The sequence below is a fragment of the Pectinophora gossypiella genome, chromosome 16, assembly GCF_024362695.1.
Source record: "Pectinophora gossypiella chromosome 16, ilPecGoss1.1, whole genome shotgun sequence".
NCBI lineage: Eukaryota > Metazoa > Arthropoda > Insecta > Lepidoptera > Gelechiidae > Pectinophora > Pectinophora gossypiella.
In genome coordinates this window covers 9,846,972-9,919,060 of record NC_065419.1, presented here as the reverse complement: position 1 = coordinate 9,919,060, position 72,089 = coordinate 9,846,972, and the positions used below count along the sequence as shown (strand labels likewise).

Here is a 72,089-nt window from a genome sequence, read left to right as displayed (position 1 = left end):
AAAAAGAAGAGCCAAGGCCATCATAATATTGTTTTGATTATTTATTTCCATCAGATATTAATAAAACGCGCGCTTTCCATTAATCCGTAACGGCTTACAGACTTTTAGACTAAAGTAAGACCCAGAGGGGGTGAGGTAAATATATCTCGGCGCCCGATACGAAATGGTGCGGAGCGGGGAGTTACTGTTCTATCCGTAGTATTAGTCTTTGATATAAGTGAATGAAAGGTGACTAGAGGTCAAAGTTTTCTCAAAGCCTGTACCTAGTGAATACACTTTTCTTGGCAAGCATACCTAATTAAATACCATGCCTTTGACCACTTAAATCTTTCTACAGCTGCCAAAAGAACCATTTTAGTTGAAGTAATAAATAACGCATTTCTTTTGACAAACTTTAACTTTATGGCGTATTCATTAGGTATTCTTCGTCTCAGATTAGATCGTTTTACAGACAGATTTGTTGGATAATGAAAAATGGACGGCTGAGAAACCGCTTTAAAGTGACTCTTACATTTTGGTGTCTATTTTTACAATCTATAGGATGGATTTACAATCGAATTAGTAATTTTACTTTTTATGTCATAATTGTCGGATATATAGTAGACATATTGGTATGTCTAAATTTAACTCATCTGTAGCTAATTGATTTTGATGTTGTGTCTGTTATTGTGTAAAGGTTGAAGTTTATAATTATATAGCTGTCTTTCAGCCTGCTAAATTGTGCACTTAGGAATGGCATATGTTCACTGGGTATGCATTGTATTTTTATATACCTTTAATAAAGAAATTTTATATAAAAAGTAGTTTTACTAGTTGCTTCTATGCTGTTCTGGGAGCAAATAAAAAACATAGAAAACGTTCAGCTGCTTGTCTTCCCGGGCATGTCGTAAAAACCGACAGAGGGATTGTGTGCTCTAACATGATGGACTAATGTTATGGGCGATAGGCTGATCCCTTATCACCATAAGGTTCATCATATCCAGCTTACAACATCGTATCAACAGTGGCTGCAAGTTGTCTTTGATTACTTGTGGCTCTGCCCACCCCATTAGGGATTACGGGCGTGAGTTTATGTATGTATGTACTAGCTCCTGATGCACTCAGAAGTTCAAATTTTATGGTACCTCAATGGACACGCACGTTCTTCGAAGCACAGATCATCCTACTTTCGGACTATCAAGTAATCAATCTGTACCTGATCAAACTATGAATCAAAAAGTGACGAACCGGGAACCTCTGAATTGTGAGTCCAACGCTCAACCACTGGAATACGGAGGCTGAGTCAAAATGAGAAGTATAATTATAAAGAATCAAGTTGAAGTAGATAGAGAAACTTTATCTAGAAAGTGTCGTTATAAATCAAAAATATTTGCAAAGTTATTTATCTTCTGTATCGAGTTGACTTAACTAATATTATAAAGAGAAAAAGTTTGTTGGTATAACTTAATCTGCGAAGCCATTGAAGCGATTGTGAAAATCCTTTATTTTTAGAGAGACGATAGTTTTCGTTTCGCAAAGACTAGGTAAGTAGCCTTTATTTTGGTATATATTTTTTGTTGGCTCTGGAGATTTCAGGATGGACGAAAGATTCACGACAACGCTTGGTTTGATCTATTGGCAGAAAAAAGGTTCAGGCGACACGAAAGTGGCACGGGACGACTTCCCATTGGCTACATCTGCAAAGCGTGTGGTAGGCCTTGCCACTATTGCATTGGCCTTATAATAGTTATCAAAAAACTGCCTCCTAAATTCTGTATGAATCATCTGGAAAAGATGTGTGAGGCCTGAATTAAATGTGATAATAGTAGGAATAAAATAAATTCCTACAGACCCCTTAGTATCAAGGGTTAGATGACAACTCGAACACACAAAAAAAGATGGTTCCACTATAACGTAAGTTTTTAGTTTCCACCATTCGAAGCTTATCTACCATCTAGGCTTTTCATGGCGTTCCCGACGGGGTGTAAGGTCAAGGACCGCGATGACGACACTCAGTCTGCGACGAAGGAACAACACGTCTATAAATATGTCGTAACCCACAAATAAATCTATATGAATAGGTAGTAATGTAGTAATACTTTCCGATGGGTTAACTTTAAGTATGGCTTGATAAAGTGATAGTAGGTCTCACTCGTTTTGGATGACCATAAAATTAAAAAAAATAACAGAAGGGATCTGATACGCAACAAATTATTAATTATATAGGGTGTTAGTGACATTGTAACGAATACTGAGGGGGATGCTTCAGACTATGATTCTGAGTTATTATCAAGTAGAATTTTCCGTCGTTTCATTCGTTATACGATGTCACTTATACCCCATACAAGTACGTACAGGTACGTACATAGTAAAGAAGGTATGGGCGTTAGTGACACTGTAACGAATACTAAGGGGTAAGATTCAGACCACGATTCTGAGTTGATATCAAGTGGAATTTCCTGTCGGAAAATTCATGAACATTTTACTATTCTTTTTAATTATTTTAATAATACTATTATTTTAAGTATCTTTTCATAATAAGTATTTACTTACCGCAATTTTTCCCATATTAATTTATCGTTGATTACTCCAAACACTGTTGTATACCTAAGATTTCTTATTCTATGACGTAAGCACGTTACTGTTCGCAAATTCTACGCCATCAGAATGCAAATGTTCAAACACTTGAACCTGTAATGCACTTTGCATATCTGACCTTATTCCAATATGTGAGTAGGTCTTGCTGCAGAAGGTTATCGTAGACCTTGCGCGGTTTAGTACACGATTCATAATCGATTGTAGGTGAATCGATATTATCTTTCCTCAATGTCGTTTGCCATTTTTGTTTATAACTATCTATATAGTACGCTACAATCTACACAACACTTCTGTTGTAATTATCATCAGCCCATTAAGGTGATGTGTTTCAGTCAGCTAGGTAACGCTGCGTCAGTAGATGGCGTTACTTCTGCAGTTTTCGTATTTTTTTCCATTTATTCGTTGAGTGTTGAGTTCTGACCCAGTGAAATGTTAGGTGGCGAAATCTTACATACATTATCTTTAAGTTAAGCTACAATTTTGAAGTATTTACTGAAGATATCATATTGAAACATTGCATCAAAAGTTGGTGTCATTTCAATTTGTGTACAAACACGAAGCTGTCACACACACACATGCGAACTAGGTTAGCTATTAAAAGAGATGCATAATTTGAAGTCTACTTCTAACTTCTAAATGGCGCATTTGGTAAAGCAGTAGCCGCCATTCTTAAGGTTCACGGTTCAAACCCAACTGCATGTTTTAATTGTTTTTACTTTTTGTATTTTTTTTTACAATTGAATTTGGCGAACCCGTCTATTTGTTACGGAATTTTCAAAAAGTATCACTTTTACCAATAATATTATAATTAAGTATACAATAATTTACTTTGCACTAAAGTACCTTCCGTAATTTCCGTATTTTTTATTTTGTAAAATTCTAACAGGCATTAATCGCATCAGTGAACACGCGGCTAACTAAAAAACTACTGAACGGATTTTCATACGGTTTTCACCAATGAGTAGAGTGATTCATGGGCGTGCTTTAGGGTTTATAATTTATACAAGTATTTTTTTTGTATAAAATGGTTCAAAAATGATGATGAATGTCAAACATAATTATCGTTACAAATATAGCCGACTTGGAGCTTTCGGCGAAAACGCTGCCTGAGCCCATTGAGATATATAACAAAACAACGTATGGTTGAATTGTTCCTTTTTTGTAGGTATACCGAAAAGTCCGCAATATGTCATAATAATTATATTGTGTATAAAGAATTGTGTATATGTATTGTATGATTTTACAAATAACGATCACAATACAGTAATAATAAGGTAGATTTTTCCTAAATTGCGTAGGTTCAAACTTTGTCGCATCGCGTTTGAAAGATGTAATAGCGCTTCAGGACGTCCCGCAAGCACAGCGCTGATGTCGCAGTATCCGCATATAATTATTATGACTTGTCATTTAGTTCCAATAAAATCCGCGGGACTTCATACGTATGTCAGTGACAGCTGGTGATAGCATGCGGGACACTTAGCACCTAATCGAATTCTATGTTGTTTTCGCGCCCAGTCCAGACGACTCACAGCGCATTTCTGGACATATATTTACGCGTGGTGTTTATTGTTAGGTTAGTTAGTTCAGGTTAGGACGTCTTTTTATAACGAGGACGTTAAAAAAAGACGAGGCTGGGACGTATTGAAGTAGTATTTCCATATATACGCGGCCTGAAATGGGCTGTTTCGGGGACTTGAACTGGTTGCTGTCGAACTTATTATCACGTTTTCTTGATTAAAATTCATAAATAAGTCAAATAGAAAAAAGAAAAAAGATTTTATTTAGTTTTAGATCTGTCATGATGTCTGTGATGTTTGTTTATTATACATAAGAATTTCAAAATTTATCTTATTTTTTTTCCCAAAGGGCAAGGCAAAGGGAACTATGAACATACAGCCATGTCTTGTGTTTTTTTTTCTTGATGATGATTAATGAAATGATGAAACCTAAGCCCCCACCCTCGGAGCAGACTCCTACTCCGAACCCCAAACGAAGTAAGCGGCTTGTTGGCGCAAAGCGAAAATAGATAGGTACACTTTGTTTATTGAATCAGAATCAGAATCAGAATCAGAATCATTTATTCAACGTAATTATCATGGATAAACTTGTTGAAGGTCAATGTAACATTTGAATTTACGTCATTTCGCAAGGTGTTATGGCTGAGGAGAAGAAATGACAAGAAACTGCAACAGCAACACATCTTTTAAATCAACGAGGGTACATTACAAGTTATTTAATAACTAGAGGAACACATTTAATACCAGACATGTTTATCATTTAGGTAATCATTAATCTTATAATAAGCTTTTTTACATAAAGTAAGCTTCACGTGAGCTTTAAATTTATTCTCTGACAAATTTAAAATATTATCTGGTATTTTATTGTAAAAACGTATACATAACCCCAAAAAAGATGAATTTAATTTACTTAATCTAGAATTTTGAACAACAATTTTATTTTTATTCCTTGTATTGTAAGTATGCCTTTCACAGTTTCTCGGAAGGAGAGATACATTCTTACGCACATACATAATGTTTTCATAAATATATTGACTTGCGACCGTCAGTATATTTATTTCTTTAAACAGCTCCCTTAAAGAGTCCCGACAACGCAGATTATAAATAGCGCGAACTGCCCTTTTTTGAATGATGAAAATAGTTTCTACATCAGCGGCTCGACCCCACAATAAAATACCGTAAGACATTACGCTGTGGAAGTAGCTGAAGTAGACAATTGAATATTCCGATTTAATAATACTATCGGGAATGTTTTCCGACTAATGTGATCATTAACCACAAAACACCACTTTGTATTGATTATTTAGATTATTCAATGAAGAAAGCAACCTTCCCGTTCCCGGTCCCACCAAAAAGTCCGCGGCAAAGAGAATATAAATAAATCTGTATGTTGGATGGAAAAACAATTAATTATAAATGACTACTATTTAGGCCGGCAAATGCAACAACTTCTTTTTTGATTTGGTTTTCCCCGAAGGGTAAGGCAAAGGGGACTATGCCCATACAGCCATTTCATTTTATGTATTGATTTTTTATTATAATATATGTCCTCTTTTAAAACACGGTATTTACCCATTATTTAAAAATGTTTAAATAAGATACGTTATTACAAAAATATTTATCCAATATTCCTTTTCTCAGATTGTAGTATTTTTAGTTTTTTATTTATATTTATTCTCTTCATACAAAATCTCTTTATAAATTGTCACTGACATTCTATTACACTTGTCAAGTAGTCAAAGCCTTTAGAAAAAAAAAAACTATCACGCACACAAACCAACATTGACACCTCTACACGCTCAGCAAATACACTGTAATCTGCACCACTACAAATGTAGAATTGATCAAAATTGAGGGTCTGAAATATGGTACTTCTCGTATTCGGACCCTAAATTTTTGTTAGTTTGCGAAAATAATACACCAAAATATTACTATTTATCGGTTTTATAACAATATTCCTCTATCCGTTTTCCTGTAGCACTGCATCAACTTTTGTATGGAAAACGAATCACCTTAACGTCCCCACTGCTGGGGCACGGGCCTTCCCTATGATGGATAGGGAAATCGGGCCACAAACCACCACGCGGGCCCAGTGCGGATTGGTGGTTATTAACGACTGCTAATGCAGCCGGGACCAACGGCTTAACGTGCCTTCCGAAGCACGAAGGAGCTCGAGATGAAAACTTTTTTTTTTGTGGTCACCCATCCTATAACCGGCCTTTGCGAAAGTTTCTTAACTTCAATAATCGCAGACCGAGCGCGTTAACCGCTGCGCCACCCAGCTCCTCATCTCTGTTGTAAAGTGGGAGTAATTCTGAAAGCAGACCAAACTTCCTCCGCATCAAATGTAGTCAAATGTGACTTATTGTAGATTTGCCGCAGATGGCATTAACTACTTGGCCGTCAGAATTCTCAGTTTTATATGGAATTTTAATCAGTATCATAGATCAGAGAAGGTCGACTTTTGATGTGTTCATTTGCAAAATTTGTACCTAAACCATCCAGTGACGTTACGTACCAAATTCTTCTTCAAATTACCAAATCAAAATTAGACCTTATCTGTTCTGTAATAGTTCATATGATTTGATTCCATTTAAAACTGAAAAATCTGACAGCGCGTACGATGCCGAAGAGCTTTGGTCAGCTTTCAGCTGAATGATAAAACAGGGGATTAAAATGCCAACACCGAAGCAATTCATCTAAGAAAACAATATTGCTATTTGACAATTGTTTGCATTGCGAACTTACTTTTACACGCACAAAATGTCAAATTGCAATATTGCTTGTTTAGATGACGTGGCCTTTTTAACCCCCCAGACGTGTTTTTCAAATTTCTTTATGTGCCTAATTGTTTTTTAAATTTCTCACTACACATTGCATCAGATGACCCAATAATGAAGGACGTTCTGAAAAGGTACATGAAACGGTGCCACATCAAGCCCTCATGCAGGGAGGCGCAAGCAAGCCAGCGCCCGGAGTGGAGACGCCTTGTTTAACAAAAGGTGTCTGACTTCGAAACAGAAAGAAGGTCAGATCTGGACAGAAAACGTGATGATCTGAAAGCCCGACCACCTGCGGCAATCACCTATAATTACGTAGGGGGTGTGCTGACGTGCCCAAAATGTGGGCGCACGTTTTCACATAAAATTGGCTATAGATACGAGCCATCACAGAGCACACCAGAGAGCAGACTTTCCGAGCTCTTGAATGACAACCGTCAATGAATCCACCAGCTGCTGTCGCAGTAGTCGAAATCGACTGTGAAGCATCATCATCATATTCTATGAATGTGAGTTTTTTCTACAACTTATTGTAGTTACGCATCTGATGTCTCACCAAAAGGTTACAAAGTATAGAAGCGACTGTATGTTTTGTATAAGTCAAGGGCCTAGTTGCAACCGGTTCGCGTACACCGACGCCATACAGAGGTTATTGTGCAATGGCGAGTCGACTGCCTTAAAAGGGCCAAGGTACATCGACTAACGGTTTCGCTCGCTTTGCCCTTTAGTACCAACTCTATGTACTTAGACGTCGTGACGCTTTCATTTTTATAGAAAGTAACTTCAATAGATTTGTAGGTTAATCTACGGTGATATTCTCTACTTGAGTAGGTAGAGCTACAACGCTATAGAGGTAGAATATAATTCTTTTAAGAATTAACTTTTTTGGAATTACGTGTTTTGAGAATAAAGGACTTTCCATGCTACGTTCACCAAAAATAATATAGATAGCGTTACACAGCTTTAACGTGATAATTACTCACATAATTAATGTTTATTCCAAAATACAATGTTATGGCAGCATAGCATATATATAAAAAAATATTGCTCTTGATATTTGGATCATATTATGTATACGTAGACTTATACATTGTTTTAAGTTTAATCGGTTATTATCATAATTAAAGCACATAATAACGGGTTCTTACCGCGTTTAAATGGGGATATGAGACTCATATCGGGAGTCTCGTATCCCCATTTAAACGCGGTAAGAACCCGTTATTATGTGCTTTAATTACGTAGACTTATGTTGCAACCTATATTGCATCTCTTTATTTTGATCACAATAATAATGGATGGAAGATGTAATTGTGATTGGGTGTAATAAAAAGGGTCACCTAAAAACGAGGATAAAAGATGCATATGTCTGTTATCCATGAAATTAGAAGGTTAAACGAAGGAAAATCTGTACAGTTCTATCTACGAGTATATTGTTTTTGAGGAACATAGCCTGGAAAGTCCAGTTTTAAAGATTATTAGGCATTTTGGAAATTGGATCTTTTGCGACTAAACAAAAACTGTACAAAGTTTTACTGTATCCATGTGTTATGCAATTAATTTTATTTATTTAAGTAATTTGATTTTGACTTGATAAACGCTTTTGTTTTGTACATAAATATAAATACTGTGAATTTGTTTGTTCTAGATAGTAGATAGCTATGTAATGTAATATAATTTACTCTATTACTTATCGTTATTTTATAACTACTAGTATACTAACTAATAGTTTACATTATAACAGAATAATGACATCATATTGCCTTTAATTTTGTGATTCAACATTTTAATGACAAGAACCAGGAAAACTCATTTTCACGTGATCATATGACTAACAACCGCAATTTGGCATTTTCGTCAGTGGTGATCTCAGTGTTGTAAGTTATAATAGTAAACAAAGTATAGTTACATACACGGCCTCCGTGGTCCAGTGTTTGAGCGTTGGACTCACGATTCGGAGGTCCTGGGTTCGATTCCCGGTGAGGACATATCACAAAGTTACTTTGTGGTCCCTAGTTCGGTTAAGACATTACAAGCATTACAGGCAAGACATCACCTGATTGTCCGAAAGTAAGACGATCCGTGCTTCGGAAGGCACGTTAAGCCGTTGGTCCTGGTTACTACTAACTGATGTAAGTACGTAGTCGAGGGTTGATGAGGTTGGTAATTCACCTCACAACCCACACCATAGAAGAAGAAGTTACATACATAAATACATAAACTCACGCCTACTTCTCATCGGGGTAACTTATTAAATGTCTGTTATCCTTGAAACGTGGCCTGGGAAGTCCCCTATTCCGATCTCTAGTACATATTAAAACAGTTGCCATTGAGCGATTAGTCAACGCAGGGCGTGACACGACGGCACAATTAGAAACACCTACATAACAATAGTTCAATAGATGTGTCCATGTCCCATACACCGCACCACACAACTGCTGCTGGTAATTAAACCAATCCCCGTAGTAATACAATGAAGCTGCAGTTAGGAATGGATAACTTTAGTGGTAGATTGCACGCACAATATATGGAGGATGTATGGGTATGTGTATTCCATGGTCTGCGTACGATCGTGCCATCAAAAGCGTAATGCGTTTTGATGTAACCTTGTAATGCAAAGTACGAACATTATTACCTATGTTTGTATCTCCAATTTTGTACATATTTTTCTATGCCATACGGTGTTCGTTATAATATACCAATAAATTTGATAGAATAACGGCTGCAGAATGACAGGAAAAGAAAAGGAAAGGAAAGGGAAGACCAAGAAGAGCTTACATGGAACAAATGAAAGAGAAGGTGAACTTCGCGTCTTGTGTTATAAAGTCAAAGAATTGGCCGTTGATAGAAAAGAATGGATAATGCTACTTCGACAAGAGTGTGGCTCTTGAATTGATGATGATGAATGGCTACAGATAAATCATACAGGGACATACATAGATTCAAGTTCATAAATGGAAAATGCGTTTGAATATAAATATAACCGATATTGTAACTATGTATTTGTTTGAATCGTTATTTAATATATCAATAGGGTATTTGACTGGGTCAAAGATAAATTATAAAATGCTAATCTAGAAATAGAAGCCAGTCCAAGATGAACAAAAATCAATCTCATTTTACTTTTCGACTTATTTTCGAATTTTATTTACGAATTAAGTGACAATGAGTACGACGTTTGACCGCTTTTATTGATGACGTCATAGGATAGTATTTCCCTCGTATTTCCATACAAACGCCGCCAATGAAAACTTTCGTTTTGACGTTTCGTAAAAAAGTATCTCATTGGATTAGGTTGTCAAGTAGCCTATTTTGGTAACTTAATAAGGGAAATGACGTCGACGCTTAAGTATTGAGGTTTCAATACTCGTTTAGATAAACTACTTAGCTGCTTGTTTGGTTAAGTGTTCTTATCTAAGAACACGACACGAATACCTATAATAATAAAAAAGAAAAACGCGTGGTGGTACAAAGAAACGACTAAAAAATCGAATAAATCAGTTATCAATAAGAATAAGAAAACTACATACTTAATTGAAGAATAAGAAAAAAAAAATGTTTCTGAATAAGTTATTCATCTAGGTACAAACTCCGTTGTAAATACTCTTGGCGTTATAATTTTAATTATTTGACTCATTGGTAGGTTTAGATGGCGTTAACTGGAGATGTGGCTCGCCCAGTCGCCACCTATCACTTTGGTGTAACAGAAAGCTCGATGAAGCGTGGATACTCAGTTCATCTTGCGATGGACGTACCTATGACTAGCTCAATTAGGAATATAGTCGTGAACTCGGGAAGCACTCACCTATTGCCCGGGCTACTCGCGCGATTAACGAAATAGCTCAAGAAAACCCGGACACAGATTTATATACATGTTCGTTGGCGGAATTCACTAATATCAGTCTAAAGTTTTTTAGTAAATAGTTTGCATACATTGTCGATTTGGTTTATCTGTAATGACTATGTGTGAAATAAATAAATAAACTTATGTTATTTTGTTATATTTTAAATTTCGAATATCTAAGTACATTTACGTATTTCAGATACGGCAAAAAGAAGAATTGCAATAGGCTAGTTTCCAACTAGTAAAATCAGTTACTTTTTACTTAAAATCAAAACATGAAATTACTATGGAATTTGTATGAAAAAAACAACCTATGATGACTAAATGTCGCACTTATGATTGTACTCTTCTTTATTAAAATTCATAAATAAGTTAAATAGAAAAAAGAAAACGTTCTTTGTCACCTTTAGATCTGTCTTTATTTAGTACTTAATCAGAGTTCCATAATAGATTAAAGCACATAATAACGGGTTCTTACCGCGTTTAAATGGGGATATGAGACTCCCGATATTTCGACACTGTTGCAAGTGCCATGATCACGGGATGACTGATTTATGGGCTTTATGGGCCACGTTATTATGTGCTTTAATTATGATAATAACCGCGTAAACTTAAAACAATTCCATAATAGATCTTTGACCTCGGAAACTACTTAATTTAATCCCATTGACCGTTTTATTCTTCTATCGTGTGGGTTGTGAGGTGGAGTACCAAAATCATCACCCCTGGTGTCAGGGTTACTATTGAGCCGCCAAAGGCCCCTGACATGGCTCGTGTATCGACTACTACAAACGACTATCCCATTGACGGTAACATTGACTACTCATTTTCAGTTATAAGAATAAGTGACCATAAGTAAGTACTCACAAAAAAATACTAAGAATGAACTAAAACCATCTAAAACTGCAAGAACGTAGTTCCAAATTGAAGGGAACAGGTTAATTAGAGCTTGAACCCTACATATGATAGGCTATCAGTACAACACCTGGCTGTAGTTCCTGTCCATCATTAACGAGTAAACACGATGACACTTTGATAAGCGAAAGCGATAGAGGAATAACAGTTACTTTCCGACCCCATTTGATAGTAAGTAGAGACTAGACAGGAAATTATTTCTTTTTGACCTATATTATTAGATGTCAATGGTGATGGGTGACCACAAAAAAGAAGTTTTCATCTCGAGCTCCTCCGTGCTTCGGAAGGCACGTTAATCCGTTGGTCCCGGCTGCATTAGCAGTCGTTAATAACCATCAATCCGCACTGGGCCCGCGTGATGGTTTAAGGCCCGATCTCCCTATCCATCCGTAGGGAAGGCCCGTGCCCCAGCAGTGGGGACGTTAATGGGCTGATGATGATGATGACAATGTCACAGAAAATACCAAAGTCTCGAGTAACAACTTGACATTATGTAAGTTAATGCCTATATTCCCAATAAATTGGGCTAGTCACAAGAACTGAATACTCACGCTTCATTTGAGCTTTCTATTAGACCAACGTGGTGGTGAGCAGTATCGCCGTCTGTAATGATCGAGACAAGTATGTCAGTGAAATTACCACTTATGACAAGTTAAAAAGAAAAAAGTCGCATTATAATTGTCTGTTAAATAATAGCAAAACATAATGTTATGGTAATAAAAATCCAAAATGTCCCTATAGGTACTTGTCATTCTTGAAGCCATTTGAATAAATACAGCTGTAATCCTATGTTGTTAAGACATTCCATGAAAACTAAATACTTATTTAAGAAATTTTGAAATAGCCAAGATTTTTATTGGTATTTTGAGTGCACGCAAAGATAACATTTAATCGCTAATTCGCCGGATGGAAAGTGTCGATTACATCGTGGTTGGAACACGTTTGTTTAGAAAATGCGTATTCACTCTAACCTCAATAGTTCCGAGCTACTATTAAATTGGTCCACTGGTTAGTAGACAATCGTTGTACATAAATTATGTATTCATAGTCACAATAAGCAGTAGTTAAATAAAACATTCTGTGAGAGATAATAGTGAGGAAAGATACATTGTTTTAAGTTTACGCGGTTATTATCATAATTAAAGCACATAATAACGAAAGAAAATTATGGATCTACCTACTCCACTCCAATCTCATCAGTCATCCCGTGATCATGGCACTTGCAACAGTGTCGAAATATCGGGAGTCTCATATCCCCATTTAAACGCGGTAAGAACCCGTTATTATGTGCTTTAATTGTGAGGAAAGATGTTGGAAAGCGTAATGTTTCCGATGAATAGAAGTAATAATAATAATAATAAAACACTTCATTGCACATAAAACACAGAAGTATGTGAAATTAAAAACACAGGTGAACCTAAAAAGAATAAAGAAAGCGGACTCCACTACATAGTTCCGAAAAGAGAGCAGTACTAATACTTTGTGAGAGTTAAAAGCCAATGGATATCAACAGTTCTGTGTTTCTGTAATTATTAATCAGTCAGTTCTGTAATCTTGAAGTTTTCAAGGCTAGAGTTATAGGCATATCCTAGGTTAACGTGTTTCACCTTAGGCCACATCGCCACTAACCAATAGGTGAGATAGTGACCAAACACGAGCTTATCGTAATTATAGGTAAAAACTATAAAAAATCCTTTTAGGTAAGGGAAGCTATTGTATTGACGCTAGCATCAAAGTAGGTATTCAAGAAAGTCTTGTACATAGTCAGTTGTAGGAGGAATAAAGTCTGCGGTAGTATATTCGTTTGATAAAAATAAAAATGGTGATTTTTATACGGTTTTCCAGTACGTCGTCATTTGTCACAGCGCACGCAACGCAGCGTAAAATGATTCACAAAACGATGCATGTCCCCCTTCCCACCTTCCCCCCTCACTCGACCAGCCCGAGGCACTGAAGCGTCACACGGACAAATTACCTGGATATAGGGTGACCCAGTTTAACCTGTGGATATACTAGCTATAGGTTGTTAGGTACCCTTGGATGCCTAATAGGGCAACCTCATTCACTCAAGCTCTACATAAGCTTTGAAATATTATGAGACTTGCACACTGTTATTACTAAGGAAACTCCTGCGATTTAACTAGAAACTTTGTGAGTATACAACCTTCTTTGCACAAGGCAACTTGTTTTGTTAAGCCGCACGGGATAAAGTATCAAGCAAAAGTAGAAAATTTAAAAATATATCGTGTTGAATTTATCTCGAGTTCATACCCATTTGGCTTGGCTTTTGGTTTGGCAAAATTGGAATCTTGAATGATCTTCTATTATGAACAATAAATTATTTTTTATTTATTACGTGATTGAAAGCCTGTCAATATGAGGTACAATTTTTTATCTAAGGTTTAACCCTGACGTTGGCAGAATCATCGTAAACTATGCAGCCATAAAAAAGAAAAAAGTTGAAGTATTTAAGGTCGACAATAGATCCATCAAGTGTGTTTGCAAGTTAACTTTTTAATGTATAAAAAATGATTTATTGAGAAGAATAGTTCTGACTAAGATAATATTTTCGAACCAATATTTTTGCGATATTATTTTTATTATTAGACACAGGAAAATAATTTTCATTCAGGTTACAAGAAAATTAATTAATTTGGAACTCGAATAAGATAAAAACAAACGTACGAATACAATGTACGGACGAAGATAATAATTTTCTCGATGAATATTGTGGTGACCATGATTTCATGGTTTTCACAGAACTTTTCAACAAAGTAAGCGTTCGTTGATGTTCCAAAGTAGTTATTAGCCCGAATATGAGTTGTTTGTCCTATACGCACATCCACCAGCTAATTGCTCATTCATTTGTTTATTGTTTCTACAAATTAATAATGTAATCATCAATTTAACGTAAAAATGAGTAAATATATGAGTCATTATAACACCAAATGCATCATTCTGTTGCGGGTTAAACAACAAATGAGATTCGCTTTACATTTTTGTTTAGATGTAGGTATCAATTTATTCGAAATCCCTAATAATATTTGTACAAATAAATAATTATAATCGCTTACGCAATTTATATTGTGTGAATCCAATTATAAATGCATGGCATTTTTAATTGATGAAATGTTTTGTTTAACTGAAATTATCCATATCACAGTCTTTGTACTTACATTAGGATTAATGGTTCAACATATTCTAAAGACCCTTCTTCTTCTACCGTGTGGGTTCACCATCCATCAACCCTGTGGTACGGCCTCTGTAATCCAGTGGTTGAGCGTTGTGCCCACGATCCGGGGATCCCGAGATCGAATCCCGGTTGGACCAATTCACAAAAATCACTTTGTGATTCCTAGTTTGGTTAGGACATTACAGGCTGATCACCTGATTGTCCAAAAATAAGATGATCCTTGCTTCGGAAGGCACGTTAAGCCGTTGGTCCCGGTTATTACTTATAGATGTAAGTACGTAGTTGTTACATGAGTCATGTTACGGGCCTATGGCGGCTCAATAATAACCCTAGAGGCTCTGTACAACCTCTTTTTTATGATTTATGTAGTTGTAAAAGTACTCCTTTAGAATCTCCAAAAATAAAAAAGCTATTGGTCACCCTACGCGTGCAAATGCGTCTCGGCCGGCGTCAAGTTGGCGCGTTGGGGCGACCGCTCGCGGCTCCGACTCAGTATCGCTCAGAATTTTCTTCAGTTCACTCGTCGTAACGTAACCCTTGTGTACCCATAACCATGGCCCGCAGTGTCGCCCTCAGTTTCGCCTTCCTATTGGCTGTCTTTGAAATCGGTACGTGCTCTTCCATTTTTGAATTTTAATTTCGCTCGAGTGTTTTTATTTCCGCATCGAATTTAAATTAATTTATTTTATTTTTTTATTATGCGTTTTCCATGTAAGTTTTTTCGGTTTTAGATAATTTTTATTGTTTATTTTTATTTAGTAGGTGTATAGTAAAAACAAAAATATTAAAAGGTTAAAGGTTAGGTTATAAGTCATGACTTATCGTGAATAATAATAAAAAAAATATAAGTTAGTAAAATTGCGTTTCCATAAATCCACGGCACCATACAATGTAGACGTGAACCGTTTTCCCTCTCCAAAGTTCCGATAAGGTCATTTGTGTGCAATGGAAGCTCAAAAGTGGGTTGGCTCGTAAACAAAGCAACGAACTATGCATAGTAAACTGTTCCACGAAACTTTCTTTTTATGCCATAGCATGGTTGGAATAAGAAATTATTTCTTACGGGTTGTATATAATATTCTAGATACAATATTTTGGGTAGGTAATTTAACAACTTTACGCGGACTCCTTTAGAATGTTAGAGAAAAATGTTGTAATTGTGAACTATAAATACATTTCTAATTAATGTCTTAATCTCAGAGTAAATAGTACATTAACATTTTTTGCGATCACGCTTGTGTTTCCTACTGAGGTAGACGTCTGTCTATGTTGTATTGATATAAAAGTAATTATAGACGAGTTACTAATCTATACATTATTGCTTTCACTACATAGCCAGTTTAAATTCTACAAAATGGCATTAACTACTTGACCGAACAAATGGGGAGCGCTGAGTGCTCTCACCCCGGGCTATCTTCACCGCATACCTGCATGATTATCAAAGCAGAATACTGATGCATTGCATCTATTAGAAACATCACAATCATACAAAACATTCTAGTTTAGCTTTTTTTATTTAAATAAAGCATTAGCATATATTAGAAACAGTTACAATCTAGCCTACAAGCTATTAAGCAATTAATCCTTAACCTTAACTAGTATAAATAAAATATTATTTCCATTGACTCATCTTAGTTAAATTTAAGGGGAAGACAATTTGTTTACGTGTTCTCATACACTGTCACTGACGTTTGTTCCATCTATTTTACTACACTAATTCAAACGATTTTGTTCCTTTTAATCTTCTCAATAAAACTGGGTAGTCAATATGACGTCATCCAGTTTAACGAGGATAATAACTAGTGACCTCCCAATTTAAGACTCCTTGCTATTAATCTTAAAGTGCTTCTACACTCTACGGGTCTAATTGCTTTTATCAGGCAATTTATTACCTATTCGGTGTCTTCTTAGTCAGTTATTTATACAAACTTTTTAAAATAAGAATGTTTTTTTCTTTTAGCCAAAAAAAGTAACGAAGTATCATCCGTGTACCCGCAGAGATAGGTTGAGGTGTATGTATATACACGCATAACTTGCCAGTTATGTTAAGTCCGAGGTCCATAAATTACTTCATTCGATTAATAAATTGAAAAATTATGTACCTACATAACACCACGCCTATTTTCCATTGAAGTAGGTAAAGAAAACGATTTGATTATGTTTTTGATGCAGCGCTTACGGTACGATTCTGATGCAGCGCTTAAAATATTATATGTAACAAAATTAAAATGAAAGAACAAAGGTACACAACACAACAATAATACGTACTTATGTAAAATTCCAAACATGCCTCACAGTAACATACCTACCTACCTACACCTACTATAATAATAATATGCTTATATATCTGTTCTTTAAGGTACAAAGTCGTGTTTCTGTGATTGTATACGTATTTTGGCAGTTGATTTGTATACGTATTTTGGCAGTTGATAGAGAGGTCATATACATTTGAATAGATGTGGGATAATGGACAGTGCTGGCTTGTCTTACAAAAGAAAATAGGTAAGTAGTTAGTTGTGGAATTCAGAAGGTTAGAGGATATCGATGCTCAATAGGAGTTCCTTTTTTGACTTAACCTACTTATTGTATGTATATTTTTAAGATTCGTGTGTTTACAATTGGGTAGTGTCATAGGTCAAGGATAAATTATAAAATTCTGATTACTAAATAAAGATAGCACTAAAGGTGACAAAAAAGTTTTATATTTTCTATTTAACTTATTTATGAATTTTAATAAAGAAAAATGTACTAATAAGTGCGACATTTTGTCACGTTTTTCTATGACGTTATAAGTTGATTTTTCATACAAATTCCCCCATCCGACCCATAGTCACACCGAGTTACCACACCAGTGTGACTATGGATCAATAAAATATAAGTTTCTCCCTTCATTTTTTTTTCAGTTCTCACTATATAAAACTCACACAGTATAACGCCGCTTAGTTGGAGAAATATCCTTATAGTGTGACTGAGGATCATTTTATTGGTCCATAGTCACACCGGTAACTCAGTGTAACTATGGGTCGGTTGGGCAAATTCCGAATTATGGCGTTGATAGCGACTCCCCGAACGGCGATTCCCCCTACTGTGATTCCCGCTACGGCGATTCCCACTACTACACTTTTTATCGCGCTACATACAATATTAGTAATTTTGTGTTTTGACGTTTAGTAAAGAGTAATTGATTTGACTAGTTGGAAACTAGCCTATTGTGCTGGAGAAATGAGAAATATAGATATAGTTGCTTGTCGGCGAGGTTTGGCAAACTTTTAGCATTATTTTTAGCTCCTCCTTGCCTCGGATGGCATGGTAATACTCTATTTTCATTTAACCACAATCTTTTCGCCAGAAGCTTTTTTAAGTGCTTAAACCATAGCCTCCCTAGCGTTATCCCGTTTGTTACGGGGTCCGCTTACCTAACCTGAAGACAAGTCTAGGTTTTTACTGAAACGACTGCCTATCTGACCTTTCGAACCAAGGGAAAACCAGCCCAATATAGCCCAATAAATATTTAAACCGTGGTTTTTTAATGAAAGTTTAGTTATGATTTTTCTTTTGTCACATTTTCGAGCAACTATCTAAAGACCATCTTAAACATAGATGTTTCGAGTCGACCGAGTTCCATCCAAGTATCAAAACCTGTATGTTGCGACATCACTCGAACTCTCTCTACCGCACAACATCACCAGTCAAAACTAGTTATAAAACAGTACGGAAATAACCATTTTTAAGAGCTATTGGATATTTTATAAACAAGATGAGGTGCAAAACATAAAAACAGTCATGTTACCTTTATATATTCTGCTCAATTTCGTAAAATGCTCAATGGAGTGTTATCTATACTTTTAAACAATTTTATAATACATAAGTACTTCTTTTTCTTATTTGTTAATTACATTACAAAAAGCAAACGCAACTCAAAAGATTCAAAAATGTTTAAATTGGCTTTCAAAAATTTTATACGCGATAATTACGTTGAATAAATGATTCTAGAAAATAAAATTAAATACATTTAATAAGAAATAATAGCGAGCTTAAAAAAATAATAATAATGCGAATGTGTGTCTGTAATATAATTAATTATGATTTATTTAAAAAAAGAATCTCGTCAGTGGTTTGGTATTCAGAATTCTTACATAAATATCGGGTCTTCTTCAAATACAATCCCAGTAACCGACAGATATAATAATAATTCTCAAGCTAAAACTACAAATTATGAAGTAAACAACAATGTCCTCGCATTGCTAAAAGTTGGAACATTTCCAATATTTTTACGACAGACTTTTGTGTAAACAGTGTATATTATATTGTTTGGACGTGTTTTAGTCCTGTTTTAAGTTACAGCATAGTGACAACATAGTATTTTCAGTTAAGGTGAAACTGACGCGCTCAAACTTTTAGCCCTAAGGATTTGAGTATACTACACTAAAACATAAGACAAAAAAGGATATTGTAGGGTTTAGAGGTGAACCTGTAGCATAAGCCGGCGATTACGATATTATATTATAGGTAACAGTAATACAGTGCATGAAATAAGGCCTGCATATCCCCCATCTACCTAAAAAAAGAAACTAACGTGTTATGTAGATTCCTTGTTTACATACTAATATACTTTATTGCACACAACATACAGAACAAGTTTAAATAGTGCGGCTAATTCCGTATCAGTTACCAATCTAAAGTTTTATGCTGAACTAAAACTTGAATTATAGCTTTTCCGCTGCAGAAATAGCCCTGATAATAAAACTAAGTATATGTGCTGACTTTTATTAACTTGTTTCCAGCTTTCTGACTAAATAATTGTGTTTAAAATATCTATAAGAATACATACTCATAAATTATAATAGGTGTTAATAATGATGATAAATATAAGTAATATGTTGCTCGGGCATTTTCTATGAAAACACTATTTCACAATGAAGAGATTATATCTATCAAGCAATAAGTGACCTTATGCTTATTGGGTTTTTAAAATATCTCGTTGTGCAATCTGATCATTCAAAAAAATTATAAACAAATGGTAAGAGTTTTAAAATAGATATGTATTCTTAAACAAATACTGACCGTACGTAATTTTTTTTGGTGTGATTCATTATATATTTGCTTTTGATAACATTTAACCAGGAATAAAAATGATAAATACTTAAGTAAGTACCTACATGAATAATATGATAATATTATTTTATCTACCAAGGGGTTATTTAACAAATAGTTTGTTGTAATTTGTTTATCAAATGATAACCCACCGACATTATGGAAAATTGTAGAATTGCATTTAATGCAATTTTTACTAAAGTTGGCTCGACTATTATAGACGGCGATATAGCTCACCCACTTCCTATCAGAAATCAGAAATCAGAATCTTTTATTCAACATAATTATCATGGACAAACTCGTTGAAGGTCAATGTAACATTTTTAAATTTACGTCATTTCGCAAGGTGTTATGGCTGAGGAGAAGAAATAACAAGAAACTGCAACAGCAACACATCTTTTAAATCGATGAGGGTATACATTACAAGTTATTTAATAACTAGAGGAACACATTTAATACCGGACATTTTTATCATTTAGGTAATCATCAAATTTATAATAAGCTTTTTTACATAAAATAAGCTTCACATGAGCTTTAAATTTATTTTCTGACAAATTCAAAATATTATATTTTATTGTAAATTACGTTAGTGACGTTAGTCTAACAGAAAGCTCCGTGAAGTGTAAGTACTTAGCTCATCTTGCGATGGATGTACCTCTGACTATCCCAATTGGGATATCATCTTGAGCTTATGTTATTAAACATATTTAATTGACTACTTCTCAAATGTAGTGACTTGTTTTGATCAAAGCTTGAATAACATAGTAATAACTACGTCATGTTATTTTATTTACAAATTTAGGTATCAATGATGCGACCATTTAAGTTGATGATCTAATGCTAATGAAGAGTGATTTAATTAATTTACATAACTTCAAGGTGTATTTTATTATATTGAAGTAAACCAGGGACTATTCATACCTGTAATTTTTACAGAGCAGGCAGCGTTCACTCATGATAATTTAGCACACTAGTCAAATCTGTTACTTTTTACTAAACGTCAAAACACGAAGTTACTAAGGAAATTGTATGAAAAAGCACATTATATTATTTTGTAAAACGTTTATTTATTTAGTTTTTGGTTATTTAGTTATCGTAAGCGGGACCGACTGCTCACGCATTTTTGTTAAATAATATTCTCTCTCTTTACTTAAGAGCTGCGCTCGATGGAGTAATCGCCACTCCTCTCTTCTTCCCGCCAAAACCTTCAGGTGAAGGTTTGAAACAATAAAAACAATAAAAGAGAAGGTGCAGGTCGTGTCGTATCAGGAGGTCCTGATACGACACGACCTGCACCTTCTCTTTTATTGTTTCATAAATGTTCTCCTAGGTCTACCCCTTCCTCTCTTCCCTTCAATTTTTCCTTCTATGGTGTTTGTCATAAATGAATCGTGTCGTATCAGGTGGCCAATCATATTTGCTCTCCGGTTCCGGAATAAATAATTTTATAGAAACAGAAAATAACTTAAATATCAAGATATGAGACAGGAAAAATAGAATGGAATATTCCTATTGTTTTCTTTAATAGTCAACGCACAGGTAAATTGTAGTTACTCAAGGTGATGCTTGGCTATGACGCATTATGGATGGTTATTATGACTAACGTCGACAGCCTGTTATTATAATTTATTTTATCTTCATCTATGTCATGAAAGAGAATGAGTTGTTCTGGAATCCAAGCGAGTGTAAATACATTTTTTCCAATGTCAATAGTTTCTACTTGTACATATCTCTGATATTAATTAACGTGTATTCTGACGGACACAATCTTAAACACCGTCCCGCACCTAATTGTGATAAATGTTTTCTTGCCACTGGTTGCCTGGAAAAAATTTCTGCTTAGCAATAAGGCCGCCAGTTTGCACTGTATCTTTCGTTCATGTATGTAAGACTTGTTTTGTATGTTGTGTGCAATGAAGTATTTTTTTTTACCTGTGATGGGTTTGCTCTTGGCCCCAGAGTTTGCTTTTGCCCGAAGGCATTGACGAGGCCTAAGATCGCCCAGAAGGTGCCTGTGTGTATATTTGTATTGCATTACTTTTAAATTAGTGCCGTCCTTCACTTACAATAGGTTCAAGAAAGAGATGGAGCTAGTTTAGTCTTGTGAAATTAAGTTAAAATTTAAAAATGAAAGTTCATGACTGTCCGAATCTGCACCAGTAACTTCCCGCTGGCGTTGTTGATTCCTTTTTCAAGACTTATCCTTTAGCCTACTTCTGGGTGTTTCTCCTTAGAGCGTTTCCTCAACTGATGTCCACTCCTAGTTAGATTCGATTTAGACGCCCTAAATATGAAGCCCATAGCACTCATTTCTCCTCATTTTTCTAGCCAAGTAATAAATGCCATCCAAGATACTATTGTGTCTACAAAAAGACACTTCAACAAATAGCGTTTTACACGTAAGCAAGGCAGTAGTACCATAGATTAAAGAATATGTAGTGTTATTTCTTATTCTATACTTTAGTTTTAAATGGCCGTAAATCTCTAAGGAGTCCTTACTCCGGGGACGTCTCGCTCGCTCTTACGATTTAAGCGGAGCACGGTATGATTAAGATTTTTGTATAAAGTGTCCAGGGTGTGGTAGTACGAGTGCCATAGAGGCAGCCAATCAGCTCGCGACACCAAACACTTCAAGACCCCAATACCGACCCCGCTGGCGTGGTCGACGATTTCCCTCAATCAGCGCTTATTGCTATCGACTCACTAGGGTCGATTAATTCTTTCAAATATTTTTCCTCTCAGACGACGCCCTGAGCCGAGGTTCGCGCCCAACTGGGCACCCTCAGGCCTGTTGTCTTAAACGTTGTACCGGATGAGAGCCTTCAGCGCTCCCCATTAATTTATCCGTCCAAGTAGTTAATGCCATCTGCAGCAAATCTACAATAAGTCACGTTAAAAAAAAGGTACAATGACAAGATTACGATCAAACTCGTAACTAGCATGAGGAAATCATCTCACTGTCCAGTGACTATGCATTCATTACAAAACGAAGCAGCTTTTTTTCATTCCATACTTGCATATACACGACTGTATCACAATTAGAGTACTCAGACGCACATTGCAAGATAAACTTAATACCCGCACCTAATTGACCCTTCTGTTAGACCAACGCGATAGGTGAGCCGTGTCGCTGTTTATAGTAGCCGAACCAACTGTGTTAATGAAAACTGCACTTAAGATAAATTAATAACTTTAACATTTTTCCTCTCGGACGACGCCCTGAGCCGAGGTTCGCGCGCAACTCGGCACATTCAGGCATGTTGTCTTAAACGTTGTACCGGGTGAGACCATTTGTCCAGCCAAGTAGTTAATGCCATCTGCGGCAACAAAAAGTCACGTCAAAAAATATAACAAAAATATCAACATAAAAATAGATTGTTTCTTGCAAAATTGTCAAGTCTGTTAAATAAACTTTTCGATATCATGAAAGTAAAAGTAAGTAAATTTGTAAGTAGATTTCTGAAAACAATAGTGAAAATACTCCAAGGCCAAAGTGAAAATAAGGCTGATAAAATCTCCACACTAGAAATAATGTGTTTATTACAGCTTTCAACAATAATGGCCCAGGTAAATCTGTACCTAAACGATGATGATAATAGTTCAAATTACTACTATCAAACAAATCACACTTACGCAATATTAACAAAACTTGTATATTGCGACCATGGCCAGACCATGGAAATTAGACTACTTAACGTTTGGATAGTCGCCAGGGAACTGAAAAAAAAAGAAAACCTTTAAATAACCTCATAAGTTAGCTGAATGTCGCCTTATAAGATAATGCGTACTCATTATTTAAAAAATAATGTTTTTTTTACTGCAATGCAACATTTTGTTGTGTCGCTTTTAAAATAAATAATAATAATAAAAACACTTTATTGCACATAAATTTACAAAACATTTACAGGAAATACCTAAGGATAAGATTAGAAAAGAAAATGGTTGATATGTTGGGCCGTTGGGCGGGGTTCATCATAAGTGATATCCATCTTTATGCCACATTAGAAATGGCTGCAACTTGTCTTCTGTTTACTCGTGGCTTTGTTCACTCTATTAGTGATCGCGAGCGTCAGTTTAGAGAAGCGTCTTACATAGCCCTTTACAGGTTGGAGCTGCAGTAGTTTTGGCGGATGAGACGTTCGTTAGGTAAAAAATGTCGATTCAACGTATTAAACAGAAAGTTTAAGGTGTGGCATAAGGGAAGACGTATACCACGCTTTGGTGGAGTGTGCCCGTATTGAGACAGAACGGAAAAAAATAGAATTGGAAGCCGGCGTCGACTTAAGTCAAATTAGATGTGTAAATATGTTATTATCGGAACCAGTGTCGAAATTTTTTGCATTATATTATCTTATAAAATAAATAAGCTTATAAAAATTTGAAAATAAGATTTTTGAAACAACAACAGGGCTGACATAATCGCTCAGCGACGAAAGCCTTTTTGTCCAAATAAAGATTTAAAAAAAGTGATAACATTTTCAATGCGCGGGAAGAATTATATCTGTCAAAGTACGTCAGCTAGTGTTGCCACGTTCACTAGTATAGTGATGTATCAGTCGAGTTAAGGTCGATCGATTTTATCCTATCTAACAATACTTATGAAGAAAGGTATCTTTCTTTCATTTGTTTGTTCGTGTTTTTTCTTTTGTCTGTACTGTGACCAGAATACTAGTATAAAACAGTGTTAGAGTATAGTAAACATCTTCACTCTGGTCCGGTGAAGGTCGGCTTCGTCATTGCTTGTATAAATAAACTATTAACTACTATGCTCAGTTTACGGTCACATGCCAAGGTGGCACTGTATTCACGGCTATACTTACATATAAATAAGGAGTAACGATGACATCAGCTGCTATTAATTCAGTCGTTACAACATACAGTACAGATATAATATTTACTAACAGATTACAGATTTTCTGGGTTTCAGCTTAGTATATAGTTCCGGTTAACTTTATTTGTTACTCAGATTAGAAAGAACAACTTGATATGGTGGAACATCTATCAGTGGCAATGTAAAAAGTGTAAATGCTGTTTAATTATATGCCTGTTAGAGTAGATCATTTGTTTTTCATTTGATCAGCAGGAACACAAGGAAATCATCCAATAAACATTGTGACATTGTGAAATGTATGTTCATGCTGGATTGGAATCTTCAATTGAATGTTACATTTTCTTTTTCTGTCTTGTGTTAGTCAAATTGTCTTTAAGTATATCATATTCTGTGTGCAATACACTGTTAAATAAGAAAAAATAAACCCATTGGGATTAGAAGCGTAAAAAAATTATAGTTTATCGAATTTGTGTCCTGAGCACATACTTGTACGGAGCTGAAACATGGGCGTCATAGGCAAAGCATGAAAGACGACTGAACTACTTCCACATGCATGCCTTCGCAGTATATATATATCCCATTAAAATCATGGTGTTTTTTGTATAATATTATAGAAGTGGTGGTTACACCACACCATAAGGTGTGGTGGTCTAGTAGAGAGCTTAGTGATGCGTGACTACTTGGTTCATCTTGCGATGGATTTACCTCTGACTATCCCAATTAGTATACTCGTGCGAGCTTATGTTTATGTCTAACAAACTAAGTCATAGTATAGCTGTTCAGCTGATAGTTTTATTTGAAAATAACAATATTACAATTTATAAAGAGGCAGTAAAACATAATATAAACATAAGAAATGCCTTTTCTTTTAAAGATGGTGAACTAAATTACAAAACACAATAATGAAATAAATATATCTAGGTACTTATGGACGTCGTAAAATAAGTGTTAACGATTTTGTTTACAATCTATCTCTCTATACTTACATCTAAGAGTCGCTATGTTGTTGATCCAGTCTACGTTACAATGATATCATCGATACATATTGACCAGTTGAGTACTTCTCTACGTTAAAAAAAAACAGGTTTCAATTTTCCAACATCTTAACGTTGCTTTTGTTATGCACAAAAAAACAAGTTACAAGTTTTTATATATAAATAAAATGGCATAAGTAGTATATTACGAATGAATGGACGTGTTTTTTTGAAATAAATAACTAAAATATTACAAAGGTTTATTAAAAAAATACGTTGTATCATTTAAAATGTAGTAACATACCTCTACCCACACTGGAGCAGCGTGGTGGAGTATGTCCCCCCCCCCTCCAGTTGATTTCTACATACATGCGTAAGCTCCCGACTATATCAAAATTGAGGCAGTCAAAGGTATAAAGGTATATCTATAGCATGATGAACTAGGTACCCATAGCTCACCATGCTTTCTGTTATACCAACGTGATAGATGGTGGGCCGTATAGCCGTCTATACCTAATGATCGAGCCAACTGTGTTAGTGAGAATTTCACTTAAGATAAATTAATATAACCTCATTGGCGTAAGTCCACCAACCCGCAGTGGAGCAGCGTGGTGGAGTATGCTCCATACACCCTCCGGTTGATTGAGGGGAGGCCTGTGCTCAGCAGTGGGACGTATATATGCTGTTTATGTGGTGTAAGTCCTGTGTCGGGATTCGAACCGGCGGCGGCGCTCCCCGTTTGTGAAGCAAGCCGGTGTACACCGGACCACAGTGGCTATTTATTATCACTACATAGTATAAAACAAAGTCGCTTTTTTTGTCCCTATGTACTATGTACGCTTAAATCTTTAAAACTACGCAACGGATTTTGATGCGGTTTTTTTAAATAGATAGAGTGATTCAAGAGGAAGGTTTCTAATGTATAGTAACATTCATTAAATAGTGGAGAAATACTGTTATTTTTTGAGGTTTTTAATGTGATGTCGTCAATATTTTTTTTCCAAAGCATTGCACCCGAGCGAAGCCGGGACCGGTCGCTAGTTTGATGATAAGTAAGATACAGTTCCATTAAAAGCTGACGGTTACTCGCTTGTACAACTAAATGATTCGCAGGTTTTTTTGTCGTAATAATGGTAGACAAAAAATGCCCTTAACAGATATTATGGTATAATATGAGTAATAGGTCCAAGCGGTGTAGGCCTGGCCTCCTTTCGGGGCCTCTATGAGGTCAACATAGCGTCGACAACAATGTTTGTTAACATAAAGAATTACGCATTCCCATACCTTGAAACTTGACAAAATACTGCGTGATGATCCGGCTTCTTTAAGTAAGCAATTTGCATTAATTTGACAAGGTTCTTCATCTTTGGAGGTTCTGGTTTTGTCCTGTCAACATAACCTAAAAACTGGTTGTCTTTCGGTCGTTTTGTTAAGAAACATAGTAGACTTCGTAGTTTTAATGATATCAATGACTTAAAAATAAAAAAAAATCGTTAGTAGCGTAGATATGTACAGCTAGCATAAGATTTAAAGTAATTAAGTACCTAACTACCAAAATAATAATAGACATTATGCATCAGTATGTTATGTATGTATGAAAATATTCGATCCTAAACTCTAAAACAACGGGCGAGAATAAAGGGGACCTTTGCGTCTGGAACAAATCGGGGGGACTCTTTGACGATTAGACGCGTAAGTAAATATCTTATAAAAACAATGACAATATCGTAATACTTATTGTACTTACCTATTATTGAACGTAGTGAAACGTTTTGAAAAATCGCTTGCCTTACTGGAAAAGTCTTTGAAAAAGGCTGTTTACCTATTGTTATTCTACATAATGATGATTAACTGTCAAATAAATTACACTTCACTGAAATGTATCTAGTATTATACTTACTATAATAAGACCGGTATATATTATCATGTACCTTCGCCTCATGGTAAAAGCCACATCAGCGCCGTTTTAAAAAATCACATTCTGATGTATATTTTGTAAACAAAACATTTCAATAGACACTCAGATAGTTTTAACCCAAGTAAAAAATTGTGGTCTCAATTTTTACCCGGATTAAAATCAATGGAAATAAATCGAGGATTTGTTGAAGAAAATGTCATCGGATTGTGATTTTTCTAATCAGGTCAGGCGCTTATGTGGTTTCCACTTTTAGGTGATGTGTAGGTACAGTCATGAGCAATATAATGTACCCAATTTAGGACTCTGTCGCACTAACATATTTGACATTCAGTGAGACTTACAATTCAATTTGTCAAAAAAGTTAATGTGACATGGTACTAAAGTGTATGTATATTAATGCTCGTGACCGTATGTAAATGACGGAAATCATCACAGCAATGTTCTACATGTCGTCATGCTGCTAAAATCGTCCCAAAATACAAAAATTACAAGTTTGACATTGAGAGAACAAAGCAATTTATTACGCTGTTGTTATGCATTCTACGATATTAGGCAGCCTACGCTCCGTACATTGCACTTATTTTGATTCGTTTCACAAAGTGATTAATTAATAAAGAGATCTATTAATTCGAACTGACTTAGCCTGGTTACAATTTCCCCAATCTTCTTAAAATATGCACATCGTAATAGTAATAAAAACCGCGAGCAAATCCATACAGTAATAATTAATCCCGAACATAGAGGGCAGATTTCCTTTTTTACTCAAGTATAAATAAAAAATATACCTAAAATTTTATTTTCAGGTGTAGCAACATACTAAGCGAGTACTATAAAAAAAACTTGAGAACAAGGCGTAAATTATGTTTTTGGACTCTCTTGAAAGTTGACTGCACAAGACTATTTCTGCTTACAGGTGCTTGTGTCGTTTTGAGAAATTGTCTTGTTGAAAATCTGTTTCGTTGAGAATCTGTCCTTATGAGAATAAAGTCACTAGACCACAACGTGCAGCCCCAAATGTCTTATAATGAACGCCAATGGCCAAAAAATCCTAAGATAATAACATTACAAACTTTATGGTGACAGGAGACCTGTATAATACCATAATTTTACTCTAAATAAATAAATTATAAGTTTATAAAAGGTTGTTGGCAAAAAAGATAGTTAATAAATACTTTTAGATGTAGTACTATTCTTTATTCTATGTTTTTATTGCAAGTTGATAGTAAATAACAAGGATATTTTATACCACTAACTAAACAATTCAATCTCATGCAATTCCGCTTCAAGGCTACCCAGTTTTATGTACTATTGCTGGCTATACTATAGAACTAAGCAAAAACAAGATTGCCAATCATTTTGCTACTTCTAATACTGTACTTATCTACCTACGACTATACAATGCAGAAGCGCCAATGCGCCGTGAAACATTGATAATTGTATAAGCCGAGTTAAGAAACATGAGTACAAATAAGTTAACTTAACTATGTATACTTACACAAAGAGTAAACAATATAATTTTTGAAAATAAATTTAAAGCTCATCATAAAAAATCTCTTAGTTTAGAGATAAGCTTACCTGTACTATCTGTTTTCTTTCATGTTCCTTGTGTCTGTTTTATTGTGTGCAAATAAATTAATAATAATAAAATATATATATATTATCAAAATAAAAAATACCATACACGAATACCACGCGTCGATAATACAAGTACCGTGTTAGTCGTATAAGAATCGTCCTTCCTTATTTTCACGTGACTTATTGTAAAGCCGCATATGACATTAACTACTTGGCCGGACAAATGGAGAGCGCTGTAGGCTCTCGCCCGGGAGAAACGCCTTAGTTTCAGTGTTACTGAATAAACTATTAATACGTAAATCAACTACCCACACATGTTATATTTCGACTAAACTATGACACAACTCTAAATAACGCATGACAAAGCATCTTTGGTAGGACGACGCGCGACGCGACTCTTTTATTTTCTTCCCCAATAGTAAGTATCTGGAGCCCCAATAACATTGCGATAAATTTCTTCGACGTAGTAATAACACTGTTTGTTTGACCGGGATTGTAAGAGATACGCGATATAAAAGTTCCGTGCAACTTTCAGTCAGTTTGGAACCGTGGTAATGTATAGGGTGCAGGGATTGCTTGAAAAGTTAAAGCGTTTGTGTTCTGTAATAGTTTTAATATTGACTCCATCTTCTATCGTGTGGGATGTGAGGTGGATTACCAACCCCATTAACCCTGGTGTCAGAGTTATTATTGAGCCACCATAGCCCCTGACATGACTTATGTAACGACTAGGTACGTACTTACATTAGTAAGTAGTAACCGGGATCAACTTGCGAAATGGCGTACATAAAAAATTGTCTAATTGACCTTCAACAAGTTTATCTATGATAACGTTGAATAAATGATTCCGATTCTAATTGTTAAGCTCAAAGTTATCGTTGACGTATGCGTCATATCAATTCAGATTTTGTTTTGATGCTCTCGTCTCTCCACGCTGTGTCCCGGAACGTGTTAACAAAAAATACTTGTTGTGATACGTCTTATCCGCAGGACTAGGGGGGTTAAAATGGCCACATCGAAGCAATTCACCTAAGAAAGCAATATTGCTATTTGACTTTTGTTTGCATTGCGCACTTTTATATGCGCAAATGTCAAATTGCAACATTGCTTAACTTAGGTGAATTGCTTCGATGTGGCCATTTTAACCCCCCTGGTCTGAGTTAACTTTGTCCTTTCCAACACGATGAATTATTTATAGGCGAATGGCCGGCCTTTATATCTTTTTTTATCTTTTATTCACAAAATTATTGTCTTATCAAATAATAAAATAAGTAATTTATGATAAGTAACTAATTTTATCGTTATTATCTTTGAAACATATGTCGCTTATTTTATGAATGAATTCCGAGCTGTGGGGAGTTAATTTTGGCTACGCTGGCATTAAAACGTGCGTTATAAAATTTCCCATCGACACATGAGAATTTCACGCGTTTTTGTTCACTCGCTAATAATAACTCGTTGTGCGGTAATAAATTAATCTTTCGCAAGTTTCTACTCAGGAGTCACGTCGTTAACTCAATTGACTTCATCCCGGTCATATGACTAATGCCAATTATACTATATTATGAGGTCATGGATCCAGAGAATGTGACTTTATGCCATCCAGGCGTGAAGTACTTATATGACTAGGAAAGGACGATAAAAGAGGCGATAAATAGGCTCTTATTTTCTCTGCTACGCGTTCCACACATTGCATAGTGAGGTAATGAAATAAATTGCAAAATAAATACATGCACGCATACATACACAAAACGCGTCCAGTAGATCGAGGTACCTTCTGGCTTACCCCATTCTGATAAATGATATATTTAAAACACCACTCGCAGCCACTCCTGGGGCCTCTAAGTTGTAAACGATTATGAAAAAAGAAGTGTAACCCAATAAAATGTGTAGGCACTTAAGTTGACATAAGGTGACATGACAATCTCATACATTTCTCGATTATACTGTCGTAGTAACCAATTGCAACTTGGTTCCTAAGCCCAAAAAAAATGTTGTGTGAAAATGTGGTGCCTCCCCCAGAGTTTCTTTCGTAAGTTTTTTTTAATGATTTAGACTGACTTTTGACCACAATCTCACCTGATGGTAAGTGATGATGTGGTCTAGGGTGGATCACGCTTAGCCTATTCACTCTAAACTAACGGGATTTGATGAACCGAAAGATGACAGAGAAGTGTCTATTGCCCAAATACCGTGCCGTATCCTTTTCGACTTGTCTTACTAAAACTTAACACAACTTCAATTTATCATGAAAAATAAAAAAAGTACTTATCTTAAAATTGCTTCATACTTTACAATATTTTGGCACTATTTCAGAAACTAGAGATACAAAAGAAAGGCATAAACTTTACAGTTATACAGTCAAATAAATCCGAATATTTATGTGAGCAAAATGCTTTTTGATTTACTTATCTTTAATTTTAAATTCACTGAGTTCATCGTTTTAAATTCACTAAGTCGGTTTACGACGCAGTAGTATAGGTACCCAACTAGACCGAATCTATGACACCCTAATAACTATTAAATTCTAAAAATAAACTTGTAAAAAACGATAAACTGATTAAATCATTTTGAAGATTGAAAGACCTGATCCGAAGGTTTCAAATTCAAAATATCTTTATTCACTTGGTAACATAGTTACACTTTGAATCGTCAATTTTACATAACGAACGTCTCATCCGCCTAAAACTACTGCAGCTTCTCACAACCTGTATAGCCAGGGAAAAGAAGCTGCAAGAAAAACCGCGGCACAGGGCCCTAGACGTTCTTTAAAAAAATAAAAATAAACATAAAATATTGGTATACAATTGAGTAATTTAGCTGCCTAATATCAGTTCTTAAACAGTTAATCCCATGCATTCAAATCTTCTAAATAATCACAATCTGTTTGATAAAGTCGTCGAAATCATTTGTAAAGCTATGAACTTATATGAAAGAATACAAAAAGTAGATACTTACGTAAAACATGACATAAAAAATACTTTATTAGACACACGGGAAATACAAAATTACAAATTAAAGAGAAATAGAAGAGTACAATAGGCAAAGAGGAGTAAAAATAGAATATATAGAAAAAATGCACTTTTAATAGCGTAAGATTAGAATATCTAGTTCAGTGGTTTCTGTAAACATAGAGATGAAATCAGCGACGCCCGGCTGTCTTAAAATAAAAGTTACGTACACGTTAAAAGGGAACAACTATTTATAAACCTTGTGAAATGCAACAACACGTTCATAGCCAATTTCGCTTTTAATTAATTATATCGCTTATATTATGTACATTTACATTATATCGGGTGATATAAATACCAATATTAAAAGTATTTTTTTTATTTTACTGTGTAAAGTGCCTGTGGTTTAGCCAAGCGACAATTTGAACAATGTTACTAGTAACTAAAACAAATGAATAGATAGAACAGTCTTAGATTCAGTGATAGATTTTAAATTAAAAGAGTTTTGTATCCAATAGTGTCATTGTTCGTTGAAGATGATAATGATGAGTCAAAGTAAATTAGTCGTAGAATAAAAGTAATAAGACAAGAGAATAGTTTCATATACGACAACTACGTAAGCGCGTGCTATCTTAAGGTAGAATTAATAAACTACCCTAAGCTGAGACTGCCCTCAAGATCATGCTCAAGTCCTTGTTTGTATATAACACTGTCACATTGACATGATCTAGAAGCCAGTCTCGAAGCTGAGATTAGTTTATTAATACCATTGTCGTAAGACCGAATGTCCTTTTAAAATCCAAACCCCATAGTTTAAGTATAGTGTCTGAGAATCTCGGCCACTAGAAGTCAAGGTGATATTGAGGACAAACGCGAAGTATGATACCTATAATAAAAGGTCCACTTATATTCTTTTATCGATGGAACACGAAACAATGACCAAAAAGAAAAAAAATATATATTGGTGGAATTACCACAAACTCGCCTACAAAACCCAATGACCCTATTTGTTGTTTACAGGATCATGCACGAGGTGCTACCAATGTAACTCCCAGTCCGACCGCGACTGCCTGGACCCCTTTGTCACTTCTGGCAGATTCCTAGTGGTAAGTTCACAACAATAATCATCTTATTCTCCTCATACATAACATAAAAAACATAAATAGCCTATATACTGGGCACAGGACTCCTCTCAATCAACTGACTAGAGGTATATTCTTACCCTAATTTGAAAAAACATACTCCAAGACTGGCCGAGGTGAGAGCGTTTTCCCAATATCCGTACTCGTTCATCAATTTACATTGATAGCTTTTAATCATTTTTTATTTTATGTTTGGGTTCTATGCCGCTTCAAAAAGACACTAAAATTTTCATGGATTTTCCAGGAAATTTCACTTGATATCAGCTCAGAATTATGATCTGAACCACCCCCTAAGTTTTTGTTATGGCATCACTTACATCCTGTTTGAATTGTTTTAGAGAAGTACTTCAATTCCTTTGAAATAGTTAAATAGGACTAGTTTGACTCATCCTCTATTATCTATCTATATCCCATCGTAATTGAAAAAAAAAACTTGATTATGCTGAGTTGACGGCCAAAACTTTGTATTTTTTATTACCCGAGTATTTTTTTGATGAACATTAATCTGAATTGACGCTTGATTCCAGGACTGCAACACCCAGGACTCCGTGAGCTACAACCGGCTGTACCTTCGTGACGTTCTTCCTTCGCAGCTCGTTGACGGCGTCGCCGGCGCACCTAGATACTGCGCTAAACTTGTCTTGCGTAAGTAGAATGACCCTTTTATGGACATAATGGCCCCGATTCCTGCAGACATCTCTTAATTTTACTTTAAGTTATACCTGTCATTTTCTTATCCGCCGAAAAGGAAAGGGACGGATGATTGACAGCTCTTAATTTTAGGAAGAATGAGTAAATAAATGAATAACCCGGGCGAATTTTTAGACGGTTGTTTTAGATTTGTGCTTAAAATTGACGTGTGTTCCATAAATTTTATGCTTGTCGATTACCCGTCCCTTTCCTTTTCGGCGGATAAGAAAATGACAGATATAACCTAAAATAAAATTAGATGGTATTTACAGGAATTAGCACCAATTTATTACCTAACATAATATCACGCCTATTTCCCATTGGCAGCCAGACACCACGGAATTCCCCCTACTACGATCCCGACAACTTCTTTAGCTTTTTCAAATCTCATCAAAGTCTTAATTTATGCACGAAAAGATGCACAATTAAATAAATATATAAATTCATATTTGTATGAATATTGGAGTAGGTACAATCCAAAGTCATGTAGGCACAGTCAATATAACTTGTAGCCACTATTCATATTCATTCTAAGACGGATATGATGAACCGAATGGTGAATTAATACGCACGCCTATTTCCCACCGGGGTAAGCAGAGACTATAGAATTCCATTTGCTTCGATCCTGACACACTTCTCTTGCTTTTAATATTTTAGATATTTAAGAACCTTCTATTATGATTTCCAGAAACCGGAACCACCATCCGTACTTGTCTGGATGCCAACCCACTGGAGCCCAGCCAGACGTGCCGTGCTTTGGAGAGGATTGACAACTATGCCAACGCTGGCTCTAGGCAGGCAGTGAAACACTGCAGTGTCTGCACCACTGATATTTGCAACGGATCTGGTGCCATTGCCGCCTCCTACCCACTAGCCATCCTCGCCGCCGTCGCTTCATACCTCTACTGCAAGCAATAATGAAGCAACAGCTCTAGAACATAAATAAGCGAACTGTTCTCTGACGTGCGTCAGACCTAAGATGATCGCTATCGCGTGATCATCAACCAATCAGCGACGCGCTTTCTGCGCTGCTCGTCTTTTATTGGTCAGAAGCAGTCCGCTTAATGTTGTTTAAAAGTGAACAATGATTTTATTGGTCAAAATACAAAATATCTGCTAAGCTTTCTATACTCGGCTTTTTCAGTGCCAAAAATCAAAAGATTGATAAGGCTTTCAAAATTACGGACCGTCCTGTCATTGTTCTTACTTTTGCAGTGGTGGATTATTTTAACTTAGTGTTAATAAAAAAACATAATGTAAGTAAAAGATAATAAAAATGAATTCCCGATGTTTTTAAGACAATACAAAACCAAATTAAGTACCTTATTATTTAAAACCCTCATCTGTTGTTTTAGTGCTAATGACGATGTACCTGTATGTAAATGATTTATCTGATGTTATAAAGAATCTCGATTTTTACATTGATATTATAATTACGATCATCTGTAATAAAAAAAGCATAACAATAAATATATATAATAGTGGTAAATAAAGCTTTGATAAAAAATATTAAATGTTACTCTGTTTAGATTTTAGTGTTATTCTTTGTAAATTGAAGGATCAATGTTGTTGGCAAGACAACTTACTAAGCATTTATGTGTATGATAAATATATAATAGGTATTGGCCTCACCGTCCCAGTTTTTGTAATAAATTAATAAAAACATAATATCGTTTCTTTTCTTTAAAATGTGGGTTAAAGTTGTAACAATAGATACATACTCGTAGAGCGATGAGCCTCCGATAGACCGGAGGAGAGTCTTGAGTCATAGCGTTATTTCTCGATACAAACATTTCTACCAGCGTGTCTCTGAGACACGTCACTTTGTGGTTGTATTGTTGATAGAAACATTTACCGATTCGTTATAAAAATCAAAACATAACATAAGCTTATGACTATATCTCAGTCGGGTATTCAGAGCTGTATCCATCACAAGATGAATTAAGTGCCCAATATCTCACCGATTGTTCTATTAGACCAACGTAATTTAAAAAATATATATTTTAGGAAATTAGGTTTCATATTATAATAGCAAAGGTAGCTTATATAATCTACATTGGTCTAATTATTACTTCATGTAATAACTATGTATAATTTAACATGATAACGGTTGCGCCACCAGTGCATAAAATATTCAGGATTCGGTAGCCGACAACACATTGGATGCGCAACAAGATGAGGCATCTATCCTTTATTCGACTACATACATTTTGTTGATGGTGCAACTGTAATGGTGCAGGATGTTGTAGAGAGATGGGACACTTCTTAGTTTTTGACAGGCCAGCTGAACGCATTATATGGTATTCCTTTACTACCAATCCAGAAAAGGAGATTACTCACTACAAATCTGTACAAAAATATAATCTATATATTTTGCCACATGTCGTTGGAAGGAAAATACCAGCTCATACAGATACATGTGACCATCTTGTGGTACAAAACGGTATCATTGCCATTCTAATTTATCGATCGAGAGTTTAAAGTTATCTGTAGAGGCTTGCATTAACCAGTGATAGTGGAATACTCGAGTGCTGTTCTACATACTAGAATAAACATTGTACATGATGATCTTTGGGAAATACATATTTTTATTTTGAATATGCTTGACGTCAAGCGTAATAAAGGTAATACTCTGGCCGGTTGAACAAATGGCTGGACCGCTGGAATGAAGGGAATGACAGAGTCACATTTTTATTTTTCTGTCGTGCCGTCTAGCCGGGAAAACGAAGGTATCTTTAATAAAACTACTAAACAAAGTCAAAGCAGCTTTAATTATCAATTCCGTAAATAATCCTTATCAGTTAGCATGACATCTGATGTCTCCAGTTTTTGGCAGGTCTTTAGACAATGGATATCACTTGCAGGACAGTAGACCTAGGCGTTATTGTAATAAGACATATTATTTCATACATCAGCGGTATTTAAGGCAATTCTGATATCCCTCTTCTCTTACCACTTCGCTTTACCTGATGTGTTGTCTGCAGTCACGTTAATAACATCTGCTTCATAATTATGAATTCCATTAAGATGTGAACACATTGATTTATCAATAATGTCACCTGTAAAGTTGTGTACACAATATTTTTTTTAACACCCTTTACGTAAAAGTAGTGAGGTCTCTAAGTGTTTTCCTATTATGCCAATATAAAACTAATCAGGTAGTACACTACACATCTAGTTGGACTTTAGATTTCTGTGTAACCTCTCGCTCTAGATAAACTTAAACATGTATAAATTAATTCCTTTTGCAATTCTACTTCTCTTAAGTGCCGTCATAAAAGGTTAGTATTTGGATATTTACTGACAATAGCTTGTGTATTGACGTACTTCAGAATAATCTGTATCCAATAGATGACGAACAGAAACCGTTCATAACTATGCAGTTTAAGTAAAACATCTAGATATCAAACCCCATTAGAGTGCTATGGAAAAGCAACCCAAATATGATTACCTTAGATGTAACCGAAAAACTTAAATACAATTATCACGTAGGAGCACGTACTTCTTATAATACTAGAAGCAAAAATACATTAATACTATTTTGTTATCTAATTTCAAATTCTTTCTCTTCCAGTTGATAGCTTACAATGCTACGTATGTGATAAATGTTCTGAAGTAAAAGCCGAACAGTTGGTGACATGCGGATCGACAACTACTACTAGTACTACTACGGCTAGACCTGGCACTGGTTCAACGGAATCTACAGTTTCAACAGGATCAACAGGATCGACAGAATCAACAGGATCAACGGGATCAACAGGATCAATAGGATCAACAGGATCAACGGGATCAACGGGATCAACGGGATCAACGGGATCAACGGGATCAACGGGATCAACAGGATCTACCGAATCTTCAAGTACAACATCACCTACAGGAGAAACAAGCACTGTATCTTCCACTTCTTCATCCACTACTGTGTCAAGCACTGTGTCTCTATCAAGCGAATCTACTACTACGGCAGCTGTTGCGAAAATAGCCTCACCTACTAAATCTGAAGAACTTTCAATCCAAGCCAACCGTGTAAAACGGGAACTTGTCAAAGTCCAAGAAAGAGCGACTGAATATGCCTGTCTTACTATCACGCATGAAGGTAAGTAAATTTATTGATCCATATTAAGTGCCAGTTTGCAACTAATATTATTTTAGATATGAAAATAATTAAGCCACCATTATGGTGTTCCTAATTATTCCACGTGATGCATAGAGCGATTTCTTTCGTACTTAAATAAAATTATAAATGAAAATTTTCTAAGCCACAATATTTTCCCTAAAATCTAATAACGCCACTTTTGCCTACTGACTCTACTCAGTATATCAATTTTACATTTATAATTTTATTTAAGTATGAAAGAAAACGCTCTATGTATCACGTGGAATGATTGACACCAAGGGTAGGTATTCAACTAACCTTACAGCTTTAATATGGCTATTGGATTAGAAAAGTCGTTAAATAGATACTTGTCATAATTTTCTTTACCTCTTTACTTTTTTTAAGATGATTTATTTCTTTTTGCAGATAAATCCATAGACAGACGCTGTGCTGTGGACGATGGCAAAGTATGTGAGATTAGTATTGCGAATGCTACCTGCGTACATTGCAACACTGACAAATGCAATAGCGCTGTTTCAACTCAGTTGTCTGCCATCTTGATTCTAGCCGCCGCCATTTTGAAATCAGTTTACTAAAAGTGACGTACAATAAATTGATCTAGAAAATTTTGTAAATAAATTACTTTATTATTTGGAATTGTCTTGATTTATTTTATGGAAGTACTAAAATCTACTGTTACTTACTTTTAATTTCTACCATAAAATATAAAGGTAACTACCTCCTACGTGCTTACCTACCTGTGCTTGTAGATATGAACAAGCTACACCATTGATAGTTGCCATTTTCTTAGCAATGAGAAATTGAGAACAACTTGGCACAGCGACATTTATAAGTCAAGAAAATTTATGAGGTACAGAAGTATGTTTATATGTATGTAGATGAGGATAATCTTTAGGACTTCGGAACGAACAATCAATCAGGCAGGGAATACATAGAGTCTATACATTGCGCCTAGCTTGTATTTCGATGCTTCGAAATACAGGCTAGAAAAAATATACACTTATAAATAAACGGTATCTAACATGTGTGCCCCATCCCTTTAACATTATCCCGCTGTTAAAGGCGTCCTCGATTTTGCACCATATTTCCTGGACCAGCATTGTGATTATTTAAAACTCTTTCATCCTTTATACTTCTACGACGAACCGTCAACGTCTCTTGTCTATGTTTTCAAAGAAATTTGACTACTACTATTAGTAGTTTCAGCTCACGCTGTTGGTAGTCCGAAGTTGCGTTGACGATTTTAGGTGAACGGACAGCGTGATTTTTAGATAATCCCATTGCTGCGATAACTTCATCCACAGCTTTCCTAGCATTGCGGGTTGCAACTATGTCATCCAATGTGACCAACGGATCGCCGCCGGTCCGCCCACTTACTTAGCCTTTTTTGTGACTTATTGTAGATTTGCCGCAGTTGGTATTAACTACTTGGCCGGACAAAAATATTTTATTACTTAGCCTAAATACATATATATCTTACTAAGTATAAGTATTATATACTTAGTATAAGTAGTAGTATAAGTAATATCAATCCGCACTGGACCCGCGTGATGGTTTAAGGCCCGTTCTCCCTACTCGTATCCGTCCATAGGGAAGGCCCGTGCCCCTGCAGTGGGGACATTAATGGGCTGATGATGATGAAGTATAAGTATTATCACCACGTACGAGTATCACATGACTCAAAATTTTCATTTTCGGTGGATTAGACAATTACAGATGTTTGAATTATAATGATAACTGATTGTCTATCTTGAAATATGTAAATGCTACATTCTTAGTTTCCATAAAGGTACTTACGAATACGATAGTGAATACTGATTGTCTTTGGTGACTAGTTCCACTATCTTAACAGTTAAAACCTTTACTTACAAGTACTTCTTTATTTTCTAAGTGGTTTCCTATTAAAGCAATATAAAACTTATCTGTATTTTATATCAATGTTATTTAGTAGAGCATCACATTTCAGTCCAGCTTTCAACTGTTAGCAAACGTAAACATGAATAAATTAATTCTCAGTATATTAGTTCTTCTATTAAGTGCACTCATAAAAGGTTAGTACAACAAGGTTAAGTATGTATATAATATTGATTTCTTACAGTAAAAGTAGTGGATGATGTGAGACGAAAGAAGATCGTTAAAAATTTTGTTATTGATTTTGTGCGATATTCTGCAGCAATGTCTAAATTAAACAAAAATTTATTAATAATATGTATCAGAGTTTCTGTCTAATTCAACCTAAACTATGGCGGCAGAAAGAAGACAAGAAAGGGAAATGTCAATGTTAACATCCACTTTACGAGAAATTGTACAAGTACCTACTCGCATAATATTTTTGAATTTTGGATAATTTGGAATGCTTTCTTTTGCAGTTGATAGCTTACAATGCTACGTTTGTGACAACTGTTCGGAAGTAAAAGCAGGACAGTTGATGACGTGTGGTGTAGACACGACAACGCAATCTCCGAGTACGATTTCTCCTGGCACTGGCACAACACCAACTGGTACAACAGCAACCTCTACTGAAACGCCTCCGACAAGCACTGCTTCTCCAACAACTGAGTCTACCACCGCTTCCACTACTACTGTACCAAGTTCAGGACGATCAGCAGATCCTGAATTACAAGGACCACGTGTAAAACGAGGAACTATCAGAGTCCAAGAAAGAGCCATTGAGTACGTCTGCGTTACTGTCACGCTCGAAGGTAAAGTACATATATCTGGAATAGAATATTACATATTATTTTGAGGTAGGTAGTCATAAAATTGAAAATATTGTTTGCCCGAACATGTTGTTAAACTCAACAAAGGACGATTGGCCAATCACCTGTCAACAATTTCGGTTTGTTAGTTATATCCTTCTTAGGACTTCGTATTAAAGGACGTAAATTGTCTTGCGATTACTTATGTTTCAGGCGCAAATTTATGTTTCTATCAATTTTAATTGATTTAAAATAAGATAATACACATTTCTTTTCATTTTTTTACGATTTTTACCTACTTTCTGAGTTGATTCATATCTTTTTACAGATACTAACACGGTACACAGGGGCTGTGCAGTGGACAATGGCAAAGTCTGCGACGTTAGTGACATAAGTATGATTGGGAATATCACCTGCACATCTTGCAACACTGACAAATGCAACAGCGCTGCTTCAGTGCAGGTGTCCGCCATGTTGGTTCTCGCCGCCGCCATTTTGAAATTTGTTTAGAAATGTCCAAATGGCTTGTATACAGTACAATAACTCTTTATTGCACACAAAAGAAACACACTTGTTAAAAATAAATAAAAACAATTTTTTCTGTTACCTATATAAATTGTTTTCTTTTTTTAAATTACCTTGTTATAATTATTATATATGATGTCAAATTGAATTGTTACTTCTTATTTATCTTATTATTTTTTTATTATCCACGGGATTATGGACTTACGGACTAATTAATGAATTAATTATATACCAGACATTCATACGTTTAATAACGTACACGTAACACTAATTGGAAAATACTTATAAATTATTTATTCCTTTCTTTCGTTCTATGTTGGACTTGAAGCGAATAGTAAACATTCTTAGAACGTGTTCAACTGCTTAATTTCGGGGAATGTCTAAAGACACTGATGGACGTTAGCAGTCTCTTTTTGGACGTGGCTTGTAAACCTGCGATATTTATCTCTTATGACATTACTCGTAACTACCTGGAGGGACAAATGAGGACCGCTGAGGACTCTGATGAGGGGTTTTATACTTACTTTTATATGCGCAAATGTCAAATTGAATTGTTGCTTTTTTAGATGAATTGCTTCGATGTGGCCTTTTCAACCCCCCTGGTCATAGAATAAGGAATTAAACTACGTACATATATAACGGCAACTCTCCGCTTCTATCGTATGGGCGTCAGACGTCACACACACTGATGCGCGTGTGTACGATAACGTCAGTGTGTAGTGTCTGTGTTAAACGAGGTGTTTTATAAAAAGTGTCCGGGGTGTAAACTGGTATAAAATTGAAGACAGTTGGGCGCGAACGTTAGGGCGTCGTCTGAGAGAGGGTTATAATGGAAATAATCAATCGACTCTAGTGGACCGATAGCGCTCCGATAGATAAGCACTGAATCAGGGAAATTGTCAACCACGTCAGTATCGGGGTCCTCGAGCATTCTAGCGAATGTTATTAACATTACAGAAAAATAAACGGTAGCGTTTTATCGCAAAACTTCGAGCATTTTGCCGAGCCAGTCGTTCCGCACACATGCGACTATGAAGTCCGACATCTTCATGAAGAATGACGTGAAATTATTTACTCTATACTATAGTAAGCACTAGTGTATAGCGTTCGCTGGAGTAATTGTGAAAATCTTCGTAGCGATTTTTGGCTCTATGTTGTCTATTCGTTGTTCAGGAGGTTTAAACAAGTCACATCAAAGTAATTCTAAAAAATCAATGTTGCTATTTGACATTTGTTTGCATTGCTTACTTTTATATGCGCAACTGTCGATGAATTGCTGATGATGAATTGCTTCGATGTGGCCATTTTATCCCCCCAGTACGTTATTACCATCTTACTTATATAACATAACAAATACTTTATTGCATAAACAGTAAAATACAAAACAAAAGAGAAATAGAAAGAGTACAATAGGCAGCCTTATGACTGGTAGGCAAGTTTTCTTCTTATTACTTGCGCCTCTGCCCATTTCATTTGGAATGACGGACGTGATTGGCCAAGTTGTAGGAAAGTGAGAATACTATGGAAGGATAATGAATGGGACGTAAGGCAGTTTTAAAAAGTAAGAAAGGCGAGTCTATGGTGCGATGTCTGTCGGGTTAGAGGATTTTGTTAAAATATAAGGAGTAAAGATATTTAAAATATCCCGTGCAACTCAACCTTGTTATTTCGAAGATAGCGGTGGTTTAGTAGAGCCTCGCTATTAACCGATATATGTATAGGTATATATAATATGTATATGCAACGTAAGGTAAGGCTCTAATCATTTAATTAACACTTGTCTTGTCCATTTATCTATATCTTTCTTGAAACTGTACGAGTATACTAAGATAGCTTAAATAGAACAATAAAATACCAAAACGTGAGTCAATTTTAAAACGGGAAACCCCCGATTGACAACGTGTCTTACAATTATGCAATTCAACTTTTTCTCATTATTGACACATGTTCTAATTATAATTATTGTAGCATAATGTGAAATGCTATTCTAGTCATTTATAACATTAGGTAACGACTATATCCCAATTGGGGTAGTCAGAGTTACTTCCATCGCAAGATGAACTAAGTACACCAAGCGTTCTGTCTGTTGTTTTCTCTCTGTGTTTTTTTTATTATTTTAGTCATTTTATAAACTCCCACGAGCATACATGTAGAAATATAGAATTACTTATTTAGTATACGTAAAAGAACTTGAGTATACACGGGTAGAAACATAGAAAACAAGTTAAAACGGCGACTTAGAGAAATTCATTCAATTGTTGACATGATAATTACGTCAAATTTAAATATTGCTCGTTTAGATGAATAATAATTGTCAATTGATTCAACATGATCTTTTTGACCCCCGTAACATGAGCATCTATTCATCTTTTAAACCGTTTGATATAGAAAATCGGAGATAATATGGTATATGTATTATCTGTAGGGTCTGAGCCTGAAATAAAGATATATTTATTTATTTATTATTATGTAAACCGTAAATAATCGTTTTTTAGTTTTTCTATTTACTGAATATCTTTATTGAGTTTTACGAGATTTCCTGAAAGTTCTCAGTTTATTTATGTTTTTTTTTTCCATTCTATCAAAGAAGTCAAAAAAGAAAATCGTGGAAAATCTCCACACGTTCCCCGCAGGGGAAAGACCGATCATAAAAAATAATTCATTGTTTAATTAATGAATGACTCGTTCGCAAACAAAAGAATGTACCGATTCGAGTGGGCAAACCATAATCATAACAATGTACTTATACGTTATTCTGTCAGTTAGCCAGTTGCATAGGTAAAAGAAAAAAAAAGTGCGAAATGTCTATTTCCGCCACTCCAGATGTTTCTGATTTCAAATACTTATATAAAAAAAAAATAAGATTATAGAGAACCAGAGAGGAAATAAGATTGGCCACCTGATACGACACGATTCATTTATGACAAACATCATAGAAGAAAAAATTGAAGGGAAGAGAGGAAGGGGTAGACCTAGGAGAACATTTATGAAACAAATAAAAGAGAAGGTGCCGGCCGTGTCGTATCAGGAGGTGAAGGATTTGGCGGGAAGAAGAGAGGAGTGGCGATTACTCCACCGACAAGAGCGCAGCTCTTAAGTAAAGTCAAAATCGGAAATTTCCCCGGCAAATAACAAGTTAGGAAGCTTTTTTGACTCGATTAATAGGTATCATTGTTTGAAACGAAACGTAGTTTTCTGAGTAAATACAAATTAAAGAAAAGGAGCAACGTAACGTGGCAGAGAATGCTCTGTCTGTACCCCTTCCGATCAGAGAGTAAAAGCCTATGAATACTTAAAAGCTATGTATGTTTATAAAAAATACTAAAATACTCCGTGATAGATCTGTTCGGTGAAAGCGTGACATACATTGTAGAGTCACCGCTTCGAATCCCGGTTTAGACTCTAAACCACTGAATTTGACTTTAACATAACACACTCTCATGACTTTATATTATGTTAAAGTCAAATTCAGTCAGGATATAGTCGCCTATGTCCTAATTGGGGTAGACACAGTTACATCCATCGCAAGAAAATACCCATACCTAACCGAGCACAATTTGACTTTGACAGGTTGAATTCATGTTTGGAGCATAGATAATTGATATCGCGTAGACTCCAAGATTTGTGCCCTATTACGGGGTGGGTCAGGTGATGCTTTTTAAAAAACAATTTTATTTACGCTAAAAAGATTTATTTAAAGAAAATGTATTAGAATTACACAGGACGTAGTAACTATCCGAATTCCAAACCCGAACTAACGATTTCCCATTGAAATGAAACTTGATGGTTCCGGAGTCCTATTGCATTGACGTCAATGCAATAGGAATTGAGTATGCAGTTTTTATTTTATATGATTACCCTGTAATTTAATATATAACAACCCCCCGAATAAGATCGAACATCACCCTTAAAATGATGTGAGATTAAAATCAGATCGAACTTGGATTTCGGTTACATTATATTAAAAATTACTATATTAATAATAAGTTCTTATCGACGAAAATAATAAGTATGAATTTGAAGTTAAGGTGAGTGGTTTTGAGATGCAAGGATTATATTCCTTTTGACTGTGACTGGTGTCCTTATCTCATCTTCCGTGTCTGAGAAAGATTCCTGCACATTCGACATCACTACGGTCTGTGCTACTGGTTTGTTAGAACTCTTTTTATTGTGACATTGGTTAAATATCTGGACTAAGCATGTGGAAGGATTATTTCGACACAGACGTTTTCTACATCTATAAAGTAAATATAACAAAAATATTATTCCTAGGACATAGCTTAACGATATATAATGAATGCCATACTTTTGCATATGAGTTGGACCTTCGATACTATTTAATTCCTTTTCCAGGTAATCTAAATGCACACTAGCATGTAACAGTGAATCTAAGTTATCAATATTTGTAAGCTTATTATAAGGTAATTTTGACAATGTTTTGTTCAGTTTAGTCCTTTCACAACAATCATCGAGTATTATGTTAAAGTCAGAAATTGAGTTTGTTACATTGGAAATGTAGTTTTCAGTAATAGGATCAAATTGTAAAGTTTTGTAAAAAGCTTTACAGTTTTTTGGCAATTTTAAAATACCAATAGAAAACAAAATTTCATCATAACTGATAGGGTTGTTCTTACAAGTGATATGGCATTTGCCTGGTTCGGATTGGGCAAAGAGCCACCTATTATTACTTATCTTATGAAAAATATCTACATGTCCATGTAACAATTTAACTTCACAAGAATCGGGTAAATTTTGTACTACTTCGGTGATTAAGGTTGTTTCACACGTAGGATTCGCAATTGTCGAATATACGTTCGTTAACACGCACACGTAACACTTGCCACTGATCACTTTACACTTCTCAATATCTTTTATCGGTGAATAAAACATATGATCAGCTGTAATTGCTACATAAGAACTTGTAGGTGCAATAAGTACAAAAGTATCTGGTTTTGAAACGTCGTAAGGAACGGGTAAAGGGATTATATTAAATAGATTATAGGTTTGAGGTAAGACGAGCGGTATCTTGATTAACATAATTATTCTGTTAAGGTGATAATAACAAACGAGTTTAGAAATGTCTAATAGCTGATGAATGTTTTGCAGAGTTAGTGATACTGCCAATTCATGGTTTTTAGGAAGAGCATTCCTATGCTTATCTAACTCGTTATACAATTGATAAGGGCTAAGCACAGTAGGATGTAATATATTTAGCTTTGCAAAAAGGATAGCATTATTTACATCATCTATATCGAAAGATAATGTTAAAATTATAGCTTCTAAAGAATTGAATAAAGAACTTAATTGAGATTTCATTTCTAGCTTATCGTTAGAGTTACTAATCTTATTTAACATATTATTCACGGTGTCCATATTCTTAAGTAGGTTTTGTTCGTTTTCATTGACCTTAGACATAGAATTATTAAAATTTGAAATAGTTGACTTAATTACATGTATATTGTCTTTCATCAGGTAAGACAACTGTTTTTCGTCTGTCTGTACCTGTTCAATTGCGTCAGTGAATTTAATCGCATCTTCATTGTCTAAAGTGCCGAAAAAGGTTTTTAGGATGGAGCCCCCAAAATCAATGAGACCTCGTTTTTGACGTCGGGGTTGTTCATCGACAAGTAAGTATGATATAGAAGAAAATTTATTGACATTAGTTATATGTTGATTATGTAAAGCAGACAGAGAGTTAGTACAGTCTGTTTTTAGCTTTGACGATGAAAACGAATTGCAAAATAAATTTACTCTTTCGAATAAGAACTCCGCTTTATCTAAATTAGGTTTAATATGACTTATATCTAAATACGTAACGACATTCCATTCGCCGTTAGTGAATTTGACATCTAGAAGTTTGTCGAAGAAAAGTCCAGGACTATCTCGGATTTGTGAAACGAATTCACAAATAACCGGTGGTGCGGCCCTGGAATAGATAGAGACGCGCGTTATGTTACGGTGTTAAGGTTTGATCAGCTGCGAGTTTTATTTCGTCATAGTGATGACGTACATGTTTTCTATTTATAAGTAATGTAACGGTGTGGTGTCCATTTAGCTTAATGATTTGAAAAGGACCTTTCCACACCGGTGATAAGGCTTTATTTTGTTTGTGATGGCATTTAACGTATACCATATCGCCAATTTTATAAGTTGTAGGTTTAGTACGTGAATCATAATAGTTTTTTGAGCGTTCTTTTGAAGATATAATGTTTTCTTTAGCTTTTTGTCGGCTGTAACATAAGCGATAATTAAGGGCTCTGATGTAGTCGGTATATGTATTATTATCTAGCGAGTCAATACTACTCGGGATATAAGGTTTAAAACCCAGCAAAAGTTCCATAGGCGAGAATCCTGTGGTGCTATGGACGTTTGTGTTATACGCAATCATAGCGGTAGGTAAATACAGATTCCACGTATGCTGGTTTTCTCCAATGTAAGATCTTAAATACTCTTTAAGAGTCGAGTGGCTCCTCTCTAGAGCACCACATGTTTGAGGGTGATAAGGAGATGCATATATATGCTTTATACCGAACAACTTTTCTAATTGCTTAAATACATCAGAGCAAAAGTTAGTTCCCTGATCTGTGACTATCATTTTGGGAATACCTATGTGAGATATATACCGAACGAATAATCTGGCCGTTTCCTCGGCCGAGCATGTTTGCAATGGATAAGCCTGTGAATATTTAGTCAGGTCGTCTTGCAGTGTAAGAATAAATTTGAACTTATGTTCGTGAGTTTCAGGGAGAGGACCGACTAAATCTAGGAAGACCTTTTCGTTAGGCCTTGTGGCAGTCGATGTTATTATCATCGGCGCACGATTCACTTGGCGCAAAGGCTTATTTATTTGACACGAGCGACAATTTTTTACATAATCATCAATATCTTGGCGCATGTTTTTCCACCAGTATTGAGATTTGATTCGATCAAACATGCGAGATACGCCGGGGTGTCCGGCTGAGACAGAATCGTGATTTTCTTTTAAAATGTTTTTGACTTCACTAGGAGTAGGATATAGTATTGAATTTCGATAGATATTTACTTTGATTCCCGTATCATGGAATAGAAAAGATAGAATGTTGTAAATTTTAGTGTAAACTATTTTGTTAAAAGGATCGGAAAAATCTGAGATTGCGAATTCCTTTTCCTCCAAATACCAGTATTTGATCATATCTCTGTATTCGCGTAAGACATTGAATATATCCTTATAAGATATTTCGTCATAGTGATTGAGACGAATAAATAGATGAGTAAAGACATGTTTATCATTACTTGTGGAATAATAAGTGTTAAGTTCACGATCGATGTCTCGGATATTTGGTTCGCTTGTGGAGGAATTGATGATTTCTGTACAGTATGGGACAGATTCATCTAAGTCAATTGACGTTGGATAAGCTATCAGTTTACACTTAGCTTTAAGTAGAGATTGATTGTGTTCTTCAATGATTGTATTATAAGATACGTCTGGCTGACGGTTTATTTGTAAGAATTGTTCATAAGTTTCGGAAATAGAAGGACTCGGGTCATCGGACACGCGAGGTGATGAATTAGTAGAATTAGAAGGATTACGAGTTGAATCGGGATCTCCAAAATCATTTAGAGCGTTGACAGGGCAACGAGATAAAGCGTCTGCATTACAATTAAGTTTCCCTTGTTTATAAATTATTTCGTAGTCGTACTCCTCCAATTTTAGGCGCCACCTTATTAATCTTGAACCAGGGTCCTTGACATTAAAAAGCCATACAAGTGGCCTATGATCGGTGACGATTTTAAATTTTCGACCATATAAGTAAGGTCGGAAAGTCTTCACACCGAAAAGGATAGCTAGAAGTTCCTTTTCTATTGTGGAGTAATTACCTTCGGCCTTATTGAGTGTTCGAGACGCATAGGCAATGGGTTTATCCTTACCTATGTCGCCTTGCGATAACACGGCTCCGACAGCGTAGTTGGAAGCGTCGGTAGTGAGAATAAATGGTTCGTTAAAATTCGGATATTGGAGGAGGGGCGCAGATGTTAGTTTATTTTTTAGAATATCGAAAGATTGTTGTTGGTCGTATGACCATTTAAATTCTGCGTCCTTTTTAAGAAGGGAAGTTAAGGGTTTGGTGATTTTGGAGAAGTTCTCGATAAATCGTCGGTAGTAACCAACGAGGCCAAGAAAAGATTTAATGTCTTTGGCATTCCTTGGAATAGGGAAGTCTGTGACTGCCTTGATTTTATCGGGATTAGGTGACACACCTTTATCCGTGATTATATGGCCTAGATAAGCGACCTCGCGACGTAAGAATTCGCATTTATCTGGCTGTAGTTTTAGATTAAATTGACGAAGTCGGTCGAACACGAGTTTTAGTTTTTGAATGTGTGAATCGAGATCATGAGAATAGATTATGCAGTCATCGAGATAAATATAGCAATGTAAACCCTGGAGCCCTGTTAGAACAGTGTTCATCAATCTTTGAAATGTTGAAGGGGCATTTTTCAGCCCGAAGGGCATACGGGTGAATTCATAATGTCCTGAAGTGCCATTTGTAATGACGGTGAAGCCGGTTTTCTCAGCGTCTTCCTTTTTAAGTTTTATTTGATGGAAGCCGCTGACGAGATCAAGTGTCGTAAAATACTTGGAGTGACCTAATTGATCGAGGATGTCCGTTATTAACGGAAGTGGATAGATCTCGGTAACGGTTGCGTCATTAAGCTTCCGATAGTCAATGACTATCCTCCACTTTTGTTTCCCTGACGCGTCCTTCTTTTTAGGGACTACCCAAACTGGAGCACTCCAAGGTGACATTGAAGGACGAATGATATTTTGTTCTAACATTGTTTTGATTTGGCCTTCAACTTCATCCTTATGGCATTCGGGAAAACGATAGGATTTTACATGGACAGGAGCAGAGTCCTTTGTATTGATTGAATGTTCCAGTGCACTAGTGAAAGATAATGGTTCTCCCTCCAGATGAAAGATATCTGTGTACTGAGAACAACATTCAAGTAGACATTTGGATTCCTCGTTATTAAGATGATTTGCTCGTATAAGATCGAGGACTTGTTGATTCCTATCGGAATGTAAAACGTGGACATTGTAAATGTCTTTAAAATCATCTTGAGATGATATTTGTGTTGAAGACTGCTTATCATATGGAGTGAGATTCACGCGGTAATCTCGAATGATGATCTCTGATTCAGTAGTATTTAGAACAGATAAGTTAACTCGACCATTGGGCTTGAGAAGAACGATACAATTTGCAATATATACGCCGTCCGAAATAAAGTGGTCAAGGACTAAACTTTCTTTAAGATTTTCGTACTCCTTTAGATCATTAGAAATTGAGCATTCGATTATGGCTTCTGATCGCGGAGGAATGGCATATGTGGGCCGATTGAAGCGGATTGGTAGAGAATGACCTCGCATATACAAACAGTTGCGAGAATATCTAATATCGACATCTAAAGTTTTAAGAAAGTCATTGCCTAATATGCCATCGTAATTTAATTGAACATTGTCACTAATAGCATGAAACTTGAAATCGAAAGTTATAGTGGAAGGATTTTCGGATGACGTAATGCAATTGAAATTGATTTGGAATGACCCTAAGGTTTCACAATATGAGTCATCATCGCTAAGTCCCTTTAATTTAATTTTTTCGTTGGATAGTGAAGGTTTATTCGTAAAGTTTGCTAGTTTAGCTATGCTGACGGTTGAACCGGTGTCGATTAAGAAACATAAAGGGTGTTCCGCATAATTTGTTTTTAATAATATATGCGGTAATGAGATTTTATGTGAAATTGTGTTTACTTTATATATAGTATTGTTTTCCGACGAAGTAGAGATAGAACTCATAGGACCTTCACTATTTTGAGAGTTTTCAGGATTTAGCAATGGATGACTATTTTGACTCAACGAAACAGTGTCTCTCGTAATATGAGAGGGTTGAGATTTAAGGGATGCAATATTTTTATTGCGACTCAACGAAACAGTGTCTCTCGTAATATGAGAGGGTTGAGATTTAAGGGATGCAACATTTTTATTGCGACTCAACGAAACAGAGTCTCTCATATGAGAGGGTTGAGGTAGAGTTTTAAGGGGTGCAATATTTTTATTGCGACTCAACGATACAGAGTCTCTCGTATGAGAGGGTTGAGGTAGAGTTTTAAGGGGTGCAATATTTTTATTGCGACTCAACGATACAGAGTCTCTCGTATGAGAGGGTTGAGATAGAGTTTTAAGGGGTGCAATATTTTTATTGCGACTCAACGATACAGAGTCTCTCGTATGAGAGGGTTGAGATAGAGTTTTAAGGGGTGCAATATTTTTATTGCGACTCAACGAAACAGAGTCTCTCGTAGGAGAGGGTTGAGATAGAGTTTTAAGGGGTGCAATATTTTTATTGCGACTCAACGATACAGAGTCTCTCGTATGAGAGGGTTGAGATAGAGTTTTAAGGGGTGCAATATTTTTATTGCGACTCAACGAAACAGAGTCTCTCGTAGGAGAGGGTTGAGATAGAGATTTTGAATTAGATTGGCTCTTGGATATAGTGACTCTCTTTGGAGAGTTTTGAGCACAGGCTTTAGCATAACTTAAGGAAGCAGTGACACGAGAGGATTTAGCATTTACTTTTGTGTCTAAACGAGCAGAATTACGTCGACACGTGTCCGTAATTCTGTTTACTAGTTTAAATTATCGTTATCACATAGTTCGCACGGGCCATCCGAGTTGTTATACGACTCCGGCTCCGATTGCGCTTCGTCCGCAACATGATTTATAGGAGCCGTGGGATTATTGTTTTGATAATTAGAATTTCGTTTGGAATTATTATGTTTTCGTTTAAAACATTCCGAAATATCATGGCCCGGGTTTTTACAATATCTACAATTTTTTTGTGATATCGAATTTTGTTGCGATGATATAGAATTTTGAAAGTTGCGTTTTGGTTTGGAGATACCTTCCGAATGAGAATGAGCTTGCTTGTTACGATTAACCTTGTACACGAGGTTTTCAAGCTTCTCTTCTTCGAGAGCTATGTTGATGGCATCGTTCAATGACCTCGGTTCTCGGCATCGGACGATTGTGCTCAATCGTGGTGATAATCCTAAATTGAACGTAAACAAGGCAAGGTCTTCGGTCATAGCGAGTCGACCGACGAGCTCCTTTTTTAGAGAAGCTGAATTGTGTATCTCCGATTGCAAGGATGTTAAGCAGCTTTCGATACGCAAAGCGAATTGTGCAACAGTTTCGTTAAATTGTTGTTTACATGATTGAAGATCTAACAACAGATGATTATAATGCTTCCTTTCTCCAAAGTTTTGGTTTAAGAATAACTTTAATTCGTCAAATGTTTCAAACACTTTGTTAGAACATGCTACCTGTGCTTTGCCTTCTAATTTAGCTATAATATATTTTAATAATATTATTTTCTGGCAAGGTGAAGCCAGATCAAGAGCATTTTGACAATTTGTCAGAAATGCGGTTAGGGTTTCTCGATCACCCTTATATGGATTAATGAAATTACAGAGAACCTGAAGAGGACAAGGTTCAGATATGAAAATTTCAGGAACCTTCTTCGAAGCTGAAGGAGTTGATGGAGGTTTGCTTTCCGCCATTATAAGAGGTAAGTAAGTACGTAAGTATGTAAATAGGATTTAGGTAAGTATTAGGGTTAGATTATTATTTTAGATTTTGGATTATTAAGACAGGTAATATAATAGGAGATATTTAGGAATCGACTAAGTGATACAAAATTTAGAATGTTAAGATTAATTAAAAGAGAGTGGCGAAGCAATTACAGTGAATCAAATATTTTACTCACATTAACACCAGCGCGAACACCACGTTGTAAATCTTCATTTCCAGCGAAATCAGGATACGTGCAGGAAAGCGGCAGCGAGGTGACGGCGGCGGCAGCGCAGCGGCAGGAAAAATATATGACGGCGATCGACTGGCAGGCTTACTCTGACAGTTTTGTTGTTGACCCCAGGATGCAGTCTCGGTGGTCCACCAGCAGGCTTCTCGAAGTAAGGCTTACTGTCGTGGTTAGACCTCCAGATAGACGGCGAGTATCGGCGAGCTGATGCGGGGAAGGTAGACTGTCGCCGTTTAACCGTACTTATTAATTCGACGGTGAGTTAGAAGATTTTGAAGAGTTTGACGAAGTGACGAAAATAACTTGAGAACTTGGAAGTCACTCCGGAGTCGGGTTGGCGACGACGAGCGGACAGGAATAGCGTATTAGTTTATAAGTTTGTAATTTCACAGACACATCACCAATGTTCCACACAATTTTTATGAGATTCGTTTACGCGAACGCGTTATGGAATACCAGGAATCGACGAAGAAACGGTAAAAATTCACTGGTATCCCACTTCTGACACCACTATTACGGGGTGGGTCAGGTGATGCTTTTTAAAAAACAATTTTATTTACGCTAAAAAGATTTATTTAAAGAAAATGTATTAGAATTACACAGGACGTAGTAACTATCCGAATTCCAAACCCGAACTAACGATTTCCCATTGAAATGAAACTTGATGGTTCCGGAGTCCTATTGCATTGACGTCAATGCAATAGGAATTGAGTATGCAGTTTTTATTTTATATGATTACCCTGTAATTTAATATATAACAGCCCGGTTAATGGCAATAGGCAGCTGTTATATAGGACTAAAACATAGCTGGCGAGGGGTGGTTTATGTACTACATCGCTGTTTACCTCTTCGAGAATACAGGCGTGGTGTTGTGTTATATGACGTACTTTTGCAGTTTTGTAGCTTAGTAGCTACAAAACTGTGTACGTTGTGTACCTATAAGAATGATACCTACATACTATTATTTCAACATACTTACCTGTTATTTGTGATCAATAATTATACGTTAAGTAGGTAAGTGGTTCTTTTATCTCTTTATCCATTCTCGGGCTCTTCTCTGATAGCGTAACACTGATTGTTACCTAGGTATTGATTAAGTGCAAACTCTATGTGAATATAGATAAACGTTTGCCCTTGGCTTTCTATGAAGGTTACTTATTATTAAGGGCAGTGGCGACCCTATGGCAGTGCAAGCGGTGCGATCGCAGCGGGCGCCGTTTTAGGGGGGCGCCTTTTTTTGAAGTGACTTATTGTAGATTTGCCGCACATGGAATTAACTAAAATCAACCAAGACGGGACCACTCTGGCTGGCAGCCCCGTATCTACTGGGGAGTAACTGGATGGGGCCTCTGCATTAGACCTCTTAGCGGCCACATAAAACTCATACATTTAATAAGAGGTCGTAGGTACCTTCTTAATAAACCTCTTATTAAATGTATGAGTTTAAGACATTTTAAAGAAAACAGGTATATTTCGGCGGCCGTAAACTAATAAAAAAGGGCCGCCACTGATTAAGGGATACCATAACCCTGATTTCTGCAGACACATCTTAATTTTATTTTAAGATTTTCTTTCCGCCGAAAAGGAATGGGACGGATGATTGTCAACTGTTAAATTTAAAATGAATGAATAACCCGCGCGAATAAAATATTCACCTCACTCATATGCAACCCGTTGACATGTGTTGTCAACTTGATTCTGTCGGGTTATTGGTCATTATATAATTTTGGAAGGGTATTTTTTCCATTTTTATGCCTGTCGACTGCCCGTCCGTTTCCTTTTCAACGTAAAAGAAAATGATGAACTTAAAATAAAATTAGATGGTGTGCACAGGAAACAACACATTTATGAAATTAGTAAAATTTTCATAGTCAAATAATGTTTAGTTTGCTCTTTCTAAAGTAGAGACCGCGCGTCTAACATCGATATAGATGTACGATATGCACGGAACCTGGAAATGATAAGCAGCATGGAAAATTATGCATTAAGGATGAGTCATTAATTAGTATTATCGACATAAACTGATGAATATCAAAGGGCGCGACGTATGCATATTCCTTATCCATTAGTAAGTACATACTGCTACCTATTACGGCACCATTGCCATCCGATGAGAGTATTTTACGAAGCCAGTTGCATAGAATAAGGAATAATACAACGTATAGAATGGCAACTCTCCACAGATTACAAATGCCCCGAATCAGCTGGCAGGGCAACTAACTATTCCAGAAACTATATGTCTAAAAAAGAAACGAGACATTTTCAATAAGGGTAGTCAGGCTGAAGTCACTACTTCTTCGAACTTCTACGAACGGCCTCCGTAGTCCAGTGGTTGAACATTGGGCTCACAATCCGAAGGCCCCGTGTTCGAATACCGGTAGGAACATAACACAAAAATCACTTTTGATCCCTAGTTTGGTTAGGACATTACAGGCCTGATTGTCCGAAAGTAAGATGATCCGTGCTTCGTAAGGCACATTAAGCCGTTGGTCCCGGTTACTACTTGTAAGTGAGTAATCGTAGCATGATGCATATCAGGGGCCTTTGGCGGCTTAATAATAACCCTGACCCAGATGAGGTTGGTACTCCACCGCACAACCCACACGATAAGAAGAAGAAGTGACTAAGTACTTGAAAGAAAGGACTGACTCCGCTGGGTGAAGCGTCCTCCGTGGCAAGATATAATCACAAAAAAAAGACTTGGCCGGAGCGATATATCACCGGTGCCACTAATAAAATTTTGTATTTAGAGGTAATAATGTTCTATGGTGAGATATCGTTATGATCAAATATGGCCGGAGGTTATGTACAATCAAATAGCAAAAGTGCAGTGAGCCCAGCGAATTATTTGTAAGCAGTGGTGAAATTATGAAAAATTAATTGTCATAATTATAAAATTTATATTTTTGTAGGTGTTTTTGGTCTATTACAGAAACGACATGTAACCAGGAGGTGTTAAGTGCGACCAGTTAATTTATTACTTTGCAAGAAACTGATTGGACTTTTGCACCTTATCGTACCTAATTGACGGCGTGTGACTCAGCTTACTTCAATAGGTATATAGGAATGACATTATCTACGTATCGTCGTATAGAGAAAACATTGTAAGCGTCTCTTTTCAAAATCACTAGTACACTAGTGTTTCAATCCAGGTAAAAAAATGCGGACTCAATTTTTACCCGGAAAAGACAAGCATGTCTATTGCTAAGTTTTGTTAACAAAAATCACATCTAAATGTGATTTTGGAAAACTTCGCTTACGACGTTTTCACTATTAAGCTACGTTATGTATATAGTATACATTAAGAGCCGTGGTAGCCCAGTTGATAGAGCGCTTGCCTCTCACTTTGAGGTCGCAGGTTCGAGTCCAGCATAGACCTAAACCAATGATTGTCGAATTAGTTATCGAATTCATGTTTGGATCATAAAATATGATTATCACGTGCTCAGCGGTGAAGGAAAACATCGTGAGGAAACCCACATTCCCGAGAAATGCATTTTCGGACGTATGTGACCTAACCTGTATTGGGCTGGTTTTCCCTTCGCGGGTTGGAAGATCGGACAGGCAGTCGCTTCTGTAAAAAACCGGACCTGTCAAATTTTCAAGTTAGGTAAGCGGACCCTGTGAAAAACGGAAATTATTCCGTTTAGCATTAGTTAAGGAGATGATTTAGATAGCATGCATTCCAAGGTAAAACTGTTATCGTTACAACCGAAAGCCAAGCGGTCGATGTCGCGAGCAACGGCTCGTGCTTATTTTTATCCTATATTTTACGCCTTAATGCATGAATTAATTTAGATAAGGCAACCTACGCTAATTTTAGAAGTACACTGCCCGCATGTTATCGGCTAATTAATATTGATTAACGTATGCTACCGAAATCGCTACTAGTGTTTCGGGGAATATTTAATTTTACACTGTTATAAAGGTACTTTTTAAGTCCGTTGGTTTACAATCTTCAAAAAAAAAGATCATCATCGTAATTTTTGTTAGGTATGATCTAAATTTTTTTAACAAATCCTGTCAATGGAAAAAATCTGCTGACGAAGAGGTGGTTTATACTATAATTTAATGTAATATACACGTAATATACTCATGTACTAAACTCTGCCTACCCCTTCAAGGCTACAGACGTGATAATGTAACGAAAAATCGTAGAATGTCAAAAAACTAAACGTGTTCAATAATTTTCTACTTATCGATGATTAGTTGATAAAAATAAACATGTGTACCTATTTAAAAATATTAGGCATTGTTTTGTTATTGAACACCGATAAGTAGCTATAGTATCTTATAATCGCACAGTGATTATAATAGTGAGTTTAATTCATAATCAATTGCAGTTTGACGGGGCGATACGGCTTGCCACCTATCACGTTGGTGTAATAGAAAGCTCAGTGAGGCGTGGGTACTCTTTTTTTATCTGATGGGTTTGCTCTTGGCCCCAGACTTGCCCGGAGGCATTGACGAGGCCTAAGATAGAATGAGCTCGCCCAGAAGGTGCCTGTTCACTCTGGCCTTGAAAGCACCCGGGTTATATGCAGGTACTTTTTTTTAAGTTTGACTACTTTGGCATATAGTCGTGAACTAATGCTATGTGCTCTATTTTCCCAAATAAAAAAGAATGCTAAATTCCTTGATTATCAATTATTTAGAATAGAATAGAAATTGTTTATTATAAAAGGACGCCACACACAAAGACAAGACAATAATTAATTATTTATTAGATTTGTCACTTATTCGTCGTAACATAATTTGAATTGAGAACTAAGTAAGTAGGTATGTTATTTTGTTCAAGTTATTTATCATATCTTATAAATTAAAAGCGGTACATTTCTTTTAAAACTAATTCAAAAGATAAGATATCATTATAAACCACTTCATCCAATCACGTGATCGGAATTCGTATTAAAATTCTTGATTTAGATAAATGGACTCACGAAAGTAATTCATATTGAGCTTGGCGGGTCCAGAAATCATCGGATAGATGAAAACTATAATACTTATATATAAAAGTAAGACAACTTGCAGACTTTTTAATAGGAAGTTTGAGGATGCACCATATTACGGTGACCGGCAAACAATCACTAACCTTTATAATTTCTCAATGCCCACGGAATAGAAGAAAGAGGTTGGAGGGTCCCAGTGAGCGCGATTCTCCCATCATACATACATAAACATAAAAAGCAATATATACGTCCCACTGCTGGGCACAGGCCTCCACGCAATCAACCGGAGGGGGGTATGGAGCATACTCCACCACGCTGCTTCAATGCGGGTTGGTGGAGGTGTTTTTACGGCCAATAGCCGGGACCAACGGTTTAACTTTCCCTCCAAAGCACGGAATTATCTTACTTTTTCAGACAATCAGGTGATTCCAGCCTGATAAGTCTTTACCAAACAAAGGACAGTCTCACAAAGGGAATCAAACCCGGACGTCCAGATCGTGAGCGTTAGTCTAATCACTAGACCACGGAGGCTGCTGCTATGTTATATTAAGGAAATAATTATGTTACAAAATAATGTGTAAGTATAGTATACACACCCACTCCTCGCCAGCTATGTTTAAGTCCCATGTAATATAGGGTGAGACTATTGTCATTAATCGGAGACAAATCCTGGAAACCACCATCTTCTTGCAATCTATATAATCAGCGGTTTACAATTCATAATATTATTATTGCATATTATTATGCTTTGCATGGGTATATTATGCCGCTTTCATGTTTTACAACATAATGTTATATTTATGACGTCTTTTACCGTATCATTAAAGTACTTATATAAAATCATTTGACCAGTATTCATTTTGTATATTAAGTATATTACCTGTATTTCGTCATATTAACACAAGCTATGGGTTGAATTTCGCTAGGCAAGCGTTGATGCAACATTTTTAAAACATCATACGATTGTAATGAACAATCTGCAAGTTTAAATATTAATAGTTTTATTTTTAATTACCTTGTCGTCTGTGAATTTGGTTGACACGGCAAGTACATTAAGCCTGTCCTTGGAAAGGAAACATAATAATAATGTTTATTTAATTTATTTAACAGTATAAGGACATTACAAAAAGCAACAGGCGCTCATGTACCGAGTATATCACATAAGTTAATAAAATAAAAAAATAAATATAAAATATTTTATTATCGAACAACTAGATCCATTTGGATAGTAACAAACTTAAGAACTATGTTATTAAATTATCTTAAATACCGATAAAGTTTTACACCGATAATATGATTAAATATCTATATTAGTATTATTGGTATATGGAGGTATTTCTTCCTTCGTATGGTTTGTAAGGCCAATGACCGCCCTTACCACCTTGTAGTCAGGATTACTATTAAGTACTTAATACAATTTTTCGGGATCAATCCCGAAGCATAATTATACGAGGTCGAGATTGACGGGATTGGGCGAATCTCCTTGAGTTATACTTTTTGTTTTGATTACGCTGGTATCCAAAGAAAACTTAGTTATTTAGTTAGTAATATTGTAGAATAAAGGTTTTTGTTTTCGTTCTAAAAAGTTTTAATTATTCTCACTATCACAAACAAGCAGTTTTCATCGTTTTCAACCACCGTAACTTTACTTTTTTTTAATGAACTTGATGAGTTCGCGAAAATTTCGGGATCTCGCGGGATTGATATTTAAATCCCGCGGGATCTCCAATTTGCGGTCTCGAGTCGGGATTGCATTCCCTAATAAGTAGTATTTATTATTTATTTTCTGTTTATATGATTAGAAAGCAGTATATTTACTGAGTCATTACGTAAAGAAATGTCTTAAAATCATACGAGGGAATTCACTGACTAGGGCAATAAATGATAACATCAACACTCTAGCCATGAATGAAAGAGATATTGTGAGAATGCTGACGTTTTTATTTCCATATTCTATCTCATGTTATATTGCTTTACTGTGAATTTGTATGTTTGTTTATACTGCTAAATATTCTGTGATCTGTGATTTGCTGATCATCTTTTTAAGTTAGTAAACTGGATTGATTTTGTCTGGATATTTTTAAAATGAGAAAAATACATTATGTATAAGTAGTAAATAGGTAGTTTCTATGAGATAATAAAAAGAAATCGCAAAAGTTTGCCTTGTTTTGGAGTTTGAACCAATCCTTGACACGCTTTATTACATTGCATTCATACAGTGAACTTCGCGTAATACCTCTCACTAACAGTTCAGTAACTCCGCACCGCACCAATCAGTAAGTAGTTTCTGTCCTGTGTTGAATGTAATGTACCTGTCTGTCTGTGTCTATGGTGTCCGGAAGTAATAAATGTTTCTTTCTTTCTTTAGTATCGGGCGCCAACCTCACCCCCTCCTGCGGGCTTAGCACCGTAAGCACGCGACTTTTTCTTGCCTCGACATACGTCACACATCCCTCTCTCACAGTACTGCACAGAAAGAGACAGATAATCTCTGTCGCGGCGAGAAAGAGTCACGTGCTTCAGGTGCTAAGCCAACTGGTTAGTCGCTAAAGAGTAAGGGAGAGAGCGCTCCGACTATGTTTCGCTCACACTTACGCGTTAGGCGGCACACGGTAACAATGATTTTTTGTATAGAGTGTCCGGTTTGTGATACTAGCACTGAATACATAATACATCATCATGTCAGGTCTTTACATCTTTGTAAGATGATTTGATCAGCGTTCTTATGACAGCTTCTACTCGTAAAATATAACGCAGGAAATGCAAATAATGTTCACGTTTTTAACGTAGTAGGTACATTACAAGTAGAACCTTCCTGCTGGGAACGGAGCACCGGGTGAGAGCCTTCAGCGCTCCCCATTTGTCCGGCCAAGTAGTTAATGTCATCTGTGGCAAATCTACAATAAGTCACGTCAAAAAAAAAACGGAACGGAGTCTTCAAGACTGAACTATTATACATTGTATGAGGTTTATGCGGTTAATATCACAATGAATACACATAATACCGGGTTCTTACCGCGTTAAAATCAGCGATATGAGACTCCCACATTATATCCCTCAGTCTCATATCCTTAACGCAGTCAGAACGCGGTATTATGTGTTTTAATTATGAATTATTTTATTCTCAATACTTTACCTTTGACTACCTATTCATTCAAAAAACCTATGATCATACACGTTCACTTCCATGTGGAGAAGTTGTGGATACAATGGAAAACAATACTTAATTATTTTCAATGGCAAATAAATTGGCACTGAACGAAGCAAGTTTGAGCAGCTAGTACCTAATAATGATACCTAAGCGATATACACCAGCCCGTGCTACGTATTATCATCGGAATCAGATAATACTAACGTATAAAATTACTATCAAAACCGTTTACCTGCATTTTGACGTGTGTGGCAATCCGAAACGGTGTGTGGAAAATGATATAAAAATATATTTTTTTAAATAATTATATCAAAATGTTCGCTTTCAAGTATATTACGTGTTTATACGTTTTCGTTGGCGTAGTGATTTTTTACGGAAACAGTAAGTACATTTATACGAATTTAATAGATCTGGTATTATACTTACAATTAGGTACCGACTATATTGACAGTTATTTAAAAACATTTCATGTCGTTTTTTCAAAATAATATAAGTTTCTTATAAACTAATTGTAATACCAAATATATAATTATGGAACTAACCAAATGAAATAAAAAGTTTGCAATAAAAAAATAAGCAAATTAATTTATTGTTTTAAATAAGAACTGTTCGCGAATGTTGTGCAGTAGTATTTAAATATTTATTTATATAATGATCAATGAATCTATCTTTGAAAAGGTTGTGCGTACTGAATACGATGTATCGATAATCTGTGATCTGACAAGGAAAATCAAAAGTTTGAGCATTAATAATAACTTGTACTTATATTTATTTATTATATGGATGTTTCGATAAATGGTCCTTTTTTTGACGTGACTTATTGTAGATTTGCCGCAGATGGCATTAATTACTTGGCCGGACAAATGGGGAGCGCTGAGGGCTCTCACCCGGTAAAGAAATGGTCCACCACCATGTTAGAGTCATTAAATATTTCATATGTAAAAATGAACTATTCTTTGGAAACTGAAATATAATAATTTAACACTCCGTCAATCCGTGAATTTTGTGTTAGTCCTTTGTAGTTCGGAGAACGCGTCATTTACATCGTCATCATGGGTTCAGACCCAGCTCGGGCATTAAACCAGGGAATTCGATTTTATAAGTTTGAATTCGACTTTATAACAGCCTCCGTGGTCTAGTGGTTAGAGCGTTACGTTCACGATCTGGAGGTCCGGGTTCGATTCCCGATGGGGACATTGTCGAAATCACTGTGTGAGACTGTCCTTTGTTTGGTAAGGACTTTTCAGGCTTGAGTCACCTGATTGTCCGAAAAAGTAAGATGATTCCGTGCTTCGGAGGGCACGTTAAGCCGTTGGTCCCGGCTATTGGCCGTAAAAACATCTCCACCAAACCCACACTGGAGCAGCGTGGTGGAGTATGCTCCATACCCCCTCCGGTTGATTGAGGGGAGGCCTGTGCCCAACAGTGGGACGTATATAGGCAGTTTATGTAAGTTTGAATTCATGTTTGGATCATAGATAATTTATACCACGGAATTTCCAGGATCTGTGCCCGGTTAATCTTCTTCTTCTTCTATCGTGTGGGTTGTGAGTTGGATTACCAACCTCATCACCCCTGGTGTCAGGGTTACTATTGAGCCGCCAAAGGCCTCTGACATGACTCATGTAACGATTACGTACTTGCCCGGCCCGGTTGATGATAATAGGCTCGTCCTCTATTACATGGGACTTAAACAAAGCTAGCTAGGAATCAGTGCAGTATATAGTATACAACTCTGGCTACCCCATCGGGGATAAAGGCGTGAAATTATATTATGTTATGTTAAATTGAATTAACCTCATAAAACCCGGTTTGCCATACGCAATAGTAAAACAATGGAAAATGGATTTATAAAGGACATTAGGTCTTGAAACCTATCTGAGTATGAAATTGATGTCAGAATAAAAAAGTGACGTAGAAGTATAATCGTATCACGAATTGAACATAAAAGTTAAACTATTATTAAATTATCATCATCATCAGCCCATTAACGTCCCCACTGCTGGGGCACGGGCCTTCCCTATGGATGGATGGGGAGATCGGGCCTTAAACCATCACGCGGGCCCAGTGCGGATTGATGGTTATTAACGACTGCTAATGCAGTCGGGACCAACGGCTTAACGTGCCTTCCGAAGCACGGAGGAGCTCGAGATGAAAACTATTTTTTTGAGGTCACCCATCCTATGACCGGCCTTTGCGAAAGTTGCTTAACGTCAACAATCGCAGACCGAGCGCGTTTACCGCTGCGACACCGAGCTCGTCTTTTATACGAGTATTAAATTGTAACACAACAACACTAGAGATGCACCGACTCGACGCCGACCAGTCGGAAAAGCCTAGTCGGCGAATATCATAGTAGGTGACTAGTCAGCAAATAATAAGTTAGTACCTACTTGAAATAAAAATTAATTGCATAATTAATTAAACTATATTACTAAAATATATTTTCCCAAAAAAAAAAAAAATAAAAAAAAAAAAAAAAAAAAATATATAATAAAATATATATATAAATATATAATTAAATATATTTTTTTTTTTTTTTTTTGTCCTCTAACATGATGGACTAATGTTATGGGCGATAGGCTGATCCCTTATCACCATAAGGTTCATCATATCCATCTTAGGACTTCGTATCAACAGTGGCTGCAAGTTGTCTTTGATTACTTGTGGCTCTGCCCACCCCATTTGGGATTACGGGCGTGAGTTTATGTATGTATGTATGTATGTATATTTTACGAAAAAAAAAAGAACTTATAAAATGTATATAAGGTTAAGTTTACTAACTAATATAAACTTACTAGCGGCCGCCCGCGACTTCGTCCGCGTGGATTTCGGGTTCCGCGGTAAGAATTTCCGTTTTTTTTTTAATTGTTAAAGCCTGTGTGTTATTCGGATGTACTTATAAGCTACATTATTGTAAAGTTTCATTAAAATCCATTCAGTAGTTTTTGCGTGAAAAAGTAACAAACATCCAAACATCTATACTCACAAACTTTCACATTTCTGTACCGTCGGTGAAAAGTAATACAACTCGAGTTGTATCACTTTTGAGTTATTAGCACACACTTCATGTTCAAAAAATTCTCTTTCTTTCTGTCTAATTCTCGTAACTGTAGCTATTATAAATACGGAGATAATTTTTGTGTTCAGTGATATAAGTACTGTTTGTGAACGATTCATGCTGTTATAACACGTGTAACATAATTCATCTTAACTTGCATCAAAGTGAAATGAAGATTTTCATTAAATATTTTGGTGTAAGTAAATGCAACTCAACATATATTAAAATATACGCAATCCTTGAATTCTCACGGTCCGTGTTTAATGATATAATTTTAGTTGTAACATCAAACACCAAATTTATTTTTTTGTGAAAAGTAATATAAATTAATATATATCAAAATATTTCAGAAAATACGATCTTGAATATCAATAACGTGTCGTGTATAACGATACATACAAGTTCGATTCCATGCGCCTCCAGTGTGTATCCTAAGGTGACCTCCGCATAAACCTGTCTATGGGAAGACATTTTGTCTAGAGCAAACCATATCTGATCCACATTGCGATCTTAATCATATATGCGATCTTAAACATTTAGCTTAATCATAACAGACCATGGTAAAGGTGACAAGACCTAGCCTGAGGATAGCCCTGTGTAATCTATAGGTTTGGAAGTGAACCAATGATCTTCATTTTCACTACCTATTATTATCGTCAACATTGATTCGACTCCGTTTATAGTTCTGTCAATGTTGCGGGCTACCATTAGACCGGGAATTTTGATAATTTGAAATATCGAATTTTACTTTACTTTAGGGGAATGAGTTGTGATCTTTTAAATACATAGTTTCACTAGGAAAGACGTAACACTTACCGGTTTATGTGATTTTGGTCTAAAAGTACGTAGGTACATCACCTTTATCTCCAGGCCATACTGCCACGCTAGCCCGAAACATTCCTAATGACCAGTCTTAATATGATTCCCCTTACCTTCATTTGTTAGGGGTGGAAATATTATCATAATTGAATTTGTAAGATTTTGACTGCAAAAATGAACCAAAAGTGGTTTTGAAGCGGGCAGCAGTGGTGGTTTTGACCGGTTATTTATGAGTTTTGAGAGTAAAATCATAACAAAAATATCTTAATATCGCCACCTTACACTATATATACGTGTACCATCTTTATATGTATTTATTACTAGAAATTCGTAAAAACATGTATCATTTTACACAATAAAACCGAAAAAATAAGTCATTTTAAACCACTTGACACAAATTCGTTATAGTTTATCGTTTGTGTCAATTGATATAAGTTACGTTTCTTTACTTTTTAAAGAAAATAAATAGAATTTTGCCTTTCTACAACTTTATGAAATAATCTTTCTTCCGAGACATTTTGTTTTTTGTAGAATAAGACTGTAAAATTGTTAATTGAAATATGATATATCAACGATGACTTTTGTATAGTTATGTGTGTAAAAGAGTATAAGTAGACTTGTATCAATTTACACAGTATAAAAGTTGGTGTCAACTGATACATGTAATTTATTTTGATCCTCTACCATTTCTGTTTAGGTTCTAAATATAACTAAATATTAGAAAAGAAACCTTCCATCATCACCTATCGACACATCTAACTTCTGTTCCATTACTCCTTATAAGTCGCGAGCTAGAATGTTTTTAACTTTAAACTCGATTTTCTCAAAACTTGAATTTTGGACTTGTATTACTTTTCACCGACGGTACAGATTTATAATATTAGTAAGATAAGAAAAACTTATACTTACGAAATAATAAGAAATATCTATTCGGCATGTATTATTGTATGATACTTAATTATTTTGTCATGAATTATTTTGTTATGAGTTCTTAAAAAGATAGTCTCTTGTATATTATTGCCAATTTGAGAGACAGTATTTTCCTACATAGTTGTAGCTGTACAATTGGTCGACTAGTCAGTCGACTGGTCAGCTTTATGGGCCGCCTAATCGGCTAGTCGGATAAACCGCCCCTCTCTAAACAAGACTCTTTATTTTTACACATGCTATAGGTAGATAATAAAAAAAATCAACAGCGACAGTTAAGTGACAAATATGTTGTAATACATTATGCTGTATGCTGTAATAGGTGGCTATACAGCTTATAGTGGGTGGGTGATTTGCACAGAAACCTACGTTTTCTTTTAGCGAAAATTTTCTTTATTTTCTCTCGTTATTGGTTTGCTAGTGGCTGCTTCTCTTAAAATATAACCCCTAATTTGTCATGCTATCTGAGGTAAACCTTCAATAAGTCACGTCAAACAACAACAATCTTACAACAAAAGCAGCAATAGCTAGTACTTATAGCAAGTATTACTCATTCACTCTATAACCTACAAAATCCCAAGATATCCCTAAATAGCTTTTCTTCTTTTTCAGCGGAGGCATTAAAATGCTATGTGTGTCATGGTAATGACTGTGACGAGCCTACAGAAGCACAAATACAGACATGCCCAAGTAGGCCACCACCTACGGATCCCACCCCCCCAACTGAACCCACTGAGCCAACGGAGCCTACTGAACCTACAGACCCAACGGAGCCAACCGAGCCGACCGAGCCGACCGAGCCGACCGAGCCGACCGAGCCGACCGAGCCGACCGAGCCGACCGAGCCGACCGAGCCGACCGAGCCGACCGAGCCGACCGAGCCGACCGAGCCGACCGAGCCGACCGAGCCGACCGAGCCGACCGAGCCGACCGAGCCGACCGAGCCGACCGAGCCGACCGAGCCGACCGAGCCGACCGAGCCGACCGAGCCGACCGAGCCGACCGAGCCGACCGAGCCGACCGAGCCTACAGAGCCTACTGTGCCTACCGAGCCTACGGAGCCGACTGAACCTACGGAGCCGACAGAACCGACCGAGCCGACCGAGCCGACCGAGCCAACCGAGCCGACGGAGCCAACTGAACCTACAGAGCCAACCGAACCTACAGAGCCAACCGAGCCTACAGAGCCAACGGAGCCAACTGAACCTACAGAGCCAACTGAGCCAACGGAGCCAACTGAACCTACAGAGCCAACTGAGCCAACGGAGCCAACTGAACCTACAGAGCCAACAGAGCCAACAGAACCTACAGAGCCAACTGAGCCAACAGAACCTACAGAGCCAACAGAGCCAACTGGTCCAACGGAGCCAACTGAACCTACAGATCCAACTGAGCCAACGGAGCCAACTGAACCTACAGAGCCAACTGAGCCAACGGAGCCAACCGAGCCTACAGAGCCAACCGAGCCCACCGAGCCAACCGAGCCTACCGAGCCAATCGAGCCGACGGAGCCAACTGAACCTACAGAGCCAACCGAGCCCACCGAGCCAACCGAGCCTACCGAGCAAACCGAGCCTACAGAGCCTACCGAACCTACGGAGCCTACGGCGCCAACGGAGCCGACTGAACCTACAGAGCCAACCGAGCCAACTGAACCTACAGAGCCAACTGATCCAACGGAGCCAACTGAACCTACAGAGCCGACTGAGCCGACGGAGCCAACCGAACCTACAGAGCCAACTGATCCAACGGAGCCAACTGAACCTACAGAGCCAACTGAGCTGACGGAGCCAACCGAGCCTACAGAGCCAACTGAGCCAACCGAGCCAACTGAGTCTACAGAGCCTACCGAGCCTACCGAGCCAACTGAGCCTACCGAGCCTACCGAGCCTACCGAGCCTACCGAGCCTACCGAGCCTACCGACCCTACCGAGCCTACCGAGCCTACCGAGCCTACCGAGCCTACCGAGCCTACCGAGCCTACCGAGCCTACCGAGCCTACCGAGCCTACCGAGCCTACCGAGCCTACCGAGCCTACCGAGCCTACCGAGCCTACCGAGCCTACCGAGCCTACCGAGCCTACCGAGCCTACCGAGCCTACCGAGCCTACCGAGCCTACGGAGCCAATGGAGCCAACGGTGCCAACGGAGCCAACTGATCCAACGGAACCAACTGAACCTACAGAGCCAACTGAGTCGACGGAGCCAACTGAACCTACAGAGCCAACGGATCCAACTGAGCCAACGGAGCCGACTGAACCTACAGAGCCAACGGAGCCAACAGAGCCAACGGAGCCAACTAAGTTAACTGAGCCAACCGAGCCCACAGAGCCAACTGAGCTAACTCAACCTACAGTACCGACCGAGCCAACTGAGCCTACAGAGCCTACGGAGTCAACTGAGCCAACGGAGCCTACGTTGCCTACGGAGCCAACTGAGCCAACGGCGCCTACGGTGCCAATTCAGCCATGGAAAGAATCTAAAATTATAAGGATTAAAAAGGTAAAAAAGACCCGATTAATATTTGTTTTGAAATTAATCAATTTAAATTTTCTGCCCTCGCGGCATAGCAACCGCGCACGCCGCACGCGGCGAGAATTATATCGAAGGTGCAAAGATGCAAAGGTGCAAAAGTGTGATAGCCGTGGGTACGACGTATATCTACCCTAGATTATCATTAGCTACGTCTAAGGCCTCGATATCATTCGCGCCGCGTGTTTGTCGTGCAAAACCCGCTGAATATTTTGTTAATATTTGATATCAACAATGTATATTTTTGACTTCTTTATATATCTACTGTTGAATTAGGAGAAACGAAAATAAAACATATAGTGTATATAATGTATTCACAGGCATGTCAATAAAAACTTAATATTAGACAGAAAAAATAAGAAGAATTTGTCCATTAATAATCATTGTAGTCGATATATTTTTAAATAATTTATATCTAATTTCAGATGGACGATGTACATCTTCAAGGTATGAATCCTCCTCAGCGAGTTTTCTTGAGGACCCTTAAGCAATTGAGGGAAAACGACAATGAAGATTCTGACGCCCGGTGTATGGTTACATCTTACCAAGGTAAAGAAACATGAGTTACTTAACGCATAATACTGTAGGCGACGCACTGAATACCGCTTCTGAACACATTGAATTTTGATCATATTGTAATAGTGCAATATGAAATATACCGTCACTGATGTCGCGAATTGACGTAAGTATCTGCAGTTTTTGGCGAACCTGATTTGCACCTTTCACAATTGTCAATAAAAAAAAAATTCAGATACGTCAGCAAAGTCAGCTACTATATTATTATCAAAGGCGCTTTCTAGTTAATCCCGTGGTCTTTAAATGCTTGGTTATGGTCCCCAATAGCCCCCATGCAGGGGGCGGCGGGCGCGGCTGGCCTTTTTCAATAGTTGCTTCTAACAGTCTCCGTCGTCTAGTGGTTGTTGATGTAAAGAGTTGGGCTCACGATCTGAAGTCCAGGTTCGATTCCCGACGTACACATTGTAACACAACGGCGAAATCATTTGTAAGACCATCCTTTGTTTCGTAAGGACATTGCAGGCTTGAATCACCAGATTATCCGAAAAAGTAAGAATTAACTGTAAAAATATACCACCGCCAACCTGCAGTGAAGCAGCCCGGTGGTGTATGCTCCACACCCCCTCCGGTTGAATAAGGGGAGGCCTGTGCCCAGCACTGGGATGTATATAGGCTATTTATGTTATGTAGTTAGTGATTTACCGGTTTTATAGATAGTTATCGATAGAAATCTACATATCTCTTTTGTATTTGACAAAGCCTTATAGTAAACCCACAAATGCCAGTGCCACTAAAAAAATAACCAATGCGCTTCTGTAAAATCAGAACTCGAAATTGCGACTTTTTCCATTGCTCTAGGAGAAAAATGTATTAATTAAACATTTAATTTATCTTTCCAGAAAATGGTGAGACAGTGGTAATCCGTGGCTGTGCATTCGCTTCGGAAGACATAGAGACGACCTGTCGGAATGCGGTCGGAGAAAACTTTACTGGTGAATTAAATAATTGCAGAGTGTGTGATGGCGAACTTTGTAACGCCGCTGTCAAATCTTCTTTGACAGTTCTAATACTAATTCTAGGAATTATTATTAACTTACAGTGAATTCACGACTGATTTATTTAAAGCGTAAATATGTCATGTAACTATGTGATAACGTGATAAACGTGAAGTGAATACTGAAGGGTTTATTCCAAATGAGTGTGGTTTGTTTTTCACTTCAGAAAATAAAATGTCGATGTAAATAGCAGAGTAGGGAAACCCCAATACCAGACTTGCACCAATGTGTTTATAATTTATCTTAAGTGCACTTTTTACTAACACTGTTGGTTCGATTATTATAGACGGCGATACGGCTCACCACCTATCACGTTGGTCTAACAGAAAGCTCGGTGAAGTGTGAAGACTTAGTTCATCTTGAGATGGATGTACCTCTGACTATCCCACTTGTGATTTAGTCGCTTATGATTTATGCTCGAGTGGGTTACGCCGAGGTCCCCATTAATAGTCCCATATATACATGACGATACAAAAGGACGATCCATCGCAACAAATTTCTTTAGCAAATCGTTTTTGATATCGTCTTTGATTAAGTAAACCGTTAACAATATGACTCTGCACTTTATGATTGCCATCTGAGGCAAACTTATACTTAAGGATCTGTCCACAAGTTCACATCACGGCGTCGTAACGTGGAAATTCGACGTTACGTTTTCGAGTCGATGTGAAGTTCCACGTTACGACGACACTGTGACGACGGGAGATGAGAAAAGGCCCTATGTTGTAATACCATTCTGTATAAGATAGTTGCTTTTGTAAATAAAAACTTAATAAATTCGCCCTAAGATTACTTATAATACATGAGAAGTATTTAACAGACATTTTGTAAATGTCGATAGCTGGAAAAGACACTGCAGTATACAAAGTGATAATCTGTGATCGCTATGGCGGACAATGCCTATGAAACCTAACTCAATATAGCATTGAGACAATATTTAATATCATATGTAACGAGCTCCGTGGTCCAATGGTTGAGCGTTGGGCTCACGATCCGGAGGTCCTGGGTTCGATTCCCAGTAGGGACATATCACAAAAATTACTTTGTGTTCCCTAGTTTGGTTAAAACATTACAAGCTGATCACCTGATTGTCCGAAAGTAAGATGATCCATGCTTCGGAAGGCACGTTAAGTCATTTGTCCCGGTTACTACTTACTGATGTAAGTAAGTAGTCGTTAGTAATAGTGATGTAAGTAAGAGCCATGTCAGGGGCCTTTGGCGGCTCAATAGTAACCCCAGGGTTGATGATGATGGTACTCCACCTACTTCAAGATCATATATGATGTATTTTTTAATATTTTTAAAAAATGTATGAGATTTCTCATGAATTTATTTACTTTTATAACCAACCGCATGATGACGTGTACAGCTTGTCGATGTTGGAAAGGACACGATTGTTTGCCTTTTTAGAAATGCTAAGGATAGGTAATAAAGAATTCTTTGTAAGTATTTTTCATGGACACATCAAAAAAGAATCAGTGTAAATAATTACTTATATTTAATATTCACACATAATTTGAATCATTATTACCATAACAGCATTTAATTTATGATTGTCATTATAATTTTAAGAAATAATTTAAATATTTTTGTATATTGCCCTATATTATTTTATCATAAATAAAATATTATTTTTATATAAATATTGTTTTTCTAAGTTCTCTCCTGTTTTTGTCGTGATCCTTGTACTTGTTACAATCGCCGATTATTTGAAAATAATTAGGATAAAAACTGCATATTTCTCCCGCCAGGTGTCGCTACTGTTGACTGTTCTTAAATTTTGACATTTCCGCATACTACCAGAGTAAACAAACATATTATTATTTGGTAACTCATCCTTCAGACGGGATACACTTCACGTTGCTTCACATCTTATAGCAGTT

At 36.5% G+C, this 72,089-nt stretch overlaps 4 protein-coding genes across 6 annotated transcripts; all 4 read left to right on the top strand.

Annotated features, from left to right (window-relative positions):
* Nucleotides 1-15,272: 15,272 nt before the first annotated feature.
* LOC126374096 (uncharacterized) lies at nt 15,273-35,666 on the top strand. The gene is made up of 4 exons (XM_050020572.1): nt 15,273-15,431; nt 33,187-33,272; nt 33,836-33,953; nt 34,687-35,666. Exons 1-4 carry the CDS (start codon nt 15,377-15,379, stop codon nt 34,914-34,916), a joined length of 489 nt encoding a protein of 162 aa, XP_049876529.1. The 5' UTR covers nt 15,273-15,376; the 3' UTR covers nt 34,917-35,666.
* Nucleotides 35,667-37,005: 1,339 nt separating this feature from the next.
* LOC126374091 (uncharacterized) lies at nt 37,006-38,724 on the top strand. The gene is made up of 3 exons (XM_050020565.1): nt 37,006-37,279; nt 37,573-38,091; nt 38,518-38,724. The coding sequence occupies exons 1-3, from the start codon at nt 37,225-37,227 to the stop codon at nt 38,685-38,687; spliced, it is 744 nt and encodes a 247-aa protein (XP_049876522.1). The 5' UTR covers nt 37,006-37,224; the 3' UTR covers nt 38,688-38,724.
* Nucleotides 38,725-40,072: 1,348 nt separating this feature from the next.
* Nucleotides 40,073-41,372, top strand: LOC126374095 (integumentary mucin C.1-like). Its single transcript, XM_050020570.1, has 3 exons — nt 40,073-40,163; nt 40,482-40,814; nt 41,140-41,372. The coding sequence occupies exons 1-3, from the start codon at nt 40,109-40,111 to the stop codon at nt 41,319-41,321; spliced, it is 570 nt and encodes a 189-aa protein (XP_049876527.1). The 5' UTR covers nt 40,073-40,108; the 3' UTR covers nt 41,322-41,372.
* Nucleotides 41,373-61,416: 20,044 nt separating this feature from the next.
* LOC126374070 (cell surface glycoprotein 1-like) lies at nt 61,417-71,794 on the top strand. Of its 3 annotated transcripts, none has more exons than XM_050020533.1 (5): nt 61,417-61,678; nt 66,717-67,409; nt 67,482-68,605; nt 69,061-69,184; nt 70,051-71,794. In XM_050020533.1, the coding sequence occupies exons 1-5, from the start codon at nt 61,612-61,614 to the stop codon at nt 70,251-70,253; spliced, it is 2,211 nt and encodes a 736-aa protein (XP_049876490.1). In that variant the 5' UTR covers nt 61,417-61,611; the 3' UTR covers nt 70,254-71,794. The 3 variants fall into 3 exon arrangements, with proteins under 3 accessions (XP_049876490.1, XP_049876489.1, XP_049876488.1); XM_050020532.1 differs by having other exon boundaries at nt 66,717-67,436; XM_050020531.1 differs by having other exon boundaries at nt 66,717-68,605.
* The last annotated feature ends 295 nt before the right edge of the window (nt 71,795-72,089 follow it).

Excerpts from the sequence above, each read along its gene's own strand:
- LOC126374096 (XM_050020572.1), top strand. The coding sequence starts at position 15,377 with ATGGCCCGCAGTGTCGCCCTCAGTTTCGCCTTCCTATTGGCTGTCTTT. Across the intron at positions 33,273-33,835 it reads CTTCTGGCAGATTCCTAGTG|GACTGCAACACCCAGGACTC; the intron begins GTAAGTTCACAA and ends GCTTGATTCCAG. Across the intron at positions 33,954-34,686 it reads CTGCGCTAAACTTGTCTTGC|AAACCGGAACCACCATCCGT; the intron begins GTAAGTAGAATG and ends TATGATTTCCAG.
- LOC126374070 (XM_050020531.1), top strand. The coding sequence starts at position 61,612 with ATGTTCGCTTTCAAGTATATTACGTGTTTATACGTTTTCGTTGGCGTA. Across the intron at positions 61,679-66,716 it reads AGTGATTTTTTACGGAAACA|CGGAGGCATTAAAATGCTAT; the intron begins GTAAGTACATTT and ends CTTCTTTTTCAG. Across the intron at positions 68,606-69,060 it reads AAATTATAAGGATTAAAAAG|ATGGACGATGTACATCTTCA; the intron begins GTAAAAAAGACC and ends ATCTAATTTCAG.
- LOC126374095 (XM_050020570.1), top strand. The coding sequence starts at position 40,109 with ATGAATAAATTAATTCTCAGTATATTAGTTCTTCTATTAAGTGCACTC. Across the intron at positions 40,164-40,481 it reads ATTAAGTGCACTCATAAAAG|TTGATAGCTTACAATGCTAC; the intron begins GTTAGTACAACA and ends TTTCTTTTGCAG. Across the intron at positions 40,815-41,139 it reads CGTTACTGTCACGCTCGAAG|ATACTAACACGGTACACAGG; the intron begins GTAAAGTACATA and ends ATCTTTTTACAG.
- LOC126374091 (XM_050020565.1), top strand. The coding sequence starts at position 37,225 with ATGTATAAATTAATTCCTTTTGCAATTCTACTTCTCTTAAGTGCCGTC. Across the intron at positions 37,280-37,572 it reads CTTAAGTGCCGTCATAAAAG|TTGATAGCTTACAATGCTAC; the intron begins GTTAGTATTTGG and ends TTTCTCTTCCAG. Across the intron at positions 38,092-38,517 it reads TCTTACTATCACGCATGAAG|ATAAATCCATAGACAGACGC; the intron begins GTAAGTAAATTT and ends TTCTTTTTGCAG.